This window comes from Coturnix japonica, chromosome 32, assembly GCF_054131305.1.
Source record: "Coturnix japonica strain WE chromosome 32, WE-NBRP24, whole genome shotgun sequence".
Lineage (NCBI taxonomy): Eukaryota > Metazoa > Chordata > Aves > Galliformes > Phasianidae > Coturnix > Coturnix japonica.
Window position 1 is genome coordinate 6,181,118 of NC_140694.1, and position 71,009 is coordinate 6,252,126.

Below are 71,009 nucleotides of genomic sequence, written 5' to 3' on the forward strand. Positions count from 1 at the left end.
TGGGGCACATGTGGGTCAGATCTATGGGGCAGGAGCTGCTGTGGGGCAGATGTGAGTCAGATCTATGGGGCAAAGGCTGCTGTGTGGCAGATGTGGGTCAGATCTATGGGGCAGGAGATGCTGAGAGTCAGATGTATCAGGCAGGAGCTGCTGTGGGGCAGATGGGGGTCAGATCTATGGGGCAGGAGATGCTGTGGGGCACATGTGGGTCAGATCTATGGGGCAGGAGCTGCTGTGGGGCAGATGTGAGTCAGATCTATGGGGCAAAGGCTGCTGTGTGGCAGATGTGGGTCAGATCTATGGGGCAGGAGCTGATGTGGGGCAGATGTGGGTCAGATCTATGGGGCAGGAGATGCTGTGGGGCAGATGTGAGTCAGATCTCTTGGGCAAAGGCTGCTGTGTGGCAGATGTGGGTCAGATCTATGGGGTAGGAGCTGCTGTGGGGCAGATGTGGGTCAGATCTATGGGCAGGAGCTGCTGTGCTGCACATGTTGGTAGGGTCTATGGGGCAGGAGCTGCTGTGTGGCAGATGTGGGTCAGATCTATGAGGCAGGAGCTGCTGTGGGGCTGATGTTGGTCAGATCTTTGGGGCAGGAGATGCTGTGAGTCAGATGTATGAAGCAGGAGCTGCTGTGGGGCAGATGGGGGTCAGATCTATGGGGCAGGAGATGCTGTGGGGCAGATGTGGGTCAGATCTATAGGTCAGGAGCTGCTGTGGCTGATGTGGGCCAGTTCTATGGGGCAGGAGATGCTGTGAGTCAGATGTATGAGGCAGGAGCTGCTGTGGGGCAGATGGGGGTCAGATCTATGGGGCAGGAGATGCTGTGGAGCAGATGTGGGTCAGATCTATGGGGCAGGAGCTGCTGTGGGGCAGATGTGGGTCAGATCTATGGGCAGGAGATGCTGTGCTGCACATGTTGGTAGGGTCTATGGGGAGGAGCTGCTGTGGGGCAGATGTGGGTCAGATCTATGGGGCAGGAGCTGCTGTGGGGCTGATGTTGGTCAGATCTTTGGGGCAGCAGCTGCTTCGGAGCAGATCTGGGTAAGATCTATGTCGCAGGAGCTGCTGTGGGGCAGACGTGGCACATATCTATGGGGCAAAATCTGCTGTGGGGCTGATGTGGGTCAGATCTATGGGGTAGGAGCTGCTGTGGGGCTGATGTGGGTCAGATCTATGGCCAGGAGCGGATGTAGGGAAGATTTGGGTCTGATCTATGGGGCAGGAACTGCTGTGGTTCAGATCTATGGGGCAGGAGCAGCTGTGAGGCACATGTGGGTCAGATCTATGGTTTAGGTGCTGCTTTGGGGAAAATGTGGGTCAGATCTATGTGGCAGGAGATGCTCTGGGTCTGATGTGGGTCAGATCTATGGGGCAGGAGATGCTCTGAGTCAGATCTATGAGGCAGGAGCTGCTGTGGGGCTGATGTGTATCAGGTCTATGGGGCAGGAGCTGCTGTGTGGCTGATGCGGGTCAGATCTATGGGCAGGAGCTGCAGTGGAGATGATGTAGGTCAGATCTGTGGTGTAGGAGCAGCAGTGGGGCAGATGTGTGCCAGATCTTTGGGGAGGATCTGCTGTGGGTCTGATGTGGGTCAGATCTATGTTGCAGGAGCCGATGTGGGGCAGATGTAGGGCATATCTATGGGGAGGAGCTGCTGTGGTGCAGATGTGGGTCAAATCTATGGGGCGGGAGATGCTGTGTGGCTGATGTGGGTCAGATCTATGGGGCAGGAGCTGCTGTGGGGCAGATGTGGGTCAGATCTATGGGCAGGAGCTGCTGTGCTGCACATGTTGGTAGGGTCTATGGGGCAGGAGCTGCTGTGGGGCAGATGTGGGTCAGATCTATGGGGCAGGAGCTGCTGTGGGGCTGATGTTGGTCAGATCTTTGGGGCAGCAGCTGCTGTGGAGCAGATCTGGGTAAGATCTATGTCGCAGGAGCTGCTGTGGGGCAGACGTGGCACATATCTATGGGGCAAAATCTGCTGTGGGGCTGATGTGGGTAAGATCTATGGGGCAGGATCTCCTGTGGGGCTGATGTGGGTCAAATCAATGGGGCAGAGCTGCTGTGGGGCAGATGTGGGTCAGATCTATAGGGCAGGAGCTGCTGTTGGTCAGATCTATGGGGCAGGAGCAGCTCTGGGGCACATGTGGGTCAGATCTATGTGTTAGGCGATGGTGTGGGGAAGATTTGGGTCAGATGTATGGGTCAGGAGCTGCTGTGTTGCTGATGAGGGTCAGATCTATGGGGCATGGGCTGCTGTGGTTCAGATCTACGGGACTGGAGCTGCAGTGGAGCACATGTGGGTCAGATCTATGGGGTAGAAGCTGTTGTGGGGCTGATGGTGGTTAGATCTATAAGGCAGGAGCTGCTGTGGGGCTGACTTGGGTCAGATCTATGGGGCAGGAGCTGCTTTGGGGCTGATGGTGGTTAGATCTATATGGCAGGAGCTGCTGTGGAGCACATGTGGGTCAGACCTATGGGGCAGGAGCTGCAGAGGGGATGATGTAGGTCAGATCTATGGGGCAGGAGTTGCTGTGGGGAATATGAGGGACATATCTATGATGCAAAATCTGCTGTTGGACAGATGTGAGTCAGATCTATGAGTTTGGAGCTGCTGTGGGGCACATGTGGGTCAGATCTATGGGGCAGGAGATGCTGTGGGGCTGATTTGGGTCAGATCAATGTGGCAGGAGATGCTGTGGGTCAGATCTATGGGGCAGGAGCTGCTGTGGGGAACATGTGGGTCAGATCTATGGGGCAGGAGATGCTGTGGGGCAGATGTGGGTCAGATCTATAGGTCAGGAGCTGCTGTGGCTGATGTGGGCCAGTTCTATGGGGCAGGAGATGCTGTGAGTCAGATGTATGAGGCAGGAGCTGCTGTGGGGCAGATGGGGGTCAGATCTATGGGGCAGGAGATGCTGTGGGTCAGATGTGGGTCAGATCTATAGGTCAGGAGCTGCTGTGGCTGATGTGGGCCAGTTCTATGGGGCAGGAGATGCTGTGAGTCAGATGTATGAGGCAGGAGCTGCTGTGGGGCAGATGGGGTTCAGATCTATGGGGCAGGAGCTGCTGTGGGACTGATGTGGGTCAGATCTATAGGTCAGGAGCTGCTGTGGCTGATGTGGGCCAGTTCTATGGGGCAGGAGATGCTGTGAGTCAGATGTATGAGGCAGGAGCTGCTGTGGGGCAGATGGGGGTCAGATCTATGGGGCAGGAGATGCTGTGGAGCAGATGTGGGTCAGATCTATGGGGCAGGAGCTGCTGTGGGGCAGATGTGGGTTAGATCTATGAGACAGGAGCTGCTGTGGTTCAGATCTATGGGGCAGGAGCTGCTGTGGGGCAGATGTGGGTCAGATCTATAGGTCAGGAGCTGCTGTGGCTGATGTGGGCCAGTTCTATGGGGCAGGAGATGCTGAGAGTCAGATGTATCAGGCAGGAGCTGCTGTGGGGCAGATGGGGGTCAGATCTATGGGGCAGGAGATGCTGGGGGGCACATGTGGGTCAGATCTATGGGGCAGGAGCTGCTGTGGGGCAGATGTGAGTCAGATCTATGGGGCAAAGGCTGCTGTGTGGCAGATGTGGGTCAGATCTATGGGGCAGGAGATGCTGAGAGTCAGATGTATCAGGCAGGAGCTGCTGTGGGGCAGATGGGGGTCAGATCTATGGGGCAGGAGATGCTGTGGGGCACATGTGGGTCAGATCTATGGGGCAGGAGCTGCTGTGGGGCAGATGTGAGTCAGATCTATGGGGCAAAGGCTGCTGTGTGGCAGATGTGGGACAGATCTATGGGGCAGGAGCTGATGTGGGGCAGATGTGGGTCAGATCTATGGGGCAGGAGATGCTGTGGGGCAGATGTGAGTCAGATCTATGGGGCAAAGGCTGCTGTGTGGCAGATGTGGGTCAGATCTATGGGGCAGGAGATGCTGAGAGTCAGATGTATCAGGCAGGAGCTGCTGTGGGGCAGATGGGGGTCAGATCTATGGGGCAGGAGATGCTGTGGGGCACATGTGGGTCAGATCTATGGGGCAGGAGCTGCTGTGGGGCAGATGTGAGTCAGATCTATGGGGCAAAGGCTGCTGTGTGGCATATGTGGGTCAGATCTATGGGGCAGGAGATGCTGTGGGGCAGATGTGAGTCAGATCTATGGGGCAAAGGCTGCTGTGTGGCAGATGTGGGTCAGATCTATGGGGTAGGAGCTGCTGTGGGGCAGATGTGGGTCAGATCTATGGGCAGGAGCTGCTGTGCTGCACATGTTGGTAGGGTCTATGGGGCAGGAGCTGCTGTGTGGCAGATGTGGGTCAGATCTATGAGGCAGGAGCTGCTGTGTGGCAGATGTGGGTCAGATCTATGGGGCAGGAGCTGATGTGTGGCAGATGTGGGTCAGATCTATGGGGCAGGAGATGCTGTGGGGCAGATGTGAGTCAGATCTATGGGGCAAAGGCTGCTGTGTGGCAGATGTGGGTCAGATCTATGGGGCAGGAGCTGATGTGGGGCAGATGTGGGTCAGATCTATGGGGCAGGAGATGCTGTGGGGCAGATGTGAGTCAGATCTCTTGGGCAAAGGCTGCTGTGTGGCAGATGTGGGTCAGATCTATGGGGTAGGAGCTGCTGTGGGGCAGATGTGGGTCAGATCTATGGGCAGGAGCTGCTGTGCTGCACATGTTGGTAGGGTCTATGGGGCAGGAGCTGCTGTGTGGCAGATGTGGGTCAGATCTATGAGGCAGGAGCTGCTGTGGGGCTGATGTTGGTCAGATCTTTGGGGCAGGAGATGCTGTGAGTCAGATGTATGAAGCAGGAGCTGCTGTGGGGCAGATGGGGGTCAGATCTATGGGGCAGGAGATGCTGTGGGGCAGATGTGGGTCAGATCTATAGGTCAGGAGCTGCTGTGGCTGATGTGGGCCAGTTCTATGGGGCAGGAGATGCTGTGAGTCAGATGTATGAGGCAGGAGCTGCTGTGGGGCAGATGGGGGTCAGATCTATGGGGCAGGAGATGCTGTGGAGCAGATGTGGGTCAGATCTATGGGGCAGGAGCTGCTGTGGGGCAGATGTGGGTCAGATCTATGGGCAGGAGATGCTGTGCTGCACATGTTGGTAGGGTCTATGGGGAGGAGCTGCTGTGGGGCAGATGTGGGTCAGATCTATGGGGCAGGAGCTGCTGTGGGGCTGATGTTGGTCAGATCTTTGGGGCAGCAGCTGCTTCGGAGCAGATCTGGGTAAGATCTATGTCGCAGGAGCTGCTGTGGGGCAGACGTGGCACATATCTATGGGGCAAAATCTGCTGTGGGGCTGATGTGGGTCAGATCTATGGGGTAGGAGCTGCTGTGGGGCTGATGTGGGTCAGATCTATGGCCAGGAGCGGATGTAGGGAAGATTTGGGTCTGATCTATGGGGCAGGAACTGCTGTGGTTCAGATCTATGGGGCAGGAGCAGCTGTGAGGCACATGTGGGTCAGATCTATGGTTTAGGTGCTGCTTTGGGGAAAATGTGGGTCAGATCTATGTGGCAGGAGATGCTCTGGGTCTGATGTGGGTCAGATCTATGGGGCAGGAGATGCTCTGAGTCAGATCTATGAGGCAGGAGCTGCTGTGGGGCTGATGTGTATCAGGTCTATGGGGCAGGAGCTGCTGTGTGGCTGATGCGGGTCAGATCTATGGGCAGGAGCTGCAGTGGAGATGATGTAGGTCAGATCTGTGGTGTAGGAGCAGCAGTGGGGCAGATGTGTGCCAGATCTTTGGGGAGGATCTGCTGTGGGTCTGATGTGGGTCAGATCTATGTTGCAGGAGCCGATGTGGGGCAGATGTAGGGCATATCTATGGGGAGGAGCTGCTGTGGTGCAGATGTGGGTCAAATCTATGGGGCGGGAGATGCTGTGTGGCTGATGTGGGTCAGATCTATGGGGCAGGAGCTGCTGTGGGGCAGATGTGGGTCAGATCTATGGGCAGGAGCTGCTGTGCTGCACATGTTGGTAGGGTCTATGGGGCAGGAGCTGCTGTGGGGCAGATGTGGGTCAGATCTATGGGGCAGGAGCTGCTGTGGGGCTGATGTTGGTCAGATCTTTGGGGCAGCAGCTGCTGTGGAGCAGATCTGGGTAAGATCTATGTCGCAGGAGCTGCTGTGGGGCAGACGTGGCACATATCTATGGGGCAAAATCTGCTGTGGGGCTGATGTGGGTAAGATCTATGGGGCAGGATCTCCTGTGGGGCTGATGTGGGTCAAATCAATGGGGCAGAGCTGCTGTGGGGCAGATGTGGGTCAGATCTATAGGGCAGGAGCTGCTGTTGGTCAGATCTATGGGGCAGGAGCAGCTCTGGGGCACATGTGGGTCAGATCTATGTGTTAGGCGATGGTGTGGGGAAGATTTGGGTCAGATGTATGGGTCAGGAGCTGCTGTGTTGCTGATGAGGGTCAGATCTATGGGGCATGGGCTGCTGTGGTTCAGATCTACGGGACTGGAGCTGCAGTGGAGCACATGTGGGTCAGATCTATGGGGTAGAAGCTGTTGTGGGGCTGATGGTGGTTAGATCTATAAGGCAGGAGCTGCTGTGGGGCTGACTTGGGTCAGATCTATGGGGCAGGAGCTGCTTTGGGGCTGATGGTGGTTAGATCTATATGGCAGGAGCTGCTGTGGAGCACATGTGGGTCAGACCTATGGGGCAGGAGCTGCAGAGGGGATGATGTAGGTCCGATCTATGGGGCAGGAGTTGCTGTGGGGAATATGAGGGACATATCTATGATGCAAAATCTGCTGTTGGACAGATGTGAGTCAGATCTATGAGTTTGGAGCTGCTGTGGGGCACATGTGGGTCAGATCTATGGGGCAGGAGATGCTGTGGGGCTGATTTGGGTCAGATCAATGTGGCAGGAGATGCTGTGGGTCAGATCTATGGGGCAGGAGCTGCTGTGGGGAACATGTGGGTCAGATCTATGGGGCAGGAGATGCTGTGGGGCAGATGTGGGTCAGATCTATAGGTCAGGAGCTGCTGTGGCTGATGTGGGCCAGTTCTATGGGGCAGGAGATGCTGTGAGTCAGATGTATGAGGCAGGAGCTGCTGTGGGGCAGATGGGGGTCAGATCTATGGGGCAGGAGATGCTGTGGGTCAGATGTGGGTCAGATCTATAGGTCAGGAGCTGCTGTGGCTGATGTGGGCCAGTTCTATGGGGCAGGAGATGCTGTGAGTCAGATGTATGAGGCAGGAGCTGCTGTGGGGCAGATGGGGTTCAGATCTATGGGGCAGGAGCTGCTGTGGGACTGATGTGGGTCAGATCTATAGGTCAGGAGCTGCTGTGGCTGATGTGGGCCAGTTCTATGGGGCAGGAGATGCTGTGAGTCAGATGTATGAGGCAGGAGCTGCTGTGGGGCAGATGGGGGTCAGATCTATGGGGCAGGAGATGCTGTGGAGCAGATGTGGGTCAGATCTATGGGGCAGGAGCTGCTGTGGGGCAGATGTGGGTTAGATCTATGAGACAGGAGCTGCTGTGGTTCAGATCTATGGGGCAGGAGCTGCTGTGGGGCAGATGTGGGTCAGATCTATAGGTCAGGAGCTGCTGTGGCTGATGTGGGCCAGTTCTATGGGGCAGGAGATGCTGAGAGTCAGATGTATCAGGCAGGAGCTGCTGTGGGGCAGATGGGGGTCAGATCTATGGGGCAGGAGATGCTGGGGGGCACATGTGGGTCAGATCTATGGGGCAGGAGCTGCTGTGGGGCAGATGTGAGTCAGATCTATGGGGCAAAGGCTGCTGTGTGGCAGATGTGGGTCAGATCTATGGGGCAGGAGATGCTGAGAGTCAGATGTATCAGGCAGGAGCTGCTGTGGGGCAGATGGGGGTCAGATCTATGGGGCAGGAGATGCTGTGGGGCACATGTGGGTCAGATCTATGGGGCAGGAGCTGCTGTGGGGCAGATGTGAGTCAGATCTATGGGGCAAAGGCTGCTGTGTGGCAGATGTGGGACAGATCTATGGGGCAGGAGCTGATGTGGGGCAGATGTGGGTCAGATCTATGGGGCAGGAGATGCTGTGGGGCAGATGTGAGTCAGATCTATGGGGCAAAGGCTGCTGTGTGGCAGATGTGGGTCAGATCTATGGGGCAGGAGATGCTGAGAGTCAGATGTATCAGGCAGGAGCTGCTGTGGGGCAGATGGGGGTCAGATCTATGGGGCAGGAGATGCTGTGGGGCACATGTGGGTCAGATCTATGGGGCAGGAGCTGCTGTGGGGCAGATGTGAGTCAGATCTATGGGGCAAAGGCTGCTGTGTGGCATATGTGGGTCAGATCTATGGGGCAGGAGATGCTGTGGGGCAGATGTGAGTCAGATCTATGGGGCAAAGGCTGCTGTGTGGCAGATGTGGGTCAGATCTATGGGGTAGGAGCTGCTGTGGGGCAGATGTGGGTCAGATCTATGGGCAGGAGCTGCTGTGCTGCACATGTTGGTAGGGTCTATGGGGCAGGAGCTGCTGTGTGGCAGATGTGGGTCAGATCTATGAGGCAGGAGCTGCTGTGTGGCAGATGTGGGTCAGATCTATGGGGCAGGAGCTGATGTGTGGCAGATGTGGGTCAGATCTATGGGGCAGGAGATGCTGTGGGGCAGATGTGAGTCAGATCTATGGGGCAAAGGCTGCTGTGTGGCAGATGTGGGTCAGATCTATGGGGAAGGAGCTGCTGTGGAGCAGATGTAGGTCAGATCTATGGGCAGGAGCTGCTGTGCTGCACATGTTGGTAGAGTCTATGGGGCAGGAGCTGCTGTGTGGCAGATGTGGGTCAGATCTATGGGGCAGGAGCTGCTGTGGGGCTGATGTTGGTCAGATCTTTGGGGCAGGAGATGCTGTGAGTCAGATGTATGAAGCAGGAGCTGCTGTGGGGCAGATGGGGGTCAGATCTATGGGGCAGGAGATGCTGTGGGTCAGATGTGGGTCAGATCTATAGGTCAGGAGCTGCTGTGGCTGATGTGGGCCAGTTCTATGGGGCAGGAGATGCTGTGAGTCAGATGTATGAGGCAGGAGCTGCTGTGGGGCAGATGGGGGTCAGATCTATGGGGCAGGAGATGCTGTGGAGCAGATGTGGGTCAGATCTATGGGGCAGGAGCTGCTGTGGGGCAGATGTGGGTCAGATCTATGGGCAGGAGATGCTGTGCTGCACATGTTGGTAGGGTCTATGGGGCAGGAGCTGCTGTGGGGCAGATGTGGGTCAGATCTATGGGGCAGGAGCTGTTGTGGGGCTGATGTTGGTCAAATCTTTGGGGCAGCAGCTGCTGTGGAGCAGATCTGGGTAAGATCTATGTCGCAGGAGCTGCTGTGGGGCAGACGTGGCACATATCTATGGGGCAAAATCTGCTGTGGGGCTGATGTGGGTCAGATCTATGGGGCAGGAGCTGCTGTGGGTCAGATGTGGGTCAGATCTATAGGTCAGGAGCTGCTGTGGTTGATGTGGGCCAGTTCTATGGGGCAGGAGATGCTGTGAGTCAGATGTATGAGGCAGGGGCTGCTGTGGGGCAGCTGGGGGTCAGATCTATGGGCAGGAGATGCTGTACTGCACATGTTGGTAGGGTCTATGGGGCAGGAGCTGCTGTGGGGCAGATGTGGGTCAGATCTTTGGGAGGATCTGCTGTGGGTCTGTTGTGGGTCAGATCTATGTTGCAGGAGCTGATGTGGGGCAGATGTAGGGCATATCTATGGGGAGGAGTTGCTGTGGTGCAGATATGGGTCACATCTATGGGGCGGGAGATGCTGTGTGGCTGATGTGGGTCAAATTTATGGGGCAGGAGCTGCTGTTGGGCAGATGTGGGACATAACTATGGGCAAAATCTGCTGTGGGGCTGATGTGGGTTAGATCTATGAGACAGGAGCTGCTGTGGTTCAGATCTATGGGGCAGGAGCAGCTCTGGGGCACATGTGGGTCAGATCTATGTGTTAGGAGCTGCTGTGGGGCACATGTGGGTCAGATCTATGGGGCAGGAGCTGCTGTCGAGATGATGTGGGTCAGATCTTTGGGTAGGAGCTGCTGTGGGGCAGATCTGTGTAATATGTAAAGGGGCAGGAGCTGCTATGGGGCAGATGTGGGTCAGATCTATGGGGCAGGAGCTGCTGTGGGGCAGATGTGGGTCTGATCTATGGGGCAAAGGCTGCTGTGTGGAAGATGTGGGTCAGATCTATGGGGCAGGAGCTGCTGTGGGGCAGATGTGCGTCAGATCAATGGGGCAAAGGCTGCTGTGGGTCAGATGTGGGTCAGATCTATGGGGCAGGAGCTGCTGTGGGTCAGATGTGGGTCAGATCTATGGGGCAGGAGCTGCTGTGGGGCTGATGTGGGTCAGATCTATAGGTCAGGAGCTGCTGTGGCTGATGTGGGCCAGTTCTATGGGGCAGGAGATGCTGTGGAGCAGATGTGGGTCAGATCTATGGGGCAGGAGCTGCTGTGGGGCAGATGTGGGTTAGATCTATGAGACAGGAGCTGCTGTGGTTCAGATCTATGGGGCAGGAGCTGCTGTGGGGCAGATGTGGGTCAGATCTATAGGTCAGGAGCTGCTGTGGCTGATGCGGGCCAGTTCTATGGGGCAGGAGATGCTGAGAGTCAGATGTATCAGGCAGGAGCTGCTGTGGGGCAGATGGGGGTCAGATCTATGGGGCAGGAGATGCTCTGGGGCACATGTGGGTCAGATCTATGGGGCAGGAGCTCCTGTGGGTCAGATGTGGGTCAGATCTATGGGGCAAAGGCTGCTGTGTGGCAGATGTGGGTCAGATCTATGGGGCAGGAGCTGATGTGTGGCAGATGTGGGTCAGATCTATGGGGCAGGAGATGCTGTGGGGCAGATGTGAGTCAGATCTATGGGGCAAAGGCTGCTGTGTGGCAGATGTGGGTCAGATCTATGGGGAAGGAGCTGCTGTGGAGCAGATGTAGGTCAGATCTATGGGCAGGAGCTGCTGTGCTGCACATGTTGGTAGAGTCTATGGGGCAGGAGCTGCTGTGTGGCAGATGTGGGTCAGATCTATGGGGCAGGAGCTGCTGTGGGGCTGATGTTGGTCAGATCTTTGGGGCAGGAGATGCTGTGAGTCAGATGTATGAAGCAGGAGCTGCTGTGGGGCAGATGGGGGTCAGATCTATGGGGCAGGAGATGCTGTGGGTCAGATGTGGGTCAGATCTATAGGTCAGGAGCTGCTGTGGCTGATGTGGGCCAGTTCTATGGGGCAGGAGATGCTGTGAGTCAGATGTATGAGGCAGGAGCTGCTGTGGGGCAGATGGGGGTCAGATCTATGGGGCAGGAGATGCTGTGGAGCAGATGTGGGTCAGATCTATGGGGCAGGAGCTGCTGTGGGGCAGATGTGGGTCAGATCTATGAGCAGGAGATGCTGAGCTGCACATGTTGGTAGGGTCTATGGGGCAGGAGCTGCTGTGGGGCAGATGTGGGTCAGATCTATGGGGCAGGAGCTGCTGTGGGGCTGATGTTGGTCAGATCTTTGGGGCAGCAGCTGCTCTGGAGCAGATCTGGGTAAGATCTATGTCGCAGGAGCTGCTGTGGGGCAGACGTGGCACATATCTATGGGGCAAAATCTGCTGTGGGGCTGATGTGGGTCAGATCTATGGGGCAGGATCTCCTGTGGGGCTGATGTGGGTCAAATCAATGGGGCAGAGCTGCTCTGGGGCACATGTGGGTCAGATCTATGGAGAAGGAACTGCTGTGGGGCAGATTTGAATCAGATCTATAGGGCAGGAGCTGCTGTGGGTCAGATCTATGGGCAGGAGCTTCTGTGGGGCACATGTGAGTTAGATCTATGGGGCAGGAGATGGTATGGGGCAGATTTGGGTCAGATGTATGGGTCAGGAGCTGCTGTGTTGCTGATGAGGGTCAGATCTATGGGGCATGGGCTGCTGTGGTTCAGATCTACGGGACTGGAGCTGCAGTGGAGCACATGTGGGTCAGAGCTATGGGGTAGAAGCTGTTGTGGGGCTGATGGGGGTCATATCTATAAGGCAGGAGCTGCTGTGGGGCTGACTTGGGTCAGATCTATGGGGCAGGAGCTGCTTTGGGGCTGATGGTGGTTAGATCTATATGGCAGGAGCTGCTGTGGGGCACATGTGGGTCAGACCTATGGGGCAGGAGCTGCAGAGGGGATGATGTAGGTCAGATCTATGGGGCAGGAGTTGCTGTGGGGAATATGAGGGACATATCTATGGTGCAAAATCTGCTGTTGGACTGATGTGAGTCAGATCTATGAGTTTGGAGCTGCTGTGGGGCACATGTGGGTCAGATCTATGGGGCAGGAGATGCTGTGGGGCTGATTTGGGTCAGATCTATGTGGCAGGAGATGCTGTGGGTCAGATCTATGGGGCAGGAGCTGCTGTGGGGAACATGTGGGTCAGGTCTATGGGGCAGGAGCTGCTGTGGGCACATGTGGGTCAGATCTATGGGGCAGGAGTTGCTGTTGGGCAGATGTGGGGCATAACTATGGGGCAAAATCTGCTGTGGGGCTGATGTGGGTAAGATCTATGAGACAGGAGCTGCTGTGGTTCAGATCTATGGGGCAGGAGCAGCTCTGGGGCACATGTGGGTCAGATCTATGTGTTAGGAGCTGCTGTGGGGCACATGTGGGTCAGATCTATGGGGCAGGAGCTGCTGTGGGGCAGATGGGTGTCAGATCTATGGGGCAAAGGCTGCAGTGTTGCAGATGTGGGTCAGATCTATGGGGCAGGAGCTGCTGTGGGTCAGATGTGGGTCAGATCTATAGGTCAGGAGCTGCTGTGGCTGATGTGGGCCAGTTCTATGGGGCAGGAGATGCTGTGAGTCAGATGTATGAGGCAGGAGCTGCTGTGGGGCAGATGGGGGTCAGATCTATGGGGCAGGAGCTGCTGTGGAGCAGATGTGGGGCAGATCTATGGGGCAGGAGATGCTGTGGCTGATGTGGGTCAGATCTATGGGGCAAAGGCTGCTGTGTGGCAGATGTGGGTCAGATCTATGGGGCAGGAGCTGCTGTGGGGCTGATGTTGGTCAGATCTTTGGGGCAGCAGCTGCTGTGGAGCAGATCTGGGTAAGATCTATGTCGCAGGAGCTGCTGTGGGGCAGATGTGGCACATATCTATGGGGCAAAATCTGCTGTGGGGCTGATGTGGGTCAGATCTATGGGGCAGGATCTCCTGTGGGGCTGATGTGGGTCAAATCAATGGGGCAGAGCTGCTCTGGGGCACATGTGGGTCAGATCTATGGAGCAGGAGCTGCTGTGGGGCAGATTTGAATCAGATCTATAGGGCAGGAGCTGCTGTGGGTCAGATCTATGGGCAGGAGCTGCTGTGGGGCACATGTGAGTTAGATCTATGGGGCAGGAGATAGTGTCGGCAGATTTGGGTCAGATGTATGGGTCAGGAGCTGCTGTGTTGCTGATGAGGGTCAGATCTATGGGGCATGGGCTGCTGTGGTTCAGATCTACGGGACTGGAGCTGCAGTGGAGCACATGTGGGTCAGATTTATGGGGTAGAAGCTGTTGTGGGGCTGATGGTGGTTAGATCTATAAGGCAGGAGCTGCTGTGGGGCTGACTTGGGTCAGATCTATGGGGCAGGAGCTGCTTTGGGGCTGACTTGTGTCAGATCTATGGGGCAGGAGCTGCTTTGGGGCTGATGGTGATTAGATCTATATGGCAGGAGCTGCTGTGGGGCACATGTGGGTCAGGTCTATGGGGCAGGAGCTGCTGTGGGCACATGTGGGTCAGATCTATGGGGCAGGAGTTGCTGTTGGGCAGATGTGGGGCATAACTATGGGGCAAAATCTGCTGTGGGTTGATGTGGGTAAGATCTATGAGTCAGGAGCTGCTGTGGTTCAGATCTATGGGGCAGGAGCTGCTGTGGGGCACATGTGGGTCAGATCTATGTGGCAGGAGATGCTGTGGGGCAGATGTGGGTCAGATCTATAGGGCAGGAGCTGCTGTGGGTCAGATGGGGGTCAGATCTATGGGGCAGGAGATGCTGTGGAGCAGATGTGGGTCAGATCTATGGGGCAGGAGCTGCTGTGGGGACGATGTGTGTCAGATCTATGGGCAGGAGCTGCTGTGCTGCACATGTTGGTAGGGTCTATGGGGCAGGAGCTGCTGTGGGGCAGATGGGGGTCAGATCTATGGGGCAGGAGCTGCTGTGGGGCTGATGTTGGTCAGATCTTTGGGGCAGCAGCTGCTGTGGAGCAGATCTGGATAAGATCTATGTCGCAGGAGCTGCTGTGGGGCAGACGTGGCACGTATCTATGGGGCAAAATCTGCTGTGGGGCTGATGTGGGTCAGATCTATGGGGCAGGAGCTGATGTGGGGCTGATGTGGGTCAGATCTATGGGGCAGGATCTCCTGTGGGGCTGATGTGGGTCAAATCAATGGGGCAGAGCTGCTCTGGGGCACATGTGGGTCAGATCTATGGAGCAGGAGCTGCTGTGAGGCAGATTTGAATCAGATCTATAGGGCAGGAGCTGCTGTGGGTCAGATCTATGGGCAGGAGCTCCTGTGGGGCACATGTGAGTTAGATCTATGGGGCAGGAGCTGGTGTGGGGCCGCTGAGACCCATAAGAGACCCCATAGAGGCACCTAGAGATCACTTTGAAACTCATAGATACTTGTAGGAAGACATTTGGGCCCAGAGATATCCATAAGAGACCCCACAGAGACTTCATAGAGGCACATAGCAACCCATAGGGGGGACATTGGGACACGTAGGGAAACATTCTGACCCATAGGGAGACACTGGGACCCATATGGGGACATTGGGACACATAGGGTCCCCTTGGACTACAGTGGGGGACAGCCAGACCCATAGAGACACATAGAAACCCCGCTGAGACCCATAAGAGACCCCATAGAGGCACATAGGGACCACATTGAAACCCATAGATAGCTATAGGAAGATATTTGGGCCCAGAGATACCCATAAGAAACCACATACAAGCACATAGCAACCCATAGGGGGGACATTGGGACACATAGTGACCCATAGGGGGACATTGGGACACATAGGTACACATAGGGAGACACTGGGACCCATAGGGGGACATTGGGACACATAGTGACCCCATGGATTAAAGTGGGGGACAGTCAGATCCATCGAGACACATAGGGACCCTGCTGAGACCCATAAGAGACCCCATAGAGGAACATAGCAACCCATAGGGGGGACATAGGGACACATAGGGACACACCGTGACCCATGAGGAGACACTGGATCCCATAGGGGGACAATGGGACACATAAGGACCCCATGGATTACAGTGGGGGACAGTGAGACCCATAGAGACACATAGGGACTTCGTTGAGACCCATAAGAGACCCCATAGAGGCACATAGGGACCACATTGAAACCCATAGATACCCTTAGGAATACATTTGGGACGATAGTTACCCATAAAAGACCCCATAGAGACCCCATAGAGGCACATAGCAAACCATAGTGGGGACATTGGGACACATAGGGACCCCATAGAGAGACATAGAGACATATAGGGACCCATTTAGAGGCATAATAACCCCATAGAGTCCTATAGGGACACCCAGAGATCCATAGGGAAACATTGGGACCCACAGGGGCTGTGTGGGAGATTGGGAATCACAGCCTGAACCTCTGATTAATCAGCTGAGGCAAGTGTGGGGTCAGCTGCGGGAGCACAGGTGAGAGTCATGGAGCTGTGCTCCCGGGAGGGCTGGAGCTCGACTCCACCTCCTCTGAGACCTCATTTAAGGGCTGACCCTCACTCGAGCCGCTTTCCATTATCTTTCCGAGCTCCCTGTTACCGGGTGAGGTCCCAGAAGACTGGAGGCTTGCCAACGTGACTCCCATTTCCAAGCAAGGTTGTCAGGAGGATCCGGGCAACTCCAGGCCTGTTAGCCTGACCTCGGTGCCAGGGAAGGGAATGGAACGAATTGTCTTGAGGGAGATGACAGATGCGGCAGGTGTGGGATGAGCAGGAGATCAGACCTAGCCAGCATGGGTTCGTGAAGGGCAGCTCCTGCTTGACCAATCTGATCTCCTTCTACGATCCTGTGACCCATCTGATGGATGAAGGAAAGAAAGAAAGGCTGTTGATGTGCTCTACTTGGACTTCAGCAAAGCCTTCACAACTGTCTCCCATGCTATTCTCCTACAAAAGCTGGCAGCCCTTTTCCAACCTTGAGAATTCTGTGATTCTGTGAGGCAGCATCTCTTGGACATCGCTCTGCAGTGAAGACCGCCCCAGCTTCCTCAGCGAAGGCATCACCACTGGTGAGTTTCTCTCTCGCTTAGAACCTCTGTACATTTGTTACCATCTTTGTTACCATCTGTATAGTTACCACCTAGACAGGGGGACATAGAGAGACACTGGGACCCCTAGGGACCCATAGAGATCCAGAGGAAGACATTGGGACCCATAGAGAGACACTGGGACCCATAGGGACACATAGAGAGACACTGGGACCCATAGGGACACATAGAGACCCATAGACAGTCATTGGGAGCCATAAGGATAAATTGAGACCCATAGAGACCCCATAGAGACCCATAGTGCCTCAAAGAAACCCATAGCGACCCCATAGTCACCCATAGCGCCCCATAGGAACACAAAGATACCCCATAGAGCCCCATAGTGACCCATAGGGGCCCAGAGAGACCCCATAGCACCCCATAGCTACTCCATAGTGCCCCATAGCAGCCCATGGAGCCTCATAGACACTCCATTGTGCCCCAGAGCACCCCATTGCACCCCATAGGGACCCATAGACACAGCATACTGCTCCATAGAGCCCCATAGACACCCCATAGTTCCCCACAGCACCCCATAGCAGCCCACAGTGCCCCATAGACACCACATAAGGCCCTACAGCCACACCATAGAGCCCAATTGAACCAAATAGACACCCCATATCGCCCCATAGTGCCTGTAGACACCCCATAGAGCCCCATAGAAACTCACTGAACCCCATACAGACCCCATGCAGACCCCATAGAGCCCCACAGACAACCCATAGATCCCCAAAGACACCCCATAGACTCCCCATAGAGCCCCATAGGGACCTCATAGCGCCCCATAGAGACCCCATTCTTTAGCATAGAGCCCCATAGCAAACCATAGCACCCCATTGTCACCCATAGCGCCCCATAGGAACCCAAGGATACCCCAAAGCACCCCATAGCCACCCTACAGCACCGCATAGCCACCTCATAGAGCCCCATAGACACCACATAGTGACCCATAGTGACCCATAGGGGTACAAAGAGACCCCAAATCATCCCATAGCTACTCCACAGTGCCCCATAGCAGCCCATGGAGCCTCATAGACACTCTCTTGTGCCCCACAGCGCCCCATTGCACCCCATAGAGACCCATAGACACCCTCTACTGCTCCATAGAGCCCCATAGCACCCCATAGTGCCTCACAGCACCCCATAGCACAACATAGTGCCACATAGACACCACATAAGGACATATAGCCGCGCCATAGAGCCCCACAGACATCCCATAGAGCCCCGTAGGCAACCCATTGTGCCCCATAGAGCTCCCATAGCCACCCATAGAAACTAATTTACCGAATAGACACACCATAGCGTTCCATAGACACCCCATAGAAACCTCAGAACGCCCCATAGAGCTCCATAGGCACCGCATAGAGCCCCATAGAGAACCCATAGAGGCACATAGCAACCCATAGGGGGGACATTGGGACACATAGGGACACATAGTGACCCATAGGGAGACACTGGGACCCATAGGGTGACATTGGGACACATAGGGACACCATGGATTACATGGTTGATACAACCCATGTTGTATGTTTTCATGTTTATCAACATGGTTGATGTGGGTCAGATCTATGGGGCAGGAGCTGCTGTGGGGCACATGTGGGTCAGATCTATTGGGCCGGAGGTGCGGTGGGGCTGATGTAGGAAAGATCTATGGGGCAGGAGATGCTTTGGGGCAGATGTGGGTCAGGTCTATTGGGCTGGAGCTGCTGTGGGGCACATGTGGGTCAGATCTATGGGGCAGGAGCTGCTGTCGAGATGATGTGGGTCAGATCTTTGGGTAGGAGCTGCTGTGGGGCAGATCTGGGTAAGATGTATGGGGCAGGAGCTGCTGTGGGTCAGATGTGGGTCAGATCTATGGGGCAGGAGCTGCTGTGGGGCACATGTGGGTCAGATCTATGGGGCAGGAGATGCTGTGGGGCAGATGTGGGTCAGATCTATTGGGCAAAGGCTGCTGTGTGGCAGATGTGGGTCAGATCTATGGGGCAGGAGCTGCTGTGGGTCAGATGTGGGTCAGATCTATAGGTCAGGAGCTGCTGTGGCTGATGTGGGCCAGTTCTATGGGGCAGGAGATGCTGTGGGGCAGATGTGGGTCAGATCTATGGGGCAAAGGCTGATGTGGGGCTGATGTGGGGCAGATCTATGGGGCAAAGGCTGCAGTGGGGCTGATGTGGGGCAGATCTATGAGGCTGGAGCTGCTGTGTGGCAGATGTGGGTCAGATCTATGGGGCAGGAGCTGCTGTGGGTCAGATGTGGGTCAGATCTATAGGTCAGGAGCTACTGTGGCTGATGTGGGCCAGTTCTATGGGGCAGGAGATGCTGTGATTCAGATGTATGAGGCAGGAGCTGCTGTGGGGCAGATGTGGGTTGGATCTATGGGGCAGGAGATGCTGTGGAGCAGATGTGGGTCAGATCTATGGGGCAGGAGCAGCTGTGGGGCAGATGTGGGTCAGATCTATGGGCAGGAGCTGCTGTGGCTGATTTGGGCCAGTTCTATGGGGCAGGAGATGCTGTGAGTCAGATGTATGAGGCAGGAGCTGCTGTGGGGCAGATGTGGGTCAGATCTATGGGGCAGGAGCTGCTTTGGGGCAGATGGGGGTCAGATCTATGGGGCAGGAGCTGCTGTGGGGCAGATGTGGGTTAGATCTATGGGCAGGAGCTGCTGTGCTGCACATCTTGGTAGGGTCTATGGGGCAGGAGCTGCTGTGGGGCAGATGTGGGTCAGATCTATGGGGCAGGAGCTGCTGTGGGGCTGATGTTGGTCAGATCTTTGGGGCAGCAGCTGCTGTGGAGCAGATCTGGGTAAGATCTATGTCGCAGGAGCTGCTGTGGGGCAGACGTGGAACATATCTATGGGGCAAATTCTGCTGTGGGGCTGATGTGGGTCAGATCTATGTGGTAGGAGCTGCTGTGGGTCAGATGTGGGTCAGATCTATAGGTCAGGAGCTGCTGTGGGTCAGATCTATGGGCAGGAGCTGCTGTGGGGCACATGTGAGTTAGATCTATGGAGCAGGAGATGGTGTGGGGCAGATTTGGGACAGATGTATGAGTCAGGAGCTGCTGTGTTGCTGATGAGGGTCAGATCTATGGGGCATGGGCTGCTGTGGTTCAGATCTACGGGACTGGAGCTGCAGTGGAGCACATGTGGGTCAGATCTATGGGGTAGAAGCTGTTGTGGGGCTGATGGTGGTTAGATCTATAAGGCAGGAGCTGCTGTAGGGCTGACTTGGGTCAGATCTATGGGGCAGGAGCTGCTTTGGGGCTGACTTGTGTCAGATCTATGGGGCAGGAGCTGCTTTGGGGCTGATGGTGGTTAGATCTATATGGCAGGAGCTGCTGTGGGGCACATGTGGGTCAGGTCTATGGGGCAGGAGCTGCTGTGGGCACATGTGGGTCAGATCAATGGGGCAGGAGTTGCTGTTGGGCAGATGTGGGGCATAACTATGGGGCAAAATCTGCTGTGGGGCTGATGTGGGTAAGATCTATGAGACAGGAGCTGCTGTGGTTCAGATCTATGGGGCAGGAGCTGCTGTGGGGCACATGTGGGTCAGATCTATGGGGCAGGAGCTGCTGTGGGTCAGATGGGGGTCAGATCTATGGGGCAGGAGATGCTGTGGAGCAGATGTGGGTCAGATCTATGGGGCAGGAGCTGCTGTGGGGCAGATGTGTGTCAGATCTATGGGCAGGAGCTGCTGTGCTGCACATGTTGGTAGGGTCTATGGGGCAGGAGCTGCTGTGGGGCAGATGTGGGTCAGATCTATGGGGCAGGAGCTGCTGTGGGGCTGATGTTGGTCAGATCTTTGGGGCAGCAGCTGCTGTGGAGCAGATCTGGGTAAGATCTATGTCGCAGGAGCTGCTGTGGGGCAGACGTGGCACATATCTATGGGGCAAAATCTGCTGTGGGGCTCATGTGGGTCAGATCTATGGGGCAGGATCTCCTGTGGGGCTGATGTGGGTCAAATCAATGGGGCAGAGCTGCTCTGGGGCACATGTGGGTCAGATCTATGGAGCAGGAGCTGCTGTGGGGCAGATTTGAATCAGATATATAGGGCAGGAGCTGCTGTGGGTCAGATCTATGGGCAGGAGCTACTGCGGGGCACATGTGAGTTAGATCTATGGGGCAGGAGATGGTGTGGGGCAGATTTGGGTCAGATGTATTGGTCAGGAGCTGCTGTGTTGCTGATGAGGGTCAGATCTATGGGGCAGGAGATGCTGTGGGGCAGATGTGGGTCAGATCTATGGGGCAAAGGCTGCTGTGTGGCAGATGTGGGTCAGATCTATAGGTCAGGAGCTGCTGTGGCTGATGTGGGCCATTTCTATGGGGCAGGAGATGCTGTGAGTCAGATGTATGAGGCAGGATCTGCTGTGGAGCAGATGGGGGTCAGATCTATGGGGCAGGAGATGCTGTGGAGCAGATGTGGGTAAGATCTATGGGGCAGGAGCTGCTGTGGGGCAGATGTGGGTCAGATCTATGGGGCAGGAGCTGCTGTCGAGATGATGTGGGTCAGATCTTTGGGTAGGAGCTGCTGTGGGGCAGATCTGTGTAAGATGTAAGGGGCAGGAGCTGCTGTGTGGCAGATGTGGGTCAGATCTATGGGGCAGGAGCTGCTGTGGGGCAGATGTGGGTCAGAACTATGGGGCAAATGCTGCTCTGTGGCAGATGTGGGTCAGATCTATGGGGCAGGAGCTGCTGTGGGTCAGATGTGGGTCAGATCTATAGGTCAGGAGCTGCTGTGGCTGATGTGGGCCAGTTCTATGGGGCAGGAGATGCTGTGAGTCAGATCTATGAGGCAGGAGCTGCTGTGGGGCTGATGTGTATCAGGTCTATGGGGCAGGAGCTGCTGTGTGGCTGATGCGGGTCAGATCTATGGGCAGGAGCTGCAGTGGAGATGATGTAGGTCAGATCTATGGTGTAGGAGCAGCAGTGGGGCAGAAGTGTGTCAGATCTTTAGGGAGTATCTGCTGTGGGTCTGATGTGGGTCAGATCTATGGGGCAGGAGCTGATGTGGGGCAGATGTAGGGCATATCTATGGGGCAAAGGCTGCTGCGTGGCAGATGTGGGTCAGATCTATGGGGCAGGAGCTGCTGTGGGTCAGATGTGGGTCAGAACTATGGGGCAGGAGCTGCTGTGGCTGATGTGGGCCAGTTCTATGGGGCAGGAGATGCTGTGAGTCAGATGTATGAGGCAGGAGCTGCTGTGGGGCAGATGGGGGTCAGATCTATGGGGCAGGAGATGTTGTGGAGCAGATGTGGGTCAGATCTATGGGGCAGGAGCTGCTGTGGGGCAGATGTGGGTCAGATCTATGGGCAGGAGCTGCTGTGCTGCACATGTTGGTAGGGTCTATGGGGCAGGAGCTGCTGTGGGGCAGATGTGGGTCAGATCTATGGGGCAGGAGCTGCTGTGGGGCTGATGTTGGTCAGATCTTTGGGGCAGCAGCTGCTGTGGAGCAGATCTGGGTAAGATCTATGTCGCAGGAGCTGCTGTGGGGCAGACGTGGCTCATATCTATGGGGCAAAATCTGCTGTGGGGCTGATGTGGGTCAGATCTATGGGGCAGGATCTCCTGTGGGGCTGATGTGGGTCAAATCAATGGGGCAGAGCTGCTCTGGGGCACATGTGGGTCAGATCTATGGAGCAGGAACTGCTGTGGGGCAGATTTGAATCAGATCTATAGGGCAGGAGCTGCTGTGGGTCAGATCTATGGGCAGGAGCTGCTGTGGGGCACATGTGAGTTAGATCTATGGGCAGGAGATGGTGTGGGGCAGATTTGGGTCAGATGTATTGGTCAGGAGCTGCTGTGTTGCTGATGAGGGTCAGATCTATGGGGCATGGGCTGCTGTGGTTCAGATCTACGGGACTGGAGCTGCAGTGGAGCACATGTGGGTCAGATCTATGGGGTAGAAGCTGTTGTGGGGCTGATGGGGGTCATATCTATAAGGCAGGAGCTGCTGTGGGGCTGACTTGGGTCAGATCTATGGGGCAGGAGCTGCTTTGGGGCTGATGGTGGTTAGATCTATATGGCAGGAGCTGCTGTGGGGCACATGTGGGTCAGACCTATGGGGCAGGAGCTGCAGAGGGGATGATGTAGGTCAGATCTATGGGGCAGGAGTTGCTGTGGGGAATATGAGGGACATATCTATGGTGCAAAATCTGCTGTTGGACTGATGTGAGTCAGATCTATGAGTTTGGAGCTGCTGTGGGGCACATGTGGGTCAGATCTATGGGGCAGGAGATGCTGTGGGGCTGATTTGGGTCAGATCTATGTGGCAGGAGATGCTGTGGGTCAGATCTATGGGGCAGGAGCTGCTGTGGGGAACATGTCGGTCAGATCTATGGGGCAGGAGATGCTGTGGGGCAGATGTGGGTCAGATCTATGGGCAAAGGCTGCTGTGTGGCACATGTGGGTCAGATCTATGGGGCAGGAGATGCTGTGGGGCAGATGTGGGTCAGATCTATGGGGCAAAGGCTGCTGTGTGGAACATGTGGGTCAGATCTATGGGGCAGGAGCTGCTGTGGGTCAGATGTGGGTCAGATCTATAGGTCAGGAGCTGCTGTGGCTGATGTGGGCCAGTTCTATGGGGCAGGAGATGCTGTGAGTCAGATGTATGAGGCAGGAGCTGCTGTGGGGCAGATGGGTGTCAGATCTATGGGGCAGGAGCTGCTGTGGGTCAGATGTGGGTCAGATCTATAGGTCCGGAGCTGCTGTGGCTGATGTGGGCCAGTTCTATGGGGCAGGAGATGCTGTGAGTCAGATGTAAGAGGCAGGAGCTGGTGTGGGGCAGATGGGGGTCAGATCTATGGGGCAGGAGATGCTGTGGAGCAGATGTGGGACAGATCTATTGGGCAGGAGCTGCTGTCGAGATGATGTGGGTCTGATCTCTGGGTAGGAGCTGTTGTGGGGCAGATCTGTGTAAGATGTAAGGCGCAGGAGCTGCTGTGGGGCAGATATGGGTCAGATCTATGGGGCAGGAGATGCGGTGGGGCAGATGTGGGTCAGATCTATGGGGCAAAGGCTGATGTGGGGCTGATGTGGGGCAGATCTATGGGGCAAAGGCTGCTGTGGGGCTGATGTGGGGCAGATCTATGAGGCAGGAGCTGCTGTGTGGCAGATGTGGGTCAGATCTATGGGGCAGGAGCTGCTGTAGGTCAGATGTGGGTCAGATCTATAGGTCAGGAGCTGCTGTGGCTGATGTGGGCCAGTTCTATGGGGCAGGAGATGCTGTGAGTCAGATCTATGAGGCAGGAGCTGCTGTGGGGCAGATGGGGGTCAGATCTATGGGGCAGGAGCTGCTGTGGGTCAGATGTGGGTCAGATCTATAGGTCTGGAGCTGCTCTGGCTGATGTGGGCCAGTTCTATGGGGCAGGAGATGCTGTGAGTCAGATGTATGAGGCAGGAGCTGCTGTGGGGCAGATGTGGGTCAGATCTATGTGGCAAAGGCTGCTGTGTGGCAGATGTGGGTCAGATCTATGGGGCAGGAGATGCTGTGGGGCAGATGTGGGTAAGATGTATGGGGCAGGAGCTGCTGTGGGTCAGATGTGGGACAGATCTATGGGGCAGGAGCTGCTGTGGGGCAGATGTGGGTCTGATCTATGGGGCAGGAGATGCTGTGGGGCAGATGTGGGTCAGATCTATGGGGCAAAGGCTGCTGTGTGGCAGATGTGGGTCAGATCTATGGGGCAGGAGCTGCTGTGGGTCAGATGTTGGTCAGATCTATAGGTCAGGAGCTGCTGTGGCTGATGTGGGCCACTTCTATGGGGCAGGAGATGCTGTGAGTCAGATGTATGAGGCAGGAGCTGCTGTGGGGCAGATGGGGGTCAGATCTATGGGGCAGGAGATGCTGTGGAGCAGATGTGGGTCAGATCTATAGGTCAGGAGCTGCTGTGGCTGATGTGGGCCATTTCTATGGGGCAGGAGATGCTGTGAGTCAGATGTATGAGGCAGGATCTGCTGTGGGGCAGATGGGGGTCAGATCTATGGGGCAGGAGATGCTGTGGAGCAGATGTGGGTCAGATCTATGGGGCAGGAGCTGCTGTGGGGCAGATGTGGGTCAGATCTATGGGGCAGGAGCTGCTGTCTAGATGATGTGGGTCAGATCTTTGGGTAGGAGCTGCTGTGGGGCAGATCTGTGTAAGATGTAAGGGGCAGGAGCTGCTGTGGGGCAGATGTGGGTCAGATCTATGGGGCAGGAGATGCTGTGAGGCAGATGTGGGTCAGATCTATGGGGCAAAGGCTGCTGTGTGGCAGATGTGGGTCTGATCTATGGGGCAGGAGCTGCTGTGGGGCAGATGTGGGTCAGATCTATAGGTCAGGAGCTGCTGTGGCTGATGTGGGCCAGTTCTATGGGGCAGGAGATGCTGTGAGTCAGATCTATGAGGCAGGAGCTGCTGTGGGGCTGATGTGTATCAGGTCTATGGGGCAGGAGCTGCTGTGTGGCTGATGCGGGTCAGATCTATGGGCAGGAGCTGCAGTGGAGATGATGTAGGTCAGATCTGTGGTGTAGGAGCAGCAGTGGGGCAGAAGTGTGTCAGATCTTTAGGGAGGATCTGCTGTGGGTCTGATGTGGGTCAGATCTATGGGGCAGGAGCTGATGTGGGGCAGATGTAGGGCATATCTATGGGGCAAAGGCTGCTGCGTGGCAGATGTGGGTCAGATCTATGGGGCAGGAGCTGCTGTGGGTCAGATGTGGGTCAGAACTATGGGGCAGGAGCTGCTGTGGCTGATGTGGGCCAGTTCTATGGGGCAGGAGATGCTGTGAGTCAGATGTATGAGGCAGGAACTGCTGTGGGGCAGATGGGGGTCAGATCTATGGGGCAGGAGATGCTGTGGAGCAGATGTGGGTCAGATCTATGGGGCAGGAGCTGCTGTGGGGCAGATGTGGGTCAGATCTATGGGCAGGAGCTGCTGTTCTGCACATGTTGGTAGGGTCTATGGGGCAGGAGCTGCTGTGGGGCAGATGTGGGTCAGATCTATGGGGCAGGAGCTGCTGTGGGGCTGATGTTGGTCAGATCTTTGGGGCAGCAGCTGCTGTGGAGCAGATCTGGGTAAGATCTATGTCGCAGGAGCTGCTGTGGGGCAGACGTGGCACATATCTATGGGGCAAAATCTGCTGTGGGGCTGATGTGGGTCAGATCTATGGGGCAGGATCTCCTGTGGGGCTGATGTGGGTCAAATCAATGGGGCAGAGCTGCTCTGGGGCACATGTGGGTCAGATCTATGGAGCAGGAACTGCTGTGGGGCAGATTTGAATCAGATCTATAGGGCAGGAGCTGCTGTGGGTCAGATCTATGGGCAGGAGCTGCTGTGGGGCACATGTGAGTTAGATCTATGGGGCAGGAGATGGTGTGGGGCAGATTTGGGTCAGATGTATGGGTCAGGAGCTGCTGTGTTGCTGATGAGGGTCAGATCTATGGGGCATGGGCTGCTGTGGTTCAGATCTACGGGACTGGAGCTGCAGTGGAGCACATGTGGGTCAGATCTATGGGGTAGAAGCTGTTGTGGGGCTGATGGGGGTCATATCTATAAGGCAGGAGCTGCTGTGGGGCTGACTTGGGTCAAATCTATGGGGCAGGAGCTGCTTTGGGGCTGATGGTGGTTAGATCTATATGGCAGGAGCTGCTGTGGGGCACATGTGGGTCAGACCTATGGGGCAGGAGCTGCAGAGGGGATGATGTAGGTCAGATCTATGGGGCAGGAGTTGCTGTGGGTCAGATGTGGGTCAGATCTATAGGTCAGGAGCTGCTGTGGCTGATGTGGGCCAGTTCTATGGGGCAGGAGATGCTGTGAGTCAGATGTATGAGGCAGGAGCTGCTGTGGGGCAGATGGGTGTCAGATCTATGGGGCAGGAGCTGCTGTGGGTCAGATGTGGGTCAGATCTATAGGTCCGGAGCTGCTGTGGCTGATGTGGGCCAGTTCTATGGGGCAGGAGATGCTGTGAGTCAGATGTATGAGGCAGGAGCTGCTGTGGGGCAGATGGGGGTCAGATCTATGGGGCAGGAGATGCTGTGGAGCAGATGTGGGTCAGATCTATGGGGCAGGAGCTGCTGTCGAGATGATGTGGGTCAGATCTCTGGGTAGGAGCTGTTGTGGGGCAGATCTGTGTAAGATGTAAGGCGAAGGAGCTGCTGTGGGGCAGATATGGGTCAGATCTATGGGGCAGGAGATGCTGTGGGGCAGATGTGGGTCAGATCTATGGGGCAAAGGCTGATGTGGGGCTGATGTGGGGCAGATCTATGGGGCAAAGGCTGCTGTGGGGCTGATGTGGGGCAGATCTATGAGGCAGGAGCTGCTGTGTGGCAGATGTGGGTCAGATCTATGGGGCAGGAGCTGCTGTGGGTCAGATGTGGGTCAGATCTATAGGTCAGGAGCTGCTGTGGCTGATGTGGGCCAGTTCTATTGGGCAGGAGATGCTGTGAGTCAGATCTATGAGGCAGGAGCTGCTGTGGGGCAGATGGGGTCAGATCTATGGGGCAGGAGCTGCTGTGGGTCAGATGTGGGTCAGATCTATAGGTCCGGAGCTGCTGTGGCTGATGTGGGCCAGTTCTATGGGGCAGGAGATGCTGTGAGTCAGATGTATGAGGCAGGAGCTGCTGTGGGGCAGATGGGGGTCAGATCTATGGGGCAGGAGATGCTGTGGAGCAGATGTGGGTCAGATCTATGGGGCAGGAGCTGCTGTGCTGCACATGTTGGTAGGGTCTATGGGGCAGGAGCTGCTGTGGGGCAGATGTGGGTCAGATCTATGGGGCAGGAGCTGCTGTGGGGCTGATGTTGGTCAGTTCTTTGGGTAGGAGCTGCTGTGGGGCAGATCTGGGTAAGATGTATGGGGCAGGAGCTGCTGTGGGTCAGATGTGGGACAGATCTATGGGGCAGGAGCTGCTGTGGGGCAGATGTGGGTCTGATCTATGGGGCAGGAGATGCTGTGGGGCAGATGTGGGTCAGATCTATGGGGCAAAGGCTGCTGTGTGGCAGATGTGAGTCAGATCTATGGGGCAGGAGCTGCTGTGGGTCAGATGTTGGTCAGATCTATAGGTCAGGAGCTGCTGTGGCTGATGTGGGCCAGTTCTATGGGGCAGGAGATGCTGTGAGTCAGATGTATGAGGCAGGAGCTGCTGTGGGGCAGATGGGGGTCAGATCTATGGGGCAGGAGATGCTGTGGAGCAGATGTGGGTCAGATCTATAGGTCAGGAGCTGCTGTGGCTGATGTGGGCCATTTCTATGGGGCAGGAGATGCTGTGAGTCAGATGTATGAGGCAGGATCTGCTGTGGGGCAGATGGGGGTCAGATCTATGGGGCAGGAGATGCTGTGGAGCAGATGTGGGTCAGATCTATAGGTCAGGAGCTGCTGTGGCTGATGTGGGCCATTTCTATGGGGCAGGAGATGCTGTGAGTCAGATGTATGAGGCAGGATCTGCTGTGGGGCAGATGGGGGTCAGATCTATGGGGCAGGAGATGCTGTGGAGCAGATGTGGGTCAGATCTATGGGGCAGGAGCTGCTGTGGGGCAGACGTGGGTCAGATCTATGGGGCAGGAGCTGCTGTCTAGATGATGTGGGTCAGATCTTTGGGTAGGAGCTGCTGTGGGGCAGATCTGTGTAAGATGTAAGGGGCAGGAGCTGCTGTGGGGCAGATGTGGGTCAGATCTATGGGGCAGGAGATGCTGTGAGGCAGATGTGGGTCAGATCTATGGGGCAAAGGCTGCTGTGTGGCAGATGTGGGTCAGATCTATGGGGCAGGAGCTGCTGTGGGTCAGATGTGGGTCAGAACTATGGGGCAAATGCTGCTCTGTGGCAGATGTGGGTCAGATCTTTGGGGCAGGAGCTGCTGTGGGTCAGATGTGGGTCAGATCTATAGGTCAGGAGCTGCTGTGGCTGATGTGGGCCAGTTCTATGGGGCAGGAGATGCTGTGAGTCAGATCTATGAGGCAGGAGCTGCTGTGGGGCTGATGTGTATCAGGTCTATGGGGCAGGAGCTGCTGTGTGGCTGATGCGGGTCAGATCTATGGGCAGGAGCTGCAGTGGAGATGATGTAGGTCAGATCTGTGGTGTAGGAGCAGCAGTGGGGCAGAAGTGTGTCAGATCTTTAGGGAGGATCTGCTGTGGGTCTGATGTGGGTCAGATCTATGGGGCAGGAGCTGATGTGGGGCAGATGTGGGTCAGATCTATAGGTCAGGAGCTGCTGTGGCTGATGTGGGCCAGTTCTATGGGGCAGGAGATGCTGTGAGTCAGTTGTATGAGGCAGGAGCTGCTGTGGGGCAGATGGGGGTCAGATCTATGGGGCAGGAGATGCTGTGGAGCAGATGTGGGTCAGATCTATGGGGCAGGAGCTGCTATGGGTCAGATGTGGGTCAGATCTATAGGTCAGGAGCTGCTGTGGCTGATGTGGGCCAGTTCTATGGGGCAGGAGATGCTGTGAGTCAGATGTATGAGGCAGGAGCTGCTGTGGGGCAGATGGGGGTCAGATCTATGGGGCAGGAGCTGCTGTGGGGCAGATGTGGGTCAGATCTATAGGTCCGGAGCTGCTGTGGGCCAGTTCCATGGGGCAGGAGATGCTGTGAGTCAGATGTATGAGGCAGGAGCTGCTGTGGGGCAGATCGGGGTCAGATCTATGGGGCAGGAGATGCTGTGGAGCAGATGTGGGTCAGATCTATGGGGCAGGAGCTGCTGTGGGGCAGCTGGGGGTCAGATCTATGGGGCAGGAGATGCTGTGGAGCAGAAGTGGGACAGATCTATGGGGCAGGAGCTGCTGTCGAGATGATGTGGGTCAGATCTCTGGGTAGGAGCTGTTGTGGGGCAGATCTGTGTAAGATGTAAGGGGCAGGAGCTGCTGTGGGGCAGATATGGGTCAGATCTATGGGGCAGGAGATGCTGTGGGGCAGATGTGGGTCAGATCTATGGGGCAAAGGCTGATGTGGGGCTGATGTGGGGCAGATCTATGGGGCAAAGGCTGCTGTGGGGCTGATGTGGGGCAGATCTATGAGGCAGGAGCTGCTGTGTGGCAGATGTGGGTCAGATCTATGGGGCAGGAGCTGCTGTGGGTCAGATGTGGGTCAGATCTATAGGTCAAGAGCTGCTGTGGCTGATGTGGGCCAGTTCTATGGGGCAGGAGATGCTGTGAGTCAGATGTATGAGGCAGGAGCTGCTGTGGGGCAGATGGGGGTCAGATCTATGGGGCAGGAGCTGCTCTGGAGCAGATGTGGGTCAGATCTATGGGGCAGGAGCTGCTGTGGGGCAGATGTGGGTCAGATCTATGGGCAGGAGCTGCTGTGCTGCACATCTTGGTAGGGTCTATGGGGCAGGAGCTGCTGTGGGGCTGACTTGGGTCAGATCTATGGGGCAGGAGCTGCTTTGGGGCTGATGGTGGTTAGATCTATATGGCAGGAGATGCTGTGGGGCACATGTGGGTCAGACCTATGGGGCAGGAGCTGCTGTGGGCACATGTGGGTCAGATCTATGGGGCAGGAGTTGCTGTGGGGCTGATGTTGGTCAGATCTTTGGGGCAGCAGCTGCTGTGGAGCAGATCTGGGTAAGATCTATGTCGCAGGAGCTGCTGTGGGGCAGACGTGGCACATATCTATGGGGCAAAATCTGCTGTGGGTCTGATGTGGGTCAGATCTATAGGTCAGGAGCTGCTGTGGCTGATGTGGGCCAGTTCTATGGGGCAGGAGATGCTGTGAGTCAGATGGGGGTCAGATTTATGGGGCAGGAGATGCTGTGGAGCAGATGTGGGTCAGATCTATGGGGCAGGAGATGCTGTGGGGCACATGTGGGTTAGATCTATGGGCAGGAGCTGCTGTGCTGCACATGTTGGTAGGGCCTATGGGGCAGGAGCTGCTGTGGGGCAGATGTGGGTCAGATCTATGGGGCAGGAGCTGCTGTGGGGCAGATGTGGGTCAGATCTATGGGGCAGGAGATGCTGTGGGGCAGATGTGGGTCAGATCTATGGGGCAAAGGCTGCTGTGTGGAAGATGTGGGTCAGATCTATGGGGCAGGAGCTGCTGTGTGTCTGATGTGGGTCAGATCTATAGGTCAGGAGCTGCTGTGGCTGATGTGGGCCAGTTCTATGGGGCAGGAGATGCTGTGAGTCAGATGTATGAGGCAAGAGCTGCAGTGGGGCAGATGTGGGTCAGATCTATGGGGCAGGAGCTGCTGTGGGGCAGATGGGGGTCAGATCTATGGGGCAGGAGCTGCTGTGGGGCTGATGTTGGTCAGATCTTTGGGGCAGCAGCTGCTGTGGCTGATGTGGGCCAGTTCTATGGGGCAGGAGATGCTGTGGGGCAGACGTGGCACATATCTATGGGGCAAAATCTGCTGTGGGGCTGATGTGGGTCAGATCTATAGGTCAGGAGCTGCTGTGGCTGATGTGGGCCAGTTCTATGGGGCAGGAGATGCTGTGAGTCAGATGTATGAGGCAGGAGCTGCTGTGGGGCAGATGGGGGTCAGATCTATGGGCAGGAGCTGCTGTGGGGCAGATGTGGGTTAGATCTATGGGCAGGAGCTGCTGTGCTGCACATGTTGGTAGGGTCTATGGGGCAGGAGCTGCTGTGGGGCAGATGTGGGTCAGATCTTTGGGAGGATCTGCTGTGGGTCTGTTGTGGGTCAGATCTATGGGGCAGGAGCTGTTGTGGCGCAGATGTGGGTCAGATCTATGTTGCAGGAGCTGATGTGGGGCAGATGTAGGGCATATCTATGGGGAGGAGCTGCTGTGGTGCAGATATGGGTCACATCTATGGGGCGGGAGATGCTGTGTGGCTGATGTGGGTCAAATCTATGGGGCTCTCACGGAGTTCTCTCTAGAGCTCACTCCGGGACAGTGGGCACAAAACCCGGGGCAGCAGGAACAAAAGCCCCCTCCCCCCCTTTTCTCTAGCGGCAGGGTACGGCAGAGTGCGGCGCGGCCCGGCCCGGCCACGTGCGTTTCAGAAGAGGGGAAGGGAAGGGAGATTGCGATTAGGTCTAACAAAAAATAAGGGAGGAAAAAGGTGATCTGAGAACGAATGGCAGTTTAATAACCTAATAACACTAAACAACAACAAGAGAATTTCAACAAAGAGAATACCAAGTCCCCAATCTCACCGATGGAGCTGTGGAAGGCAGGAAGCTCTGACCAAGTTGTCTCCTCGCAGGGAGCCGGTCCAGCAACCCCGTCCCCTTCCTCACTTCCCTTCCGGTGCCCCTCCCCACATGCTCATTAAGGCAGTTCACAGAAAAAAAACTTGTCCCCTTTACTCCCATTATGAAGCATGGTGTTCTGATGTGGAATACCAACACCAACCAAATTGCAAAACCATAACAGGGGCAGGAGTTGCTGTTGGGCAGATGTGGGACATAACTATGGGCAAAATCTGCTGTGGGGCTGATGTGGGTAAGATCTATGAGACAGGAGCTGCTGTGGTTCAGATCTATGGGGCAGGAGCAGCTCTGGGGCACATGTGGGTCAGATCTATGTGTTAGGAGCTGCTGTGGGGCACATGTGGGTCAGATCTATGGGGCAGGAGCTGCTGTCGAGATGATGTGGGTCAGATCTTTGGGTAGGAGCTGCTGTGGTGCAGATCTGTGTAATATGTAAAGGGGCAGGAGCTGCTGTAGGGCACATGTCGGTCAGATCTATGGGGCAGGAGCTGCTGTGGGGCAGATGTGGGTCAGATCTATGGGGCAAAGGCTGCTGTGTGGAAGATGTGGGTCAGATCTATGGGGCAGGAGCTGCTGTGGGTCAGATGTGGGTCAGATCTATGGGGCAGGAGCTGCTGTGCGGCTGATGTGGGTCAGATCTATAGGTCAGGAGCTGCTGTGGCTGATGTGGGCCAGTTCTATGGGGCAGGAGATGCTGTGAGTCAGATGTATGAGGCAGGAGCTGCTGTGGGGCAGATGGGGGTCAGATCTATGGGGCAGGAGATGCTGTGGAGCAGATGTGGGTCAGATCTATGGGGCAGGAGCTGCTGTGGGGCAGATGTGGGTTAGATCTATGAGACAGGAGCTGCTGTGGTTCAGATCTATGGGGCAGGAGCTGCTGTGGGGCAGATGTGGGTCAGATCTATAGGTCAGGAGCTGCTGTGGCTGATGTGGGAAAGTTCTATGGGGCAGGAGATGCTGAGAGTCAGATGTATCAGGCAGGAGCTGCTGTGGGGCAGATGGGGGTCAGATCTATGGGGCAGGAGATGCTGTGGGGAACATGTGGGTCAGATCTATGGGGCAGGAGCTGCTGTGGGTCAGATGTGGGTCAGATCTATTGGGCAAAGGCTGCTGTGTGGCAGATGTGGGTCAGATGTATGGGGCAGGAGCTGATGTGGGGCAGATGTGGGTCAGATCTATGGGGCAGGAGATGCTGTGGGGCAGATGTGGGTCAGATCTATGGGGCAAAGGCTGCTGTGTGGCAGATGTGGGTCAGATCTATGGGGCAGGAGCTGCTGTGGGGCAGATGTGGGTCAGATCTACGGGCAGGAGCTGCTGTGCTGCACATGTTGGTAGGGTCTATGGGGCAGGAGCTGCTGTGTGGCAGATGTGGGTCAGATCTATGGGGCAGGAGCTGCTGTGGGGCTGATGTTGGTCAGATCTTTGGGGCAGCAGCTGCTGTGGAGCAGATCTGGGTAAGATCTATGTCGCAGGAGCTGCTGTGGGGCAGACGTGGCACATATCTATGGGGCAAAATCTGCTGTGGGGCTGATGTGGGTCAGATCTATGGGGTCGGAGCTGCTGTGGGGCTGATGTGGGTCAGATCTATGGGCAGGAGCTGATGTAGGGAAGATTTGGATCTGATCTTTGGGGCAGGAACTGCTGTGGTTCAGATCTATGGGGCAGGAGCAGCTGTGAGGCACATGTGGGTCAGATCTATGGTTTAGATGCTGCTTTGGGGAAAATGTGGGTCAGATCTATGTGGCAGGAGATGCTCTGGGTCTGATGTGGGTCAGATCTATGGAGCAGGAGCTGCTGTGGGGCAGATTTGAATCAGATCTATAGGGCAAGAGCTGCTGTTGGTCAGATCTATGGGGCAGGAGCAGCTCTGGGGCACATGTGGGTCAGATCTATGTGTTAGGCGATGGTGTGGGGCAGATTTGGGTCAGATGTATGGGTCAGGAGCTGCTGTGTTGCTGATGAGGGTCAGATCTATGGGGCATGGGCTGCTGTGGTTCAGATCTATGGGACTGGAGCTGCAGTGGAGCACATGTGGGTCAGATCTATGGGGTAGAAGCTGTTGTGGGGCTGATGGTGGTTAGATCTATAAGGCAGGAGCTGCTGTGGGGCTGACTTGGGTCAGATCTATGGGGCAGGAGCTGCTTTGGGGCTGATGGTGGTTAGATCTATATGGCAGGAGCTGCTGTGGGGCACATGTGGGTCAGATCTATGGGGCAGGAGATGCTGTGGGTCAGATCTATGGGGCAGGAGCTGCTGTGGGGAACATGTGGGTCAGATCTATGGGGCAGGAGATGCTGTGGGGCAGATGTGGGTCAGATCTATAGGTCAGGAGCTGCTGTGGCTGATGTGGGCCAGTTCTATGGGGCAGGAGATGCTGTGAGTCAGATGTATGAGGCAGGAGCTGCTGTGGGGCAGATGGGGGTCAGATCTATGGGGCAGGAGCTGCTGTGGAGCAGATGTGGGTCAGATCTATGGGGCAGGAGATGCTGTGGCTGATGTGGGCCAGCTCTATGGGGCAAAGGCTGCTGTGGGGCAGATGTGGGTCAGATCTATGGGGCAAAGGCTGCTGTGTGGCAGATGTGGGTCAGATCTATTTGGTAGGAGCTGCTGTGGGGCAGATGTGGGTCTGATCTATGGGGCAAAGGCTGCTGTGTGGAAGATGTGGGTCAGATCTATGGGGCAGGAGCTGCTGTCGAGATGATGGGGGTCAGATCTCTGGGTAGGAGCTGTTGTGGTGCAGATCTGTGTAAGATGTAAGGGGCAGGAGCTGCTGTGGGGCAGATATGGGTCAGATCTATGGAACAGGAGATGCTGTGGGGCAGATGTGGGTCAGATCTATGGGGCAAAGGCTGATGTGGGGCAGATCTATGGGGCAAAGGCTGCTGTGGGGCTGATGTGGGGCAGATCTATGAGGCAGGAGCTGCTGTGTGGCAGATGTGGGTCAGATCTATGGGGCAGGAGCTGCTGTGGGTCAGATGTGGGTCAGATCTATAGGTCAGGAGCTGCTGTGGCTGATGTGGGCCAGTTCTATGGGGCAGGAGATGCTGTGAGTCAGATGTATGAGGCAGGAGCTGCTGTGGGGCAGATGTGGGTTAGATCTATGGGGCAGGAGATGCTGTGGAGCAGATGTGGGTCAGATCTATGGGGCAGCAGCTGCTGTGGGGCAGATGTGGGTCAGATCTATGGGCAGGAGCTGCTGTGCTGCACATGTTGGTAGGGTCTATGGGGCAGGAGCTGCTGTGGGGCAGATGTGGGTCAGATCTATGGGGCAGGAGCTGCTGTGGGGCTGATGTTGGTCAGATCTTTGGGGCAGCAGCTGCTGTGGAGCAGATCTGGGTAAGATCTATGTCGCAGGAGCTGCTGTGGGGCAGACGTGGCACATATCTATGGGGCAAAATCTGCTGTGGGGCTGATGTGGGTCAGATCTATGGGGCAGGATCTCCTGTGGGGCTGATGTGGGTCAAATCAATGGGGCAGAGCTGCTCTGGGGCACATGTGGGTCAGATCTATGGAGCAGGAACTGCTGTGGGGCAGATTTGAATCAGATCTATAGGGCAGGAGCTGCTGTGGGTCAGATCTATGGGCAGGAGCTGCTGTGGGGCACATGTGAGTTAGATCTATGGGGCAGGAGATGGTGTGGGGCAGATTTGGGTCAGATGTATGGGTCAGGAGCTGCTGTGTTGCTGATGAGGGTCAGATCTATGGGGCATGGGCTGCTGTGGTTCAGATCTACGGGACTGGAGCTGCAGTGGAGCACATGTGGGTCAGATCTATGGGGTAGAAGCTGTTGTGGGGCTGATGGGGGTCATATCTATAAGGCAGGAGCTGCTGTGGGGCTGACTTGGGTCAGATCTATGGGGCAAGAGCTGCTTTGGGGCTGATGGTGGTTAGATCTATATGGCAGGAGCTGCTGTGGGGCACATGTGGGTCAGACCTATGGGGCAGGAGCTGCAGAGGGGATGATGTAGGTCAGATCTATGGGGCAGGAGTTGCTGTGGGGAATATGAGGGACATATCTATGGTGCAAAATCTGCTGTTGGACTGATGTGAGTCAGATCTATGAGTTTGGAGCTGCTGTGGGGCACATGTGGGTCAGATCTATGGGGCAGGAGATGCTGTGGGTCAGATCTATGGGGCAGGAGCTGCTGTGGGGAACATGTCGGTCAGATCTATGGGGCAGGAGATGCTGTGGGGCAGATGTGGGTCAGATCTATGGGGCAAAGGCTGCTGTGTGGCACATGTGGGTCAGATCTATGGGGCAGGAGATGCTGTGGGGCAGATGTGGGTCAGATCTATGGGGCAAAGGCTGCTGTGTGGCACATGTGGGTCAGATCTATGGGGCATGGGCTGCTGTGGTTCAGATCTACGGGACTGGAGCTGCAGTGGAGCACATGTGGGTCAGATCTATGGGGTAGAAGCTGTTGTGGGGCTGATGGGGGTCATATCTATAAGGCAGGAGCTGCTGTGGGGCTGACTTGGGTCAGATCTATGGGGCAGGAGCTGCTTTGGGGCTGATGGTGGTTAGATCTATATGGCAGGAGCTGCTGTGGGGCACATGTGGGTCAGACCTATGGGGCAGGAGCTGCAGAGGGGATGATGTAGGTCAGATCTATGGGGCAGGAGTTGCTGTGGGGAATATGAGGGACATATCTATGGTGCAAAATCTGCTGTTGGACTGATGTGAGTCAGATCTATGAGTTTGGAGCTGCTGTGGGGCACATGTGGGTCAGATCTATGGGGCAGGAGATGCTGTGGGGCTGATTTGGGTCAGATCTATGTGGCAGGAGATGCTGTGGGTCAGATCTATGGGGCAGGAGCTGCTGTGGGGAACATGTCGGTCAGATCTATGGGGCAGGAGATGCTGTGGGGCAGATGTGGGTCAGATCTATGGGGCAAAGGCTGCTGTGTGGCACATGTGGGTCAGATCTATGGGGCAGGAGATGCTGTGGGGCAGATGTGGGTCAGATCTATGGGGCAAAGGCTGCTGTGTGGAACATGTGGGTCAGATCTATGGGGCAGGAGCTGCTGTGGGTCAGATGTGGGTCAGATCTATAGGTCAGGAGCTGCTGTGGCTGATGTGGGCCAGTTCTATGGGGCAGGAGATGCTGTGAGTCAGATGTATGAGGCAGGAGCTGCTGTGGGGCAGATGGGTGTCAGATCTATGGGGCAGGAGCTGCTGTGGGTCAGATGTGGGTCAGATCTATAGGTCCGGAGCTGCTGTGGCTGATGTGGGCCAGTTCTATGGGGCAGGAGATGCTGTGAGTCAGATGTATGAGGCAGGAGCTGCTGTGGGGCAGATGGGGGTCAGATCTATGGGGCAGGAGATGCTGTGGAGCAGATGTGGGTAAGATCTATGGGGCAGGAGCTGCTGTGGGGCAGATGTGGGTCAGATCTATGGGCAGGAGCTGCTGTGCTGCACATGTTGGTAGGGTCTATGGGGCAGGAGCTGCTGTGGGGCAGATGTGGGTCAGATCTATGGGGCAGCAGCTGCTGTGGAGCAGATCTGGGTAAGATCTATGTCGCAGGAGCTGCTGTGGGGCAGACGTGGCACATATCTATGGGGCAAAATCTGCTGTGGGGCTGATGTGGGTCAGATCTATGGGGCAGGATCTCCTGTGGGGCTGATGTGGGTCAAATCAATGGGGCAGAGCTGCTCTGGGGCACATGTGGGTCAGATCTATGGAGCAGGAACTGCTGTGGGGCAGATTTGAATCAGATCTATAGGGCAGGAGCTGCTGTGGGTCAGATCTATGGGCAGGAGCTGCTGTGGGGCACATGTGAGTTAGATCTATGGGGCAGGAGATGGTGTGGGGCAGATTTGGGTCAGATGTATGGGTCAGGAGCTGCTGTGTTGCTGATGAGGGTCAGATCTATGGGGCATGGGCTGCTGTGGTTCAGATCTACGGGACTGGAGCTGCAGTGGAGCACATGTGGGTCAGATCTATGGGGTAGAAGCTGTTGTGGGGCTGATGGGGGTCATATCTATAAGGCAGGAGCTGCTGTGGGGCTGACTTGGGTCAGATCTATGGGGCAGGAGCTGCTTTGGGGCTGATGGTGGTTAGATCTATATGGCAGGAGCTGCTGTGGGGCACATGTGGGTCAGACCTATGGGGCAGGAGCTGCAGAGGGGATGATGTAGGTCAGATCTATGGGGCAGGAGTTGCTGTGGGGAATATGAGGGACATATCTATGGTGCAAAATCTGCTGTTGGACTGATGTGAGTCAGATCTATGAGTTTGGGGCTGCTGTGGGGCACATGTGGGTCAGATCTATGGGGCAGGAGATGCTGTGGGGCTGATTTGGGTCAGATCTATGGGGCAGGAGACGCTGTGGGGCAGATGTGGGTCAGAACTATGGAGCAAAGGCTGCTGTGTGGCACCTGTGGGTCAGATCTATGGGGAAGGAGCTGCTGTGGGTCAGATGTGGGTCAGATCTATAGGTCAGGAGCTGCTGTGGCTGATGTGGGCCAGTTCTATTGGGCAGGAGATGCTGTGAGTCAGATCTATGAGGCAGGAGCTGCTGTGGGGCAGATGGGGGTCCGATCTATGGGGCAGGAGCTGCTGTGGGTCAGATGTGGGTCAGATCTATAGGTCCGGAGCTGCTGTGGCTGATGTGGGCCAGTTCTATGGGGCAGGAGATGCTGTGAGTCAGATGTATGAGGCAGGAGCTGCTGTGGGGCAGATATGGGTCAGATCTATGGGGCAGGAGATGCTGTGGGGCAGATGTGGGTCAGATCTATGGGGCAAAGGCTGATGTGGGGCTGATGTGGGGCAGATCTATGGGGCAAAGGCTGCTGTGGGGCTGATGTGGGGCAGATCTATGAGGCAGGAGCTGCTGTGTGGCAGATGTGGGTCAGATCTATGGGGCAGGAGCTGCTGTGGGTCAGATGTGGGTCAGATCTGTAGGTCAGGAGCTGCTGTGGCTGATGTGGGCCAGTTCTATGGGGCAGGAGATGCTGTGAGTCGGATGTATGAGGCAGGAGCTGCTGTGGGGCAGATGTGGGTTAGATCTATGGGGCAGGAGATGCTGTGGAGCAGATGTGGGTCAGATCTATGGGGCAGGAGCTGCTGTGGGGCAGATGTGGGTCAGATCTATGGGCAGGAGCTGCTGTGCTGCACATGTTGGTAGGGTCTATGGGGCAGGAGCTGCTGTGGGGCAGATGTGGGTCAGATCTATGGGGCAGGAGATGCTGTGGGGCTGATGTTGGTCAGATCTTTGGGGCAGCAGCTGCTGTGGAGCAGATCTGGGTAAGATCTATGTTGCAGGAGCTGCTGTGGGGCAGACGTGGCACATATCTATGGGGCAAAATCTGCTGTGGGGCTGATGTGGGTCAGATCTATGGGGCAGGATCTCCTGTGGGGCTTATGTGGGTCAAATCAATGGGGCAGAGCGGCTCTGGGGCACATGTGGGTCAGATCTATGGAGCAGGAGCTGCTGTGGGGCAGATTTGAATCAGATCTATAGGGCAGGAGCTGCTGTGGGTCAGATCTATGGGCAGGAGCTACTGCGGGACACATGTGAGTTAGATCTATGGGGCAGGAGATGGTGTGGGGCAGATTTGGGTCAGATGTATTGGTCAGGAGCTGCTGTGTTGCTGATGAGGGTCAGATCTATGGGGCAGGAGATGCTGTGGGGCAGATGTGGGTCAGATCTATGGGGCAAAGGCTGCTGTGTGGCAGATGTGGGTCAGATCTATAGGTCAGGAGCTGCTGTGGCTGATGTGGGCCAGTTCTATGGGGCAGGAGATGCTGTGAGTCAGATGTATGAGGCAGGAGCTGCTGTGGGGCAGATGTGGGTTAGATCTATTGGGCACGAGATGCTGTGGAGCAGATGTGGGTCAGATCTATGTGTTAGGAGCTGCTGCGGGGCACATGTGGGTCAGATCTATGGGGCAGGAGATGCTGTGTGGCAGATGTGGGTCAGATCTATGGAGCAAAGGCTGCTGTGTGGCACCTGTGGGTCAGATCTATGGGGAAGGAGCTGCTGTGGGTCAGATGTGGGTCAGATCTATAGGTCAGGAGCTGCTGTGGCTGATGTGGGCCAGTTCTATTGGGCAGGAGATGCTGTGAGTCAGATCTATGAGGCAGGAGGCTGCTGTGGGGCAAATGGGGGTCAGATCTATGGGGCAGGAGCTGCTGTGGGGCAGATGTGGGTCAGATCTATAGGTCCGGAGCTGCTGTGGCTGATGTGGGCCAGTTCTATGGGGCAGGAGATGCTGTGAGTCAGATGTATGAGGCAGGAGCTGCTGTGGGGCAGATGTGGGTCAGATCTATGGGGCAAAGGCTGCTGTGTGGCAGATGTGGGTCAGATCTATGGAGCAGGAGCTGCTGTGTGTCAGAAGTGGGTCAGATCTATAGGTCAGGAGCTGCTGTGGCTGATGTGGGCCAGTTCTATGGGGCAGGAGATGCTGTGAGTCAGATGTATGAGGCAGGAGCTGCTGTAGGGCAGATGGGGGTCAGATCTATGGGGCAGGAGATGCTGTGGAGCAGATGTGGGTCAGATCTATGGGGCAGGAGCTGCTGTGCTGCACATGTTGGTAGGGTCTATGGGGCAGGAGCTGCTGTGGGGCAGATGTGGGTCAGATCTATGGGGCAGGAGCTGCTGTGGGGCTGATGTTGGTCAGTTCTTTGGGTAGGAGCTGCTGTGGGGCAGATCTGGGTAAGATGTATGGGGCAGGAGCTGCTGTGGGTCAGATGTGGGTCAGATCTATGGGGCAGGAGCTGCTGTGGGGCAGATGTGGGTCTTATCTATGGGGCAGGAGATGCTGTGGGGCAGATGTGGGTCAGATCTATGGGGCAAAGGCTGCTGTGTGGCAGATGTGGGTCAGATCTATGGGGCAGGAGCTGCTGTGGGTCAGATGTTGGTCAGATCTATAGGTCAGGAGCTGCTGTGGCTGATGTGGGCCAGTTCTATGGGGCAGGAGATGCTGTGACTCAGATGTATGAGGCAGGAGCTGCTGTGGGGCAGATGGGGGTCAGATCTATGGGGCAGGAGATGCTGTGGAGCAGATGTGGGTCAGATCTATAGGTCAGGAGCTGCTGTGGCTGATGTGGGCCAGTTCTATGGGGCAGGAGATGCTGTGAGTCAGATGTATGAGGCAGGATCTGCTGTGGGGCAGATGGGGGTCAGATCTATGGGGCAGGAGATGCTGTGGAGCCGATGTGGGTCAGATCTATGGGGCAGGAGCTGCTGTGGGGCAGATGAGGGTCAGATCTATGGGGCAGGAGCTGCTGTCGAGATGATGTGGGGCAGATCTTTGGGTAGGAGCTGCTGTGGGGCAGATCTGTGTAAGATGTAAGGGGCAGGAGCTGCTGTGGGGCAGATGTGGGTCAGATCTATGGGGCAGGAGATGCTGTGAGGCAGATGTGGGTCAGAACTATGGGGCAAAGGCTGCTGTGTGGCAGATGTGTGTCAGATCTATGGGGCAGGAGCTGCTGTGGGTCAGATGTGGGTCAGATCTATAGGTCAGGGGCTGCTGTGGCTGATGTGGGCCAGTTTTTTGGGGCAGGAGATGCTGTGAGTCAGATCTATGAGGCAGGAGCTGCTGTGGGGCTGATGTGTATCAGGTCTATGGGGCAGGAGCTGCTGTGTGGCTGATGCGGGTCAGATCTATGGGCAGGAGCTGCAGTGGAGATGATGTAGGTCAGATCTGTTGTGTAGGAGCAGCAGTGGGGCAGAAGTGTGTAAGATCTTTAGGGAGGATCTGCTGTGGGTCTGATGTGGGTCAGATCTATGGGGCAGGAGCTGCTGTGGGGCAGATGTGGGTCAGATCTATGGGCAGGAGCTGCTGTGCTGCACATGTTGGTAGGGTCTATGGGGCAGGAGCTGCTGTGGGGCAGATGTGGGTCAGATCTATGGGGCAGGAGCTGCTGTGGGGCTGATGTTGGTCAGATCTTTGGGGCAGCAGCTGCTGTGGAGCAGATCTGGGTAAGATCTATGTCGCAGGAGCTGCTGTGGGGCAGACGTGGCACATATCTATGGGGCAAAATATGCTGTGGGGCTGATGTGGGTCAGATCTATGGGGCAGGATCTCCTGTGGGGCTGATGTGGGTCAAATCAATGGGGCAGAGCTGCTCTGGGGCACATGTGGGTCAGATCTATGGAGCAGGAGCTGCTGTGGGGCAGATTTTAATCAGATCTATAGGGCAGGAGCTCCTGTGGGTCAGATCTATGGGCAGGAGCTGCTGTGGGGCACATGTGAGTTAGATCTATGGGGCAGGAGATGGTGTGGGGCAGATTTGGGTCAGATGTATGGGTCAGGAGCTGCTGTGTTGCTGATGAGGGTCAGATCTATGGGGCATGGGCTGCTGTGGTTCAGATCTACGGGACTGGAGCTGCAGTGGAGCACATGTGGGTCAGATCTATGGGGTAGAAGCTGTTGTGGGGCTGATGGTGGTTAGATCTATAAGGCAGGAGCTGCTGTGGGGCTGACTTGGGTCAGATCTATGGGGCAGGAGCTGCTTTGGGGCTGATGGTGGTTAGATCTATATGGCAGGAGCTGCTGTGGGGCTGACTTGGGTCAGATCTATGGGGCAGGAGCTGCTTTGGGGCTGATGGTGGTTAGATCTATATGGCAGGAGCTGCTGTGGGGCACATGTGGGTCAGACCTATGGGGCAGGAGCTGTAGAGGGGATGATGTAGGTCAGATCTATGGGGCAGGAGTTGCTGTGGGGAATATGAGGGACATATCTATGGTGCAAAATCTGCTGTTGGACTGATGTGAGTCAGATCTATGAGTTTGGGGCTGCTGTGGGGCACATGTGGGTCAGATCTATGGGGCTGGAGATGCTGTGGGGCTGATTTGGGTCAGATCTATGGGGCAGGAGACGCTGTGGGGCAGATGTGGGTCAGAACTATGGAGCAAAGGCTGCTGTGTGGCACCTGTGGGTCAGATCTATGGGGAAGGAGCTGCTGTGGGTCAGATGTGGGTCAGATCTATAGGTCAGGAGCTGCTGTGGCTGATGTGGGCCAGTTCTATTGGGCAGGAGATGCTGTGAGTCAGATCTATGAGGCAGGAGCTGCTGTGGGGCAGATGGGGGTCCGATCTATGGGGCAGGAGCTGCTGTGGGTCAGATGTTGGTCAGATCTATAGGTCCGGAGCTGCTGTGGCTGATGTGGGCCAGTTCTATGGGGCAGGAGATGCTGTGAGTCAGATGTATGAGGCAGGAGCTGCTTTGGGGCAGATGTGGGTCAGATCTATGGGGCAAAGGCTGCTGTGTGGCAGATGTGGGTCAGATCTATGGGGCAGGAGCTGCTGTGGGTCAGATGTGGGTCAGATCTATAGGTCAGGAGCTGCTGTGGCTGATGTGGGCCAGTTCTATGGGGCAGGAGATGCTGTGAGTCAGATGTATGAGGCAGGAGCTGCTGTGGGGCAGATGGGGGTCAGATCTATGGGGCAGGAGATGCTGTGGAGCAGATGTGGGTCAGATCTATGGGGCAGGAGCTGCTGTGCTGCACATGTTGGTAGGGTCTATGGGGCAGGAGCTGCTGTGGGGCAGATGTGGGTCAGATCTATGGGGCAGGAGCTGCTGTGGGGCTGATGTTGGTCAGTTCTTTGGGTAGGAGCTGCTGTGGGGCAGATCTGGGTAAGATGTATGGGGCAGGAGCTGCTGTGCGTCAGATGTGGGTCATATCTATGGGGCAGGAGCTGCTGTGGGGCAGATGTGGGTCTGATCTATGGGGCAGGAGATGCTGTGGGGCAGATGTGGGTCAGATCTATGGGGCAAAGGCTGCTGTGTGGCAGATGTGGGTCAGATCTATGGGGCAGGAGCTGCTGTGGGTCAGATGTTGGTCAGATCTATAGGTCAGGAGCTGCTGTGGCTGATGTGGGCCAGTTCTATGGGGCAGGAGATGCTGTGAGTCAGATGTATGAGGCAGGAGCTGCTGTGGGGCAGATGGGGGTCAGATCTATGGGGCAGGAGATGCTGTGGAGCAGATGTGGGTCAGATCTATAGGTCAGGAGCTGCTGTGGCTGATGTGGGCCATTTCTATGGGGCAGGAGATGCTGTGAGTCAGATGTATGAGGCAGCATCTGCTGTGGGGCAGATGGGGGTCAGATCTATGGGGCAGGAGATGCTGTGGAGCAGATGTGGGTCAGATCTATGGGGCAGGAGCTGCTGTGGGGCAGATGTGGGTCAGATCTATGGGGCAGGAGCTGCTGTGGGGCAGATCTGTGTAAGATGTAAGGGGCAGGAGCTGCTGTGGGGCAGATGTGGGTCAGATCTATGGGGCAGGAGATGCTGTGAGGCAGATGTGGGTCAGATCTATGGGGCAAAGGCTGCTGTGTGGCATATGTGGGTCAGATCTATGGGGCAGGAGCTGCTGTGGGTCAGATGTGGGTCAGAACTATGGGGCAAATGCTGCTCTGTGGCAGATGTGGGTCAGATCTATGGGGCAGGAGCTGCTGTGGGTCAGATGTGGGTCAGATCTATAGGTCAGGAGCTGCTGTGGCTGATGTGGGCCAGTTCTATGGGGCAGGAGATGCTGTGAGTCAGATCTATGAGGCAGGAGCTGCTGTGGGGCTGATGTTTATCAGGTCTATGGGGCAGGAGCTGCTGTGTGGCTGATGCGGGTCAGATCTATGGGCAGGAGCTGCAGTGGAGATGATGTAGGTCAGATCTGTGGTGTAGGAGCAGCAGTGGGGCAGAAGTGTGTCAGATCTTTAGGGAGGATCTGCTGTGGGTCTGATGTGGGTCAGATCTATGGGGCAGGAGCTGCTGTGGGGCAGATGTGGGTCAGATCTATGGGCAGGAGCTGCTGTGCTGCACATGTTGGTAGGGTCTATGGGGCAGGAGCTGCTGTGGGGCAGATGTGGGTCAGATCTATGGGGCAGGAGCTGCTGTGGGGCTGATGTTGGTCAGATCTTTGGGGCAGCAGCTGCTGTGGAGCAGATCTGGGTAAGATCTATGTCGCAGGAGCTGCTGTGGGGCAGACGTGGCACATATCTATGGGGCAAAATATGCTGTGGGGCTGATGTGGGTCAGATCTATGGGGCAGGATCTCCTGTGGGGCTGATGTGGGTCAAATCAATGGGGCAGAGCTGCTCTGGGGCACATGTGGGTCAGATCTATGGAGCAGGAGCTGCTGTGGGGCAGATTTTAATCAGATCTATAGGGCAGGAGCTCCTGTGGGTCAGATCTATGGGCAGGAGCTGCTGTGGGGCACATGTGAGTTAGATCTATGGGGCAGGAGATGGTGTGGGGCAGATTTGGGTCAGATGTATGGGTCAGGAGCTGCTGTGTTGCTGATGAGGGTCAGATCTATGGGGCATGGGCTGCTGTGGTTCAGATCTACGGGACTGGAGCTGCAGTGGAGCACATGTGGGTCAGATCTATGGGGTAGAAGCTGTTGTGGGGCTGATGGGGGTCATATCTATAAGGCAGGAGCTGCTGTGGGGCTGACTTGGGTCAGATCTATGGGGCAGGAGCTGCTTTGGGGCTGATGGTGGTTAGATCTATATGGCAGGAGCTGCTGTGGGGCACATGTGGGTCAGACCTATGGGGCAGGAGCTGCAGATGGGATGATGTAGGTCAGATCTATGGGGCAGGAGTTGCTGTGGGGAATATGAGGGACATATCTATGGTGCAAAATCTGCTGTTGGACTGATGTGAGTCAGATCTATGAGTTTGGAGCTGCTGTGGGGCACATGTGGGTCAGATCTATGGGGCAGGAGATGCTGTGGGGCTGATTTGGGTCAGATCTATGTGGCAGGAGATGCTGTGGGTCAGATCTATGGGGCAGGAGCTGCTGTGGGGAACATGTCGGTCAGATCTATGGGGCAGGAGATGCTGTGGGGCAGATGTGGGTCAGATCTATGGGGCAAAGGCTGATGTGGGGCTGATGTGGGGCAGATCTATGGGGCAAAGGCTGCTGTGGGGCTGATGTGGGGCAGATCTATGAGGCAGGAGCTGCTGTGGGGCAGATGTGGGTTAGATCTATGGGGCAGGAGATGCTGTGGAGCAGATGTGGGTCAGATCTATGGGGCAGGAGCTGCTGTGGGGCAGATGTGGGTCAGATCTATGGGCAGGAGCTGCTGTGCTGCACATGTTGGTAGGGTCTATGGGGCAGGAGCTGCTGTGGGGCAGATGTGGGTCAGATCTATGGGGCAGGAGCTGCTGTGGGGCTGATGTTGGTCAGATCTTTGGGGCAGCAGCTGCTGTGGAGCAGATCTGGGTAAGATCTATGTCGCAGGAGCTGCTGTGGGGCAGACGTGGCACATATCTATGGGGCAAAATCTGCTGTGGGGCTGATGTGGGTCAGATCTATGGGGCAGGATCTCCTGTGGGGCTGATGTGGGTCAAATCAATGGGGCAGAGCTGCTCTGGGGCACATGTGGGTCAGATCTATGGAGCAGGAGCTGCTGTGGGGCAGATTTGAATCAGATCTATAGGGCAGGACCTGCTGTGGGTCAGATCTATGGGCAGGAGCTACTGCGGGGCACATGTGAGTTAGATCTATGGGGCAGGAGATGGTGTGGGGCAGATTTGGGTCAGATGTATTGGTCAGGAGCTGCTGTGTGGCAGATGTGGGTCAGATCTATACTTCAGGAGCTGCTGTGGCTGATGTGGGCCAGTTCTATGGGGCAGGAGATGCTGTGAGTCAGATGTATGAGGCAGGAGCTGCTGTGGGGCAGATGTGGGTTAGATCTATTGGGCACGAGATGCTGTGGAGCAGATGTGGGTCAGATCTATGTGTTAGGAGCTGCTGCGGGGCACATGTGGGTCAGATCTATGGGGCAGGAGACGCTGTGGGGCAGATGTGGGTCAGATCTATGGAGCAAAGGCTGCTGTGTGGCACCTGTGGGTCAGATCTATGGGGAAGGAGCTGCTGTGGGTCAGATGTGGGTCAGATCTATAGGTCAGGAGCTGCTGTGGCTGATGTGGGCCAGTTCTATTGGGCAGGAGATGCTGTGAGTCAGATCTATGAGGCAGGAGCTGCTGTGGGGCAGATGGGGGTCCGATCTATGGGGCAGGAGCTGCTGTGGGTCAGATGTGGGTCAGATCTATAGGTCCGGAGCTGCTGTGGCTGATGTGGGCCAGTTCTATGGGGCAGGAGATGCTGTGAGTCAGATGTATGAGGCAGGAGCTGCTGTGGGGCAGATGTGGGTCAGATCTATGGGGCAAAGGCTGCTGTGTGGCAGATGTGGGTCAGATCTATGGGGCAGGAGCTGCTGTGGGTCAGATGTGGGTCAGATCTATAGGTCAGGAGCTGCTGTGGCTGATGTGGGCCAGTTCTATGGGGCAGGAGATGCTGTGAGTCAGATGTATGAGGCAGGAGCTGCTGTGGGGCAGATGGGGGTCAGATCTATGGGGCAGGAGATGCTGTGGAGCAGATGTGGGTCAGATCTATGGGGCAGGAGCTGCTGTGCTGCACATGTTGGTAGGGTCTATGGGGCAGGAGCTGCTGTGGGTCAGATGTGGGTCAGATCTATAGGTCCGGAGCTGCTGTGGCTGATGTGGGCCAGTTCTATGGGGCAGGAGATGCTGTGAGTCAGATGTATGAGGCAGGAGCTGCTGTGGGGCAGATGTGGGTCAGATCTATGGGGCAAAGGCTGCTGTGTGGCAGATGTGGGTCAGATCTATGGGGCAGGAGCTGCTGTGGGTCAGATGTGGGTCAGATCTATAGGTCAGGAGCTGCTGTGGCTGATGTGGTCCAGTTCTATGGGGCAGGAGATGCTGTGAGTCAGATGTATGAGGCAGGAGCTGCTGTGGGGCAGATGGGGGTCAGATCTATGGGGCAGGAGATGCTGTGGAGCAGATGTGGGTCAGATCTATGGGGCAGGAGCTGCTGTGCTGCACATGTTGGTAGGGTCTATGGGGCAGGAGCTGCTGTGGGGCAGATGTGGGTCAGATCTATGGGGCAGGAGCTGCTGTGGGGCTGATGTTGGTCAGTTCTTTGGGGCAGCAGCTGCTGTGGAGCAGATCTGGGTAAGATCTATGTCGCAGGAGCTGCTGTGGGGCAGACGTGGCACATATCTATGGGGCAAAATATGCTGTGGGGCTGATGTGGGTCAGATCTATGGGGCAGGATCTCCTGTGGGGCTGATGTGGGTCAAATCAATGGGGCAGAGCTGCTCTGGGGCACATGTGGGTCAGATCTATGGGCAGGAGCTGCTGTGGGGCACATGTGAGTTAGATCTATGGGGCAGGAGATGGTGTGGGGCAGATTTGGGTCAGATGTATGGGTCAGGAGCTGCTGCGTTGCTGATGAGGGTCAGATCTATGGGGCATGGGCTGCTGTGGTTCAGATCTACGGGACTGGAGCTGCAGTGGAGCACATGTGGGTCAGATCTATGGGGTAGAAGCTGTTGTGGGGCTGATGGGGGTCATATCTATAAGGCAGGAGCTGCTGTGGGGCTGACTTGGGTCAGATCTATGGGGCAGGAGCTGCTTTGGGGCTGATGGTGGTTAGATCTATATGGCAGGAGCTGCTGTGGGGCACATGTGGGTCAGACCTATGGGGCAGGAGCTGCAGAGGGGATGATGTAGGTCAGATCTATGGGGCAGGAGTTGCTGTGGGGAATATGAGGGACATATCTATGGTGCAAAATCTGCTGTTGGACTGATGTGAGTCAGATCTATGAGTTTGGAGCTGCTGTGGGGCACATGTGGGTCAGATCTATGGGGCAGGAGATGCTGTGGGGCTGATGGTGGTTAGATCTATGTAGCAGGAGACGCTGTGGGTCAGATCTATGGGGCAGGAGCTGCTGTGGGGAACATGTGGGTCAGGTCTATGGGGCAGGAGCTGCTGTGGGCACATGTGGGTCAGATCTATAAGGCAGGAGTTGCTGTTGGGCAGATGTGGGGCATAACTATAGGGCGAAACCTGCTGTGGGGCTGATGTGGGTAAGATCTATGAGACAGGAGCTGCATTGGTTCAGATCTATGGGGCAGGAGCAGCTCTCGGGCACATGTGGGTCAGATCTATGTGTTAGGAGCTGCTGTGGGGCACATGTGGGTCAGATCTATGGGGTAGGAGATGCTGTGGGGCAGATGTGGGTCAGATCTATGGGGCAAAGGCTGCTGTGTGGCAGATGTGGGTCAGATCTATGGGGCAGGAGCTGCTGTGGGTCAGATGTGGGTCAGATCTATAGGTCAGGAGCTGCTGTGGCTGATGTGGGCCAGTTCTATGGGGCAGGAGATGCTGTGAGTCAGATGTATGAGGCAGGAGCTGCTGTGGGGCAGATGGGGGTCAGATCTATGGGGCAGGAGATGCTGTGGAGCAGATGTGGGTCAGATCTATGGGGCAGGAGCTGCTGTGCTGCACATGTTGGTAGGGTCTATGGGGCAGGAGCTGCTGTGGGTCAGATGTGGGTCAGATCTATAGGTCCGGAGCTGGTGTGGCTGATGTGGGCCAGTTCTATGGGGCAGGAGATGCTGTGAGTCAGATGTATGAGGCAGGAGCTGCTGTGGGGCAGATGTGGGTCAGATCTATGGGGCAAAGGCTGCTGTGTGGCAGATGTGGGTCAGATCTATGGGGCAGGAGCTGCTGTGGGTCAGATGTGGGTCAGATCTATAGGTCAGGAGCTGCTGTGGCTGATGTGGGCCAGTTCTATGGGGCAGGAGATGCTGTGAGTCAGATGTATGAGGCAGGAGCTGCTGTGGGGCAGATGGGGGTCAGATCTATGGGGCAGGAGATGCTGTGGAGCAGATGTGGGTCAGATCTATGGGGCAGGAGCTGCTGTGGGGCAGATGTGGGTCAGATCTATGGGCAGGAGCTGCTGTGCTGCACATGTTGGTAGGGTCTATGGGGCAGGAGCTGCTGTGGGGCTGATGTTGGTCAGTTCTTTGGGGCAGCAGCTGCTGTGGAGCAGATCTGGGTAAGATCTATGTCGCAGGAGCTGCTGTGGGGCAGACGTGGCACATATCTATGGGGCAAAATATGCTGTGGGGCTGATGTGGGTCAGATCTATGGGGCAGGATCTCCTGTGGGGCTGATGTGGGTCAAATCAATGGGGCAGAGCTGCTCTGGGGCACATGTGGGTCAGATCTATGGGCAGGAGCTGCTGTGGGGCACATGTGAGTTAGATCTATGGGGCAGGAGATGGTGTGGGGCAGATTTGGGTCAGATGTATGGGTCAGGAGCTGCTGCGTTGCTGATGAGGGTCAGATCTATGGGGCATGGGCTGCTGTGGTTCAGATCTACGGGACTGGAGCTGCAGTGGAGCACATGTGGGTCAGATCTATGGGGTAGAAGCTGTTGTGGGGCTGATGGGGGTCATATCTATAAGGCAGGAGCTGCTGTGGGGCTGACTTGGGTCAGATCTATGGGGCAGGAGCTGCTTTGGGGCTGATGGTGGTTAGATCTATATGGCAGGAGCTGCTGTGGGGCACATGTGGGTCAGACCTATGGGGCAGGAGCTGCAGAGGGGATGATGTAGGTCAGATCTATGGGGCAGGAGTTGCTGTGGGGAATATGAGGGACATATCTATGGTGCAAAATCTGCTGTTGGACTGATGTGAGTCAGATCTATGAGTTTGGAGCTGCTGTGGGGCACATGTGGGTCAGATCTATGGGGCAGGAGATGCTGTGGGGCTGATGGTGGTTAGATCTATGTAGCAGGAGACGCTGTGGGTCAGATCTATGGGGCAGGAGCTGCTGTGGGGAACATGTGGGTCAGGTCTATGGGGCAGGAGCTGCTGTGGGCACATGTGGGTCAGATCTATAAGGCAGGAGTTGCTGTTGGGCAGATGTGGGGCATAACTATAGGGCGAAATCTGCTGTGGGGCTGATGTGGGTAAGATCTATGAGACAGGAGCTGCTGTGGTTCAGATCTATGGGGCAGGAGCAGCTCTCGGGCACATGTGGGTCAGATCTATGTGTTAGGAGCTGCTGTGGGGCACATGTGGGTCAGATCTATGGGGCAGGAGATGCTGTGGGGCAGATGTGGGTCAGATCTATGGGGCAAAGGCTGCTGTGTGGCAGATGTGGGTCAGATCTATGGGGCAGGAGCTGCTGTGGGTCAGATGTGGGTCAGATCTATAGGTCAGGAGCTGCTGTGGCTGATGTGGGCCAGTTCTATGGGGCAGGAGATGCTGTGAGTCAGATGTATGAGGCAGGAGCTGCTGTGGGGCAGATGGGGGTCAGATCTATGGGGCAGGAGATGCTGTGGAGCAGATGCGGGTCAGATCTATGGGGCAGGAGCTGCTGTGGGGCAGATGTGGGTCAGATCTATGGGCAGGAGCTGCTGTGCTGCACATCTTGGTAGGGTCTATGGGGCAGCAGCTGCTGTGGGGCAGATGTGGGTCAGATCTATGGGGCAGGAGCTGTTGTGGGGCTGATGTTGGTCAGATCTTTGGGGCAGCAGCTGCTGTGGAGCAGATCTGTATAAGATCTATGTCGCAGGAGCTGCTGTGGGGCAGACGTGGCACATATCTATGGGGCAAAATCTGCTGTGGGGCTGATGTGGGTCAGATCTATGGGGCAGGATCTCCTGTGGGGCTGATGTGGGTCAAATCAATGGGGCAGAGCTGCTCTGGGGCACATGTGGGTCAGATCTATGGGGCAGGAGCTGCTGTGGGGCAGATTTGAATCAGATCTATTGGGCAGGAGCTGCTGTGGGTCAGATCTATGGGCAGGAGCTGCTGTGGGGCACATGTGAGTTAGATCTATGGGGCAGGAGATGGTGTGGGGCAGATTTGGGTCAGATGTATTGGTCAGGAGCTGCTGTGTTGCTGATGAGGGTCAGATCTATGGGGCATGGGCTGCTGTGGTTCAGATCTACGGGACTGGAGCTGCAGTGGAGCACATGTGGGTCAGATCTATGGGGTAGAAGCTGTTGTGGGGCTGATGGGGGTCATATCTATAAGGCAGGAGCTGCTGTGGGGCTGACTTGGGTCAGATCTATGGGGCAGGAGCTGCTTTGGGGCTGATGGTGGTTAGATCTATATGGCAGGAGCTGCTGTGGGGCACATGTGGGTCAGACCTATGGGGCAGGAGCTGCAGAGGGGATGATGTAGGTCAGATCTATGGGGCAGGAGTTGCTGTGGGGAATATGAGGGACATATCTATGGTGCAAAATCTGCTGTTGGACTGATGTGAGTCAGATCTATGAGTTTGGAGCTGCTGTGGGGCACATGTGGGTCGGATCTATGGGGCAGGAGATGCTGTGGGGCTGATTTCGGTCAGATCTATGTGGCAGGAGATGCTGTGGGTCAGATCTATGGGGCAGGAGCTGCTGTGGGGAACATGTGGGTCAGGTCTATGGGGCAGGAGCTGCTGTGGGCACATGTGGGTCAGATCTATGGGGCAGGAGTTGCTGTTGGGCAGATGTGGGGCATAACTATAGGGCGAAATCTGCTGTGGGGCTGATGTGGGTAAGATCTATGAGACAGGAGCTGCATTGGTTCAGATCTATGGGGCAGGAGCAGCTCTGGGGCACATGTGGGTCAGATCTATGTGTGAGGAGCTGCTGTGGGGCACATGTGGGTCAGATCTATGGGGCAGGAGATGCTGTGGGGCAGATGTGGGTCAGATCTATGGGGCAGGAGCTGCTGTGGGTCAGATGTGGGTCAGATCTATAGGTCAGGAGCTGCTGTGGCTGATGTGGGCCAGTTCTATGGGGCAAGAGATGCTGTGAGTCAGATGTATGAGGCAGGAGCTGCTGTGGGGCAGATGGGGGTCAGATCTATGGGGCAGGAGATGCTGTGGAGCAGATGTGGGTCAGATCTATGGGGCAGGAGCTGCTGTGCTGCACATGTTGGTAGGGTCTATGGGGCAGGAGCTGCTGTGGGGCAGATGTGGGTCAGATCTATGGGGCAGGAGCTGCTGTGGGGCTGATGTTGGTCAGTTCTTTGGGGCAGCAGCTGCTGTGGAGCAGATCTGGGTAAGATCTATGTCGCAGGAGCTGTTGTGGGGCAGACGTGGCACATATCTATGGGGCAAAATATGCTGTGGGGCTGATGTGGGTCAGATCTATGGGACAGGATCTCCTGTGGGGCTGATGTGGGTCAAATCAATGGGGCAGAGCTGCTCTGGGGCACATGTGGGTCAGATCTATAAAGCAGGAGCTGCTGTGGGGCAGATTTGAATCAGATCTATAGGGCAGGACCTGCTGTGGGTCAGATCTATGGGTAGGAGCTACTGCGGGGCACATGTGAGTTAGATCTATGGGGCAGGAGATGGTGTGGGGCAGATTTGGGTCAGATGTATTGGTCAGGAGCTGCTGTGTTGCAGATGTGGGTCAGATCTATACTTCAGGAGCTGCTGTGGCTGATGTGGGCCAGTTCTATGGGGCAGGAGATGCTGTGAGTCAGATGTATGAGGCAGGAGCTGCTGTGGGGCAGATGTGGGTTAGATCTATTGGGCACGAGATGCTGTGGAGCAGATGTGGGTCAGATCTATGTGTTAGGAGCTGCTGCGGGGCACATGTGGGTCAGATCTATGGGGCAGGAGACGCTGTGGGGCAGATGTGGGTCAGATCTATGGAGCAAAGGCTGCTGTGTGGCAGATGTGGGTCAGATCTATGAGGCAGGAGCTGCTGTGGGTCAGATGTGGGTCAGATCTATAGGTCAGGAGCTGCTGTGGCTGATGTGGGCCAGTTCTATTGGGCAGGAGATGCTGTGAGTCAGATCTATGAGGCAGGAGCTGCTGTGGGGCAGATGGGGGTCAGATCTATGGGGCAGGAGCTGCTGTGGGTCAGATGTGGGTCAGATCTATAGGTCCGGAGCTGCTGTGGCTGATGTGGGCCAGTTCTATGGGGCAGGAGATGCTGTGAGTCAGATGTATGAGGCAGGAGCTGCTGTGGGGCAGATGTGGGTCAGATCTATGGGGCAAAGGCTGCTGTGTGGCAGATGTGGGTCAGATCTATGGGGCAGGAGCTGCTGTGGGTCAGATGTGGGTCAGATCTATAGGTCAGGAGCTGCTGTGGCTGATGTGGGCCAGTTCTATGGGGCAGGAGATGCTGTGAGTCAGATGTATGAGGCAGGAGCTGCTGTGGGGCAGATGGGGGTCAGATCTATGGGGCAGGAGATGCTGTGGAGCAGATGTGGGTCAGATCTATGGGGCAGGAGCTGCTGTGGGTCAGATGTGGGTCAGATCTATAGGTCCGGAGCTGCTGTGGCTGATGTGGGCCAGTTCTATGGGGCAGGAGATGCTGTGAGTCAGATGTATGAGGCAGGAGCTGCTGTGGGGCAGATGTGGGTCAGATCTATGGGGCAAAGGCTGCTGTGTGGCTGATGTGGGTCAGATCTATGGGGCAGGAGCTGCTGTGGGTCAGATGTGGGTCAGATCTATAGGTCAGGAGCTGCTGTGGCTGATGTGGGCCAGTTCTATGGGGCAGGAGATGCTGTGAGTCAGATGTATGAGGCAGGAGCTGCTGTGGGGCAGATGGGGGTCAGATCTATGGGGCAGGAGATGCTGTGGAGCAGATGTGGGTCAGATCTATGGGGCAGGAGCTGCTGTGCTGCACATGTTGGTAGGGTCTATGGGGCAGGAGCTGCTGTGGGGCAGATGTGGGTCAGATCTATGGGGCAGGAGCTGCTGTGGGGCTGATGTTGGTCAGTTCTTTGGGGCAGCAGCTGCTGTGGAGCAGATCTGGGTAAGATCTATGTCGCAGGAGCTGCTGTGGGGCAGACGTGGCACATATCTATGGGGCAAAATATGCTGTGGGGCTGATGTGGGTCAGATCTATGGGGCAGGATCTCCTGTGGGGCTGATGTGGGTCAAATCAATGGGGCAGAGCTGCTCTGGGGCACATGTGGGTCAGATCTATGGGCAGGAGCTGCTGTGGGGCACATGTGAGTTAGATCTATGGGGCAGGAGATGGTGTGGGGCAGATTTGGGCCAGATGTATGTGTCAGGAGCTGCTGCGTTGCTGATGAGGGTCAGATCTATGGGGCATGGGCTGCTGTGGTTCAGATCTACGGGACTGGAGCTGCAGTGGAGCACATGTGGGTCAGATCTATGGGGTAGAAGCTGTTGTGGGGCTGATGGGGGTCATATCTATAAGGCAGGAGCTGCTGTGGGGCTGACTTGGGTCAGATCTATGGGGCAGGAGCTGCTTTGGGGCTGATGGTGGTTAGATCTATATGGCAGGAGCTGCTGTGGGGCACATGTGGGTCAGACCTATGGGGCAGGAGCTGCAGAGGGGATGATGTAGGTCAGATCTATGGGGCAGAAGTTGCAGTGGGGAATATGAGGGACATATCTATGGTGCAAAATCTGCTGTTGGACTGATGTGAGTCAGATCTATGAGTTTGGAGCTGCTGTGGGGCACATGTGGGTCAGATCTATGGGGCAGGAGATGCTGTGGGGCTGATGGTGGTTAGATCTATGTAGCAGGAGACGCTGTGGGTCAGATCTATGGGGCAGGAGCTGCTGTGGGGAACATGTGGGTCAGGTCTATGGGGCAGGAGCTGCTGTGGGCACATGTGGGTCAGATCTATAAGGCAGGAGTTGCTGTTGGGCAGATGTGGGGCATAACTATAGGGCGAAATCTGCTGTGGGGCTGATGTGGGTAAGATCTATGAGACAGGAGCTGCATTGGTTCAGATAGATGGGGCAGGAGCAGCTCTCGGGCACATGTGGGTCAGATCTATGTGTTAGGAGCTGCTGTGGGGCACATGTGGGTCAGATCTATGGGGCAGGAGATGCTGTGGGGCAGATGTGGGTCAGATCTATGGGGCAAAGGCTGCTGTGTGGCAGATGTGGGTCAGATCTATGGGGCAGGAGCTGCTGTGGGTCAGATGTGGGTCAGATCTATAGGTCAGGAGCTGCTGTGGCTGATGTGGGCCAGTTCTATGGGGCAGGAGATGCTGTGAGTCAGATGTATGAGGCAGGAGCTGCTGTGGGGCAGATGGGGGTCAGATCTATGGGGCAGGAGATGCTGTGGAGCAGATGTGGGTCAGATCTATGGGGCAGGAGCTGCTGTGCTGCACATGTTGGTAGGGTCTATGGGGCAGGAGCTGCTGTGGGGCAGATGTGGGTCAGATCTATGGGGCAGGAGCTGCTGTGGGGCTGATGTTGGTCAGTTCTTTGGGGCAGCAGCTGCTGTGGAGCAGATCTGGGTAAGATCTATGTCGCAGGAGCTGCTGTGGGGCAGACGTGGCACATATCTATGGGGCAAAATATGCTGTGGGGCTGATGTGGGTCAGATCTATGGGGCAGGATCTCCTGTGGGGCTGATGTGGGTCAAATCAATGGGGCAGAGCTGCTCTGGGGCACATGTGGGTCAGATCTATGGGCAGGAGCTGCTGTGGGGCACATGTGAGTTAGATCTATGGGGCAGGAGATGGTGTGGGGCAGACGTGGCACATATCTATGGGGCAAAATCTGCTGTGGGGCTGATGTGGGTCAGATCTATGGGGCAGGATCTCCTGTGGGGCTGATGTGGGTCAAATCAATGGGGCAGAGCTGCTCTGGGGCACATGTGGGTCAGATCTATGGGGCAGGAGCTGCTGTGGGGCAGATTTGAATCAGATCTATTGGGCAGGAGCTGCTGTGGGTCAGATCTATGGGCAGGAGCTGCTGTGGGGCACATGTGAGTTAGATCTATGGGGCAGGAGATGGTGTGGGGCAGATTTGGGTCAGATGTATGGGTCAGGAGCTGTTGTGTTGCTGATGAGGGTCAGATCTATGGGGCATGGGCTGCTGTGGTTCAGATCTACGGGACTGGAGCTGCAGTGGAGCACATGTGGGTCAGATCTATGGGGTAGAAGCTGTTGTGGGGCTGATGGGGGTCATATCTATAAGGCAGGAGCTGCTGTGGGGCTGACTTGGGTCAGATCTATGGGGCAGGAGCTGCTTTGGGGCTGATGGTGGTTAGATCTATATGGCAGGAGCTGCTGTGGGGCACATGTGGGTCAGACCTATGGGGCAGGAGCTGCAGAGGGGATGATGTAGGTCAGATCTATGGGGCAGGAGTTGCTGTGGGGAATATGAGGGACATATCTATGGTGCAAAATCTGCTGTTGGACTGATGTGAGTCAGATCTATGAGTTTGGAGCTGCTGTGGGGCACATGTGGGTCGGATCTATGGGGCAGGAGATGCTGTGGGGCTGATTTCGGTCAGATCTATGTGGCAGGAGATGCTGTGGGTCAGATCTATGGGGCAGGAGCTGCTGTGGGGAACATGTGGGTCAGGTCTATGGGGCAGGAGCTGCTGTGGGCACATGTGGGTCAGATCTATGGGGCAGGAGTTGCTGTTGGGCAGATGTGGGGCATAACTATAGGGCGAAATCTGCTGTGGGGCTGATGTGGGTAAGATCTATGAGACAGGAGCTGCATTGGTTCAGATCTATGGGGCAGGAGCAGCTCTGGGGCACATGTGGGTCAGATCTATGTGTGAGGTGCTGCTGTGGGGCACATGTGGGTCAGATCTATGGGGCAGGAGATGCTGTGGGGCAGATGTGGGTCAGATCTATGGGGCAGGAGCTGCTGTGGGTCAGATGTGGGTCAGATCTATAGGTCAGGAGCTGCTGTGGCTGATGTGGGCCAGTTCTATGGGGCAGGAGATGCTGTGAGTCAGATGTATGAGGCAGGAGCTGCTGTGGGGCAGATGGGGGTCAGATCTATGGGGCAGGAGATGCTGTGGAGCAGATGTGGGTCAGATCTATGGGGCAGGAGCTGCTGTGCTGCACATGTTGGTAGGGTCTATGGGGCAGGAGCTGCTGTGGGGCAGATGTGGGTCAGATCTATGGGGCAGGAGCTGCTGTGGGGCTGATGTTGGTCAGTTCTTTGGGGCAGCAGCTGCTGTGGAGCAGATCTGGGTAAGATCTATGTCGCAGGAGCTGCTGTGGGGCAGACGTGGCACATATCTATGGGGCAAAATCTGCTGTGGGGCTGATGTGGGTCAGATCTATGGGGCAGGATCTCCTGTGGGGCTGATGTGGGTCAAATCAATGGGGCAGAGCTGCTCCGGGGCACATGTGGGTCAGATCTATGGAGCAGGAGCTGCTGTGGGGCAGATTTGAATCAGATCTATAGGGCAGGAGCTGCTGTGGGTCAGATCTATGGGCAGGAGCTGCTGTGGGGCACATGTGAGTTAGATCTATGGGGCAGGAGATGGTGTGGGGCAGATTTGGGCCAGATGTATGTGTCAGGAGCTGCTGCGTTGCTGATGAGGGTCAGATCTATGGGGCATGGGCTGCTGTGGTTCAGATCTACGGGACTGGAGCTGCAGTGGAGCACATGTGGGTCAGATCTATGGGGTAGAAGCTGTTGTGGGGCTGATGGGGGTCATATCTATAAGGCAGGAGCTGCTGTGGGGCTGACTTGGGTCAGATCTATGGGGCAGGAGCTGCTTTGGGGCTGATGGTGGTTAGATCTATATGGCAGGAGCTGCTGTGGGGCACATGTGGGTCAGACCTATGGGGCAGGAGCTGCAGAGGGGATGATGTAGGTCAGATCTATGGGGCAGGAGTTGCTGTGGGGAATATGAGGGACATATCTATGGTGCAAAATCTGCTGTTGGACTGATGTGAGTCAGATCTATGAGTTTGGAGCTGCTGTGGGGCACATGTGGGTCAGATCTATGGGGCAGGAGATGCTGTGGGGCTGATTTGGGTCAGATCTATGTGGCAGGAGATGCTGTGGGTCAGATCTATGGGGCAGGAGCTGCTGTGGGGCAGATGTCGGTCAGATCTATGGGGCAGGAGATGCTGTGGGGCAGATGTGGGTCAGATCTATGGGGCAAAGGCTGCTGTGTGGCACATGTGGGTCAGATCTATGGGGCAGGAGATGCTGTGGGGCAGATGTGGGTCAGACCTATGGGGCAAAGGCTGCTGTGTGGAACATGTGGGTCAGATCTTTGGGGCAGGAGCTGCTGTGGGTCAGATGTGGGTCAGATCTATGGGGCAGGAGCTGCTGTGGGTCAGATGTGGGTCAGATCTATAGGTCCGGAGCTGCTGTGGCTGATGTGGGCCAGTTCTATGGGGCAGGAGATGCTGTGAGTCAGATGTATGAGGCAGGAGCTGCTGTGGGGCAGATGTGGGTCAGATCTATGGGGCAAAGGCTGCTGTGTGGCAGATGTGGGTCAGATCTATGGGGCAGGAGCTGCTGTGGGTCAGATGTGGGTCAGATCTATAGGTCAGGAGCTGCTGTGGCTGATGTGGGCCAGTTCTATGGGGCAGGAGATGCTGTGAGTCAGATGTATGAGGCAGGAGCTGCTGTGGGGCAGATGGGGGTCAGATCTATGGGGCAGGAGATGCTGTGGAGCAGATGTGGGTCAGATCTATGGGGCAGGAGCTGCTGTGCTGCACATGTTGGTAGGGTCTATGGGGCAGGAGCTGCTGTGGGGCAGATGTGGGTCAGATCTATGGGGCAGGAGCTGCTGTGGGGCTGATGTTGGTCAGTTCTTTGGGGCAGCAGCTGCTGTGGAGCAGATCTGGGTAAGATCTATGTCGCAGGAGCTGCTGTGGGGCAGACGTGGCACATATCTATGGGGCAAAATCTGCTGTGGGGCTGATGTGGGTCAGATCTATGGGGCAGGATCTCCTGTGGGGCTGATGTGGGTCAAATCAATGGGGCAGAGCTGCTCTGGGGCACATGTGGGTCAGATCTATGGAGCAGGAGCTGCTGTGGGGCAGATTTGAATCAGATCTATAGGGCAGGAGCTGCTGTGGGTCAGATCTATGGGCAGGAGCTGCTGTGGGGCACATGTGAGTTAGATCTATGGGGCAGGAGATGGTGTGGGGCAGATTTGGGCCAGATGTATGTGTCAGGAGCTGCTGCGTTGCTGATGAGGGTCAGATCTATGGGGCATGGGCTGCTGTGGTTCAGATCTACGGGACTGGAGCTGCAGTGGAGCACATGTGGGTCAGATCTATGGGGTAGAAGCTGTTGTGGGGCTGATGGGGGTCATATCTATAAGGCAGGAGCTGCTGTGGGGCTGACTTGGGTCAGATCTATGGGGCAGGAGCTGCTTTGGGGCTGATGGTGGTTAGATCTATATGGCAGGAGCTGCTGTGGGGCACATGTGGGTCAGACCTATGGGGCAGGAGCTGCAGAGGGGATGATGTAGGTCAGATCTATGGGGCAGGAGTTGCTGTGGGGAATATGAGGGACATATCTATGGTGCAAAATCTGCTGTTGGACTGATGTGAGTCAGATCTATGAGTTTGGAGCTGCTGTGGGGCACATGTGGGTCAGATCTATGGGGCAGGAGATGCTGTGGGGCTGATGGTGGTTAGATCTATGTAGCAGGAGACGCTTTGGGTCAGATCTATGGGGCAGGAGCTGCTGTGGGGAACATGTGGGTCAGGTCTATGGGGCAGGAGTTGCTGTTGGGCAGATGTGGGTCAGATCTATGGGGCAGGAGTTGCTGTTGGGCAGATGTGGGGCATAACTATGGGGCAAAATCTGCTGTGGGGCTGATGTGGGTAAGATCTATGAGACAGGAGCTGCATTGGTTCAGATCTATGGGGCAGGAGCAGCTCTGGGGCACATGTGGGTCAGATCTATGTGTTAGGAGCTGCTGTGGGGCACATGTGGGTCAGATCTATGGGGCAGGAGATGCTGTGGGGCAGATGTGGGACAGATCTATGGGGCAAAGGCTGCTGTGTGGCAGATGTGGGTCAGATCTATGGGGCAGGAGCTGCTGTGGGTCAGATGTGGGTCAGATCTATAGGTCAGGAGCTGCTGTGGCTGATGTGGGCCAGTTCTATGGGGCAGGAGATGCTGTGAGTCAGATGTATGAGGCAGGAGCTGCTGTGGGGCAGATGGGGGTCAGATCTATGGGGCAGGAGATGCTGTGGAGCAGATGCGGGTCAGATCTATGGGGCAGGAGCTGCTGTGGGGCAGATGTGGGTCAGATCTATGGGCAGGAGCTGCTGTGCTGCACATCTTGGTAGGGTCTATGGGGCAGGAGCTGCTGTGGGGCAGATGTGGGTCAGATCTATGGGGCAGGAGCTGCTGTGGGGCTGATGTTGGTCAGATCTTTGGGGCAGCAGCTGCTGTGGAGCAGATCTGGGTAAGATCTATGTCGCAGGAGCTGCTGTGGGGCAGACGTGGCACATATCTATGGGGCAAAATCTGCTGTGGGGCTGATGTGGGACAGATCTATGGGGCAGGATCTCCTGTGGGGCTGATGTGGGTCAAATCAATGGGGCAGAGCTGCTCTGGGGCACATGTGGGTCAGATCTATGGAGCAGGAGCTGCTGTGGGGCAGATTTGAATCAGATCTATAGGGCAGGAGCTGCTGTGGGTCAGATCTATGGGCAGGAGCTGCTGTGGGGCACATGTGAGTTAGATCTATGGGCAGGAGATGGTGTGGGGCAGATTTGGGTCAGATGTATGGGTCAGGAGCTGCTGTGTTGCTGATGAGGGTCAGATCTATGGGGCATGGGCTGCTGTGGTTCAGATCTACGGGACTGGAGCTGCAGTGGAGCACATGTGGGTCAGATCTATGGGGTAGAAGCTGTTGTGGGGCTGATGGGGTCATATCTATAAGGCAGGAGCTGCTGTGGGGCTGACTTGGGTCAGATCTATGGGGCAGGAGCTGCTTTGGGGCTGATGGTGGTTAGATCTATATGGCAGGAGCTGCTGTGGGGCACATGTGGGTCAGACCTATGGGGCAGGAGCTGCAGAGGGGATGATGTAGGTCAGATCTATGGGGCAGGAGTTGCTGTGGGGAATATGAGGGACATATCTATGGTGCAAAATCTGCTGTTGGACTGATGTGAGTCAGATCTATGAGTTTGGAGCTGCTGTGGGGCACATGTGGGTCAGATCTATGGGGCAGGAGATGCTGTGGGGCTGATGGTGGTTAGATCTATGTAGCAGGAGACGCTGTGGGTCAGATCTATGGGGCAGGAGCTGCTGTGGGGAACATGTGGGTCAGGTCTATGGGGCAGGAGTTGCTGTTGGGCAGATGTGGGTCAGATCTATAAGGCAGGAGTTGCTGTTGGGCAGATGTGGGGCATAACTATGGGGCAAAATCTGCTGTGGGGCTGATGTGGGTAAGATCTATGAGACAGGAGCTGCATTGGTTCAGATCTATGGGGCAGGAGCAGCTCTGGGGCACATGTGGTTCAGATCTATGTGTTAGGAGCTGCTGTGGGGCACATGTGGGTCAGATCTATGGGGCAGGAGATGCTGTGGGGCAGATGTGGGTCAGATCTATGGGGCAGGAGCTGCTGTGGGTCAGATGTGGGTCAGATCTATAGGTCAGGAGCTGCTGTGGCTGATGTGGGCCAGTTCTATGGGGCAGGAGATGCTGTGAGTCAGATGTATGAGGCAGGAGCTGCTGTGGGGCAGATGGGGGTCAGATCTATGGGGCAGGAGATGCTGTGGAGCAGATGTGGGTCAGATCTATGGGGCAGGAGCTGCTGTGGGGCAGATGTGGGTCAGATCTATGGGCAGGAGCTGCTGTGCTGCACATGTTGGTAGGGTCTATGGGGCAGGAGCTGCTGTGGGGCAGATGTGGGTCAGATCTATGGGGCAGGAGCTGCTGTGGGGCTGATGTTGGTCAGATCTTTGGGGCAGCAGCTGCTGTGGAGCAGATCTGGGTAAGATCTATGTCGCAGGAGCTGCTGTGGGGCAGACGTGGCACATATCTATGGGGCACAATCTGCTGTGGGGCTGATGTGGGTCAGATCTATGGGGCAGGATCTCCTGTTGGGCTGATGTGGGTCAAATCAATGGGGCAGGGCTGCTCTGGGGCACATGTGGGTCAGATCTATGGAGCAGGAGCTGCTGTGGGGCAGATTTGAATCAGATCTATAGGGCAGGAGCTGCTGTGGGTCAGATCTATGGGCAGGAGCTGCTGTGGGGCACATGTGAGTTAGATCTATGGGGCAGGAGATGGTGTGGGGCAGATTTGGGTCAGATGTATGGGTCAGGAGCTGCTGTGTTGCTGATGAGGGTCAGATCTATGGGGCATGGGCTGCTGTGGTTCAGATCTACGGGACTGGAGCTGCAGTGGAGCACATGTGGGTCAGATCTATGGGGTAGAAGCTGTTGTGGGGCTGATGGGGGTCATATCTATAAGGCAGGAGCTGCTGTGGGGCTGACTTGGGTCAGATCTATGGGGCAGGAGCTGCTTTGGGGCTGATGGTGGTTAGATCTATATGGCAGGAGCTGCTGTGGGGCACATGTGGGTCAGACCTATGGGGCAGGAGCTGCAGAGGGGATGATGTAGGTCAGATCTATGGGGCAGGAGTTGCTGTGGGGAATATGAGGGACATATCTATGGTGCAAAATCTGCCGTTGGACTGATGTGAGTCAGATCTATGAGTTTGGAGCTGCTGTGGGGCACATGTGGGTCAGATCTATGGGGCAGGAGATGCTGTGGGGCTGATTTGGGTCAGATCTATGTGGCAGGAGATGCTGTGGGTCAGATCTATGGGGCAGGAGCTGCTGTGGGGAACATGTGGGTCAGGTCTATGGGGCAGGAGCTGCTGTGGGCAGATGGGGGTCAGGTCTATGGGGCAGGAGTTGCTGTTGGGCAGATTTGGGGCAAAACTATAGGGCAAAATCTGCTGTGGGGCTGATGTGGGTAAGATCTATGAGACAGGAGCTGCTGTGGTTCAGATCTATGGGGCAGGAGCAGCTCAGGGGCACATGTGGGTCAGATCTATGTGTTAGGAGCTGCTGTGGGGCACATGTGGGTCAGATCTATGGGGCAGGAGATGCTGTGGGGCAGATGTGGGTCAGATCTATGGGGCAAAGGCTGCTGTGTGGCAGATGTGGGTCAGATCTATGGGGCAGGAGCTGCTGTGGGTCAGATGTGGGTCAGATCTATAGGTCAGGAGCTGCTATGGCTGATGTGGGCCAGTTCTATGGGGCAGGAGATGCTGTGAGTCAGATGTATGAGGCAGGAGCTGGTGTGGGGCAGATGGGGGTCAGATCTATGGGGCAGGAGATGCTGTGGAGCAGATGTGGGTCAGATCTATGGGGCAGGAGCTGCTGTGGGGCAGATGTGGGTCAGATCTATGGGCAGGAGCTGCTGTGCTGCACATGTTGGTAGGGTCTATGGGGCAGGAGCTGCTGTGGGGCAGATGTGGGTCAGATCTATGGGGCAGGAGCTGCTGTGGGGCTGATGTTGGTCAGATCTTTGTGGCAGCAGCTGCTGTGGAGCAGATCTGGGTAAGATCTATGTCGCAGGAGCTGCTGTGGGGCAGACGTGGCACATATCTATGGGGCAAAATCTGCTGTGGGGCTCATGTGGGTCAGATCTATGGGGCAGGATCTCCTGTGGGGCTGAAGTGGGTCAAATCAATGGGGCAGAGCTGCTCTGGGGAACATGTGGGTCAGATCTATGGAGCAGGAGCAGCTGTGGGGCAGATTTGAATCAGATCTATAAGGCAGGAGCTGCTGTGGGTCAGATCTATGGGCAGGAGCTGCTGTGGGGCACATGTGAGTTAGATCTATGGGGCAGGAGATGGTGTGGGGCAGATTTGGGTCAGATGTATGGGTTAGGAACTGCTGTGTTGCTGATGAGGGTCAGATCTATGGGGCATGGGCTGCTGTGGTTCAGATCTACGGGACTGGAGCTGCAGTGGAGCACATGTGGGTCAGATCTATGGGGTAGAAGCTGTTGTGGGGCTGATGGGGGTCATATCTATAAGGCAGGAGCTGCTGTGGGGCTGACTTGGGTCAGATCTATGGGGCAGGAGTTGCTGTGGGGAATATGAGGGACATATCTATGGTGCAAAATCTGCTGTTGGACTGATGTGAGTCAGATCTATGAGTTTGGAGCTGCTGTGGGGCACATGTGGGTCGGATCTATGGGGCAGGAGATGCTGTGGGGCTGATTTCGGTCAGATCTATGTGGCAGGAGATGCTGTGGGTCGGATCTATGGGGCAGGAGATGCTGTGGGGCTGATTTCGGTCAGATCTATGTGGCAGGAGATGCTGTGGGTCAGATCTATGGGGCAGGAGCTGCTGTGGGGAACATGTGGGTCAGGTCTATGGGGCAGGAGCTGCTGTGGGCACATGTGGGTCAGATCTATGGGGCAGGAGTTGCTGTTGGGCAGATGTGGGGCATAACTATAGGGCGAAAACTGCTGTGGGGCTGATGTGGGTAAGATCTATGAGACAGGAGCTGCTGTGGTTCAGATCTATGGGGCAGGAGCAGCTCTGGGGCACATGTGGGTCATATCTATGTGTGAGGAGCTGCTGTGGGGCACATGTGGGTCAGATCTATGGGGCAGGAGATGCTGTGGGGCAGATGTGGGTCAGATCTATGGGGCAGGAGCTGCTGTGGGTCAGATGTGGGTCAGATCTATAGGTCAGGAGCTGCTGTGGCTGATGTGGGCCAGTTCTATGGGGCAGGAGATGCTGTGAGTCAGATGTATGAGGCAGGAGCTGCTGTGGGGCAGATGGGGGTCAGATCTATGGGGCAGGAGATGCTGTGGAGCAGATGTGGGTCAGATCTATGGGGCAGGAGCTGCTGTGGGGCAGATGTGGGTCAGATCTATGGGCAGGAGCTGCTGTGCTGCACATGTTGGTAGGGTCTATGGGGCAGGAGCTGCTGTGGGGCAGATGTGGGTCAGATCTATGGGGCAGGAGCTGCTGTGGGGCAGATGTGGGTCAGATCTATGGGGCAGGAGCTGCTGTGGGTCAGATGTGGGTCAGATCTATAGGTCAGGAGCTGCTGTGGCTGATGTGGGCCAGTTCTCTGGGGCAGGAGATGCTGTGAGTCAGATGTATGAGGCAGGAGCTGCTGTGGGGCAGATGGGGGTCAGATCTATGGGGCAGGAGATGCTGTGGGGCTGATGTGGGTCAGATCTATGGGGCAGGATCTCCTGTGGGGCTGATGTGGGTCAAATCAATGGGGCAGAGCTGCTCTGGGGCACATGTGGGTCAGATCTATGGAGCAGGAGCTGCTGTGGGGCAGATTTGAATCAGATCTATAGGGCAGGAGCTGCTGTGGGTCAGATCTATGGGCAGGAGCTGCTGTGGGGCACATGTGAGTTAGATCTATGGGCAGGAGATGGTGTGGGGCAGATTTGGGTCAGATGTATGTGTCAGGAGCTGCTGTGTTGCTGATGAGGGTCAGATCTATGGGGCATGGGCTGCTGTGGTTCAGATCTACGGGACTGGAGCTGCAGTGGAGCACATGTGGGTCAGATCTATGGGGTAGAAGCTGTTGTGGGGCTGATGGGGGTCATATCTATAAGGCAGGAGCTGCTGTGGGGCTGACTTGGGTCAGATCTATGGGGCAGGAGCTGCTTTGGGGCTGATGGTGGTTAGATCTATATGGCAGGAGCTGCTGTGGGGCACATGTGGGTCAGACCTATGGGGCAGGAGCTGCAGAGGGGATGATGTAGGTCAGATCTATGGGGCAGGAGTTGCTGTGGGGAATATGAGGGACATATCTATGGTGCAAAATCTGCTGTTGGACTGATGTGAGTCAGATCTATGAGTTTGGAGCTGCTGTGGGGCACATGTGGGTCAGATCTATGGGGCAGGAGATGCTGTGGGGCTGATGGTGGTTAGATCTATGTAGCAGGAGACGCTGTGGGTCAGATCTATGGGGCAGGAGCTGCTGTGGGGAACATGTGGGTCAGGTCTATGGGGCAGGAGTTGCTGTTGGGCAGATGTGGGTCAGATCTATAAGGCAGGAGTTGCTGTTGGGCAGATGTGGGGCATAACTATGGGGCAAAATCTGCTGTGGGGCTGATGTGGGTAAGATCTATGAGACAGGAGCTGCATTGGTTCAGATCTATGGGGCAGGAGCAGCTCTGGGGCACATGTGGGTCAGATCTATGTGTTAGGAGCTGCTGTGGGGCACATGTGGGTCAGATCTATGGGGCAGGAGATGCTGTGGGGCAGATGTGGGTCAGATCTATGGGGCAAAGGCTGCTGTGTGGCAGATGTGGGTCAGATCTATGGGGCAGGAGCTGCTGTGGGTCAGATGTGGGTCAGATCTATAGGTCAGGAGCTGCTGTGGCTGATGTGGGCCAGTTCTATGGGGCAGGAGATGCTGTGAGTCAGATGTATGAGGCAGGAGCTGCTGTGGGGCAGATGGGGGTCAGATCTATGGGGCAGGAGATGCTGTGGAGCAGATGCGGGTCAGATCTATGGGGCAGGAGCTGCTGTGGGGCAGATGTGGGTCAGATCTATGGGCAGGAGCTGCTGTGCTGCACATCTTGGTAGGGTCTATGGGGCAGGAGCTGCTGTGGGGCAGATGTGGGTCAGATCTATGGGGCAGGAGCTGCTGTGGGGCTGATGTTGGTCAGATCTTTGGGGCAGCAGCTGCTGTGGAGCAGATCTGGGTAAGATTTATGTCGCAGGAGCTGCTGTGGGGCAGACGTGGCACATATCTATGGGGCAAAATCTGCTGTGGGGCTCATGTGGGTCAGATCTATGGGGCAGGATCTCCTGTGGGGCTGATGTGGGTCAAATCAATGGGGCAGAGCTGCTCTGGGGCACATGTGGGTCAGATCTATGGAGCAGGAGCTGCTGTGGGGCAGATTTGAATCAGATCTATAGGGCAGGAGCTGCTGTGGGTCAGATCTATGGGCAGGAGCTGCTGTGGGGCACATGTGAGTTAGATCTATGGGGCAGGAGATGGTGTGGGGCAGATTTGGGTCAGATGTATGGGTCAGGAGCTGCTGTGTTGCTGATGAGGGTCAGATCTATGGGGCATGGGCTGCTGTGGTTCAGATCTACGGGACTGGAGCTGCAGTGGAGCACATGTGGGTCAGATCTATGGGGTAGAAGCTGTTGTGGGGCTGATGGGGGTCATATCTATAAGGCAGGAGCTGCTGTGGGGCTGACTTGGGTCAGATCTATGGGGCAGGAGCTGCTTTGGGGCTGATGGTGGTTAGATCTATATGGCAGGAGCTGCTGTGGGGCACATGTGGGTCAGACCTATGGGGCAGGAGCTGCAGAGGGGATGATGTAGGTCAGATCTATGGGGCAGGAGTTGCTGTGGGGAATATGAGGGACATATCTATGGTGCAAAATCTGCTGTTGGACTGATGTGAGTCAGATCTATGAGTTTGGAGCTGCTGTGGGGCACATGTGGGTCGGATCTATGGGGCAGGAGATGATGTGGGGCTGATTTGGGTCAGATCTATGTGGCAGGAGATGCTGTGGGTCAGATCTATGGGGCAGGAGCTGCTGTGGGGAACATGTGGGTCAGGTCTATGGGGCAGGAGCTGCTGTGGGCACATGTGGGTCAGATCTATGGGGCAGGAGTTGCTGTTGGGCAGATGTGGGGCATAACTATAGGGCGAAAACTGCTGTGGGGCTGATGTGGGTAAGATCTATGAGACAGGAGCTGCTGTGGTTCAGATCTATGGGGCAGGAGCAGCTCTGGGGCACATGTGGGTCATATCTATGTGTGAGGAGCTGCTGTGGGGCACATGTGGGTCAGATCTATGGGGCAGGAGATGCTGTGGGGCAGATGTGGGTCAGATCTATGGGGCAGGAGCTGCTGTGGGTCAGATGTGGGTCAGATCTATAGGTCAGGAGCTGCTGTGGCTGATGTGGGCCAGTTCTATGGGGCAGGAGATGCTGTGAGTCAGATGTATGAGGCAGGAGCTGGTGTGGGGCAGATGGGGGTCAGATCTATGGGGCAGGAGATGCTGTGGAGCAGATGTGGGTCAGATCTATGGGGCAGGAGCTGCTGTGGGGCAGTTGTGGGTCAGATCTATGGGCAGGAGCTGCTGTGCTGCACATGTTGGTAGGGTCTATGGGGCAGGAGCTGCTGTGGGGCAGATGTGGGTCAGATCTATGGGGCAGGAGCTGCTGTGGGGCTGATGTTGGTCAGATCTTTGTGGCAGCAGCTGCTGTGGAGCAGATCTGGGTAAGATCTATGTCGCAGGAGCTGCTGTGGGGCATACGTGGCACATATCTATGGTGCAAAATCTGCTGTGGGGCTGATGTGGGTCAGATCTATGGGGCAGGATCTCCTGTTGGGCTGATGTGGGTCAAATCAATGGGGCAGGGCTGCTCTGGGGCACATGTGGGTCAGATCTATGGAGCAGGAGCTGCTGTGGGGCAGATTTGAATCAGATCTATAGGGCAGGAGCTGCTGTGGGTCAGATCTATGGGCAGGAGCTGCTGTGGGGCACATGTGAGTTAGATCTATGGGGCAGGAGATGGTGTGGGGCAGATTTGGGTCAGATGTATGGGTCAGGAGCTGCTGTGTTGCTGATGAGGGTCAGATCTATGGGGCATGGGCTGCTGTGGTTCAGATCTACGGGACTGGAGCTGCAGTGGAGCACATGTGGGTCAGATCTATGGGGTAGAAGCTGTTGTGGGGCTGATGGGGGTCATATCTATAAGGCAGGAGCTGCTGTGGGGCTGACTTGGGTCAGATCTATGGGGCAGGAGCTGCTTTGGGGCTGATGGTGGTTAGATCTATATGGCAGGAGCTGCTGTGGGGCACATGTGGGTCAGACCTATGGGGCAGGAGCTGCAGAGGGGATGATGTAGGTCAGATCTATGGGGCAGGAGTTGCTGTGGGGAATATGAGGGACATATCTATGGTGCAAAATCTGCCGTTGGACTGATGTGAGTCAGATCTATGAGTTTGGAGCCGCTGTGGGGCACATGTGGGTCAGATCTATGGGGCAGGAGATGCTGTGGGGCTGATTTGGGTCAGATCTATGTGGCAGGAGATGCTGTGAGTCAGATGTATGAGGCAGGAGCTGCTGTGGGGAACATGTGGGTCAGGTCTATGGGGCAGGAGCTGCTGTGGGCAGATGGGGGTCAGGTCTATGGGGCAGGAGTTGCTGTTGGGCAGATTTGGGGCAAAACTATAGGGCAAAATCTGCTGTGGGGCTGATGTGGGTAAGATCTATGAGACAGGAGCTGCTGTGGTTCAGATCTATGGGGCAGGAGCAGCTCTGGGGCACATGTGGGTCAGATCTATGTGTTAGGAGCTGCTGTGGGGCACATGTGGGTGAGATCTATGGGGCAGGTGATGCTGTGGGGCAGATGTGGGTCAGATCTATGGGGCAAAGGCTGCTGTGTGGCAGATGTGGGTCAGATCTATGGGGCAGGAGCTGCTGTGGGTCAGATGTGGGTCAGATCTATAGGTCAGGAGCTGCTATGGCTGATGTGGGCCAGTTCTATGGGGCAGGAGATGCTGTGAGTCAGATGTATGAGGCAGGAGCTGGTGTGGGGCAGATGGGGGTCAGATCTATGGGGCAGGAGATGCTGTGGAGCAGATGTGGGTCAGATCTATGGGGCAGGAGCTGCTGCGGGGCAGATGTGGGTCAGATCTATGGGCAGGAGCTGCTGTGCTGCACATGTTGGTAGGGTCTATGGGGCAGGAGCTGCTGTGGGGCAGATGTGGGTCAGATCTATGGGGCAGGAGCTGCTGTGGGGCTGATGTTGGTCAGATCTTTGTGGCAGCAGCTGCTGTGGAGCAGATCTAGGTAAGATCTATGTTGCAGGAGCTGCTGTGGGGCAGACGTGGCACATATCTATGGGGCAAAATCTGCTGTGGGGCTCATGTGGGTCAGATCTATGGGGCAGGATCTCCTGTGCGGCTGATGTGGGTCAAATCAATGGGGCAGAGCTGCTCTGGGGCACATGTGGGTCAGATATATGGAGCAGGAGCTGCTGTGGGGCAGATTTGAATCAGGTCTATAGGGCAGGAGCTGCTGTGGGTCAGATCTATGGGCAGGAGCTGCTGTGGGGAACATGTGAGTTAGATCTATGGGGCAGGAGATGGTGTGGGGCAGATGTGGGTCAGCTCTATGGGGCAAAGACTGCTGTGTGGCAGATGTGGGTCAGATCTATGGGGCAGGAGCTGCTGTGGGTCAGATGTGGGTCAGATCTATAGGTCAGGAGCTGCTGTGGCTGATGTGGGCCAGTTCTATGGGGCAGGAGATGCTGTGAGTCAGATGTATGAGGCAGGAGCTGCTGTGGGTCAGATGTGGGTCAGATCTATAGGTCAGGAGCTGCTGTGGGTCAGATCTATGGGCAGGAGCTGCTGCGGGGCACATGTGAGTTAGATCTATGGGGCAGGAGATGGTGTGGGGCAGGTTTGGGTCAGATGTATGGGTCAGGAGCTGCTGTGTTGCTGATGAGGGTCAGATCTATGGGGCATGGGCTGCTGTGGTTCAGATCTACGGGACTGGAGCTGCAGTGGAGCACATGTGGGTCAGATCTATGGGGTAGAAGCTGTTGTGGGGCTGATGGTGGATAGATCTATAAGGCAGGAGCTGCTGTGGGGTTGACTTGGGTCAGATCTATGGGGCAGGAGCTGCTTTGGGGCTGATGGTGGGTAGATCTATATGGCAGGAGCTGCTGTGGGGCACATGTGGGTCAGACCTATGGGGCAGGAGCTGCAGAGGGGATGATGTAGGTCAGATCTATGGGGCAGGAGTTGCTGTGGGGAATATGAGGGACATATCTATGGTGCAAAATCTGCTGTTGGACTGATGTGAGTCAGATCTATGAGTCTGGAGCTGCTGTGGGGCAGATCTGGGTAAGATGAATGGGGCAGGAGCTGCTGTGGGTCAGATGTGGGTCAGATCTATGGGGCAGGAGCTGCTGTGGGGCAGATGTGGGCCAGATCTATGGGGCAGGAGATGCTGTGGGGCAGATGTGGGTCAGATCTATGGGGCAAAGGCTGCTGTGGCTGATGTGGGCCAGTTCTATGGGGCAGGAGATGCTGTGAGTCAGATGTATGAGGCAGGAGCTGCTGTGGGGCAGATGGGGGTCAGATCTATCTGGCAGGAGCTTCTGTGGGGCACTTGTGGGTCAGATATATGGGGCAGTAGCTGCTGTGGGTCAGATCTATTGGGCAGCAG